Raw genomic sequence first — 72089 nt, 5'->3', positions numbered from 1 at the left:
TTTTGCAGCAGGTGTACTTTTTAGTTATAGTTTTTTAGTTATACTCTATTGGGGAATGTCTAATGTTTTGATCACTTTTTATTCAAATTTTTTATAGGAGGTGAAATAGCAAAAAATGGCTATGGTGTTCGCCAGGTAGGAAAAATATTTTTGTATGTTTTTAGACTGTCCCTTTTGAGATAATATGTATAATTTGTTTATATTTGTTTTTGCTTATTTCTTTGTACATCAAGTCTAGGGAAAGGGGAGTAATTAAAATTTTTTGTTTTTCTTCTTTATATTTAAAAAAAAAACTTTTTTTTTTTTTTTTTTTTTTTTTTAACTATTCATTTAGCACACCTAGTGGGCTTGAAGATGCAATCTTTTGATTGCAAGTCCTATAAACTGACATACAACCGTATTGCAGTCTATGGGACTTTTGCAACACAGCTATGACCAACCTCAATAATTATATTTCTATGACAGGCCTGGGAGTCGTCATTTAGTTCCCAACTGTAATAGTAACAGGATGGATGCCACAATTTTGAGTAGTCCTGCAACAGTAAGGCTCTGTTCCCACAGAGTAACGCGCCGTGCATTCAGACACATGTACACGTGTCAGAGTGTGAGCGCTCAAAACAGATCTCATTCACTTCAATGTGTGCCGTCTCACGCGCGCTATACATTGAAATCAATGGGTTAAAAAGCCTCCCATTGATTTCAATGTGTAGCGCCCGTAAGCCAGTACACATTGAAGTGAATGGGATCTGTTTTGAGCACTCACACTCTGACACGTGTATACGTGTCTGAATACACGGCGCGTTACTCCGTGGGAACGGAACCTAAGGCTGCTTTCACGTGGAGTAACACTCCACTCATTCTGACACATAAACACTTATCAGAGTGCGCGGTGTAAAACAGAATCCCATTGACTTCAATGGGTTCATTCTTACGTGCGCTACCCATTGAACTCAATGGGAGGCTTTTTTAACTATTGCTTTCAATGTGATACGCGCATTTCACATTGAAAGCAATAGGTGAAAAAGCCTCCCATTGAGTTCAATGGGTAGCGCACGTAAGACCGAACCCATTGAACTCAATGGAATTCTGTTTTACTGCGCTCACTCTGAACGTGTTTACGTGTCAGAATGAGCAGAGTGTTAATTCCGTGTGAAAGCAGCCTAAAGGTACCGGGAAGGGGTGGGCTACTGAGAGATTCACAGGGGGCAAAGTGAAAGCAATGCTTGCATTCAGAATGGACTCTGAACAAGCGCATTAGCTCTGCTGTGCAATACAGTGGAGACCTGTTGGCTATGCCGACTACTCTGCTTCTAAGCGATCACCATTTTTAAAGACCAAGCATTCTCCATACTATTACGGCAGATGTTGGGACTGGGTTAAGACAGATGATCAATGACACCTGCTATTTCCACTGATCAGGTATTCTCAGCAGCATCCAGTGCCAGAACTGCACCGCGCACACAATCTACAGAGCCGGAAGCAGAAGGCTACATACATTGTGTAGTAGCCATGATGGAGTGCAACATCTCAGCAACCATTATCCATGATGGATTAATTATCTACCTTTGTGACTAAAACTTGCGTCCAAGGAAAGCATACACACAAGATACATAACAGTATGCAAAAATTATATTTACTACTCATAGCTACATCTACAGGAACTTGAGGTCACAAAAGCACTAAAACAGAGAATGTAATCTATCTTTACCTGCCAGTGAAAGATGTACAGAATGTACACACATATGCCCTTGCAAATATGTCTCCCAAATTCAGTGTAAGAATAGCATAAATAGTGTAAGGAAAGCATAAAGCCAAGTGGGCAAAATTGAGTCCAACATAGAAAAAAAAAAGTTTACTTTCAGAAGATTTATGCTGGTGATCTCAGAAATCATACATAAGACATTCTCGCTGAAGGTTTATTACCGTATATACTCGAGTATAAGCCGAATTTTTCAGCACAGTTTTTGTGCTGAAAAAGCTCCCCTCGGCTTATACTCGAGTCAAGCAAAAAAATATATTTTTTTTTTTTTGGGAGGGGGGTCTATGACCAGCCGCAATAGTAAAGTATAGAATCTCCCATAAAATAGTGAAAAAAAGCAGCTTTAAAAAAAATATAATAAAAAAAAATAAAGTAAATAAAAGTTCTAAATCACTCCTTTCCCTAGAATACATATAAAAGTAGAAAATGACTGTGAAACACATACACATTAGGTATCCCTGTGTCTGAAAGTGCCGAATATAGGGGATCTGCAGTGCTCCTGTTCCGTTGGGAAGGAGTTAATAGGAGCACTGCAGATACCCTATATTCAGCCAGGCTGAATTCCATGTGGGGAAAAAAAAACAGTCCTCAAGCTCAGGGAAGGGGCAGACAGACAACCAAAACACCCCCTCCCCTTTCCCAGCAACTACTGCACCAAAAACTCGGACCATTTTAATTTTTGAAATTTTCCAGTAGCCGCTGCATTTCTGCCCCTAGGCTTATACTCGAGTTAATAAGTTTTCCCAGTTTTTTGTGGTAAAATTAGCCTTGGGCTTATATTCGGGTTGGTTTATACTCGAGTATATATGGTATGTAGACCAATCCACCAAATATAGGTATTTAGTGCCATTTGGCGACAATTTATAGATGATTTCACATGCTTAAGTGACAATAGCCAATTACCTGTGGAAATAGTAAAAAAATAGCCCACTGAGACAGATATTTAGGAGATTTTCTTACCTTACAAAATCAGCAATAAACATGTACAAAAAAAAAAAAATGCTGCCAAAGAGAACTGAAGACGTTGACCCTAACAACCAGTCAGATCCCACTTTTTTTTGAGGCTCTGTGAAAAATTAAATGCAGCAATCAATTTTTCTTCCTCTTTTTTATTTCTGTTACAGTGAATGATTTGTGTAGATGGGCATGTTGGATAATACAAGAGGCATGGAGGTGTTAAACTCTTAGCTGACACTTTTCCTTTGCACCATGTTTGATACATCTCTCCACAGATTTTCAAATGTATAGCAATCTTCTACATAATAATATAATTCTGGCAGTATGGTGGTATCAAACACTCAGGGAGAATGGAGGTTAGAAGTTTCAGGCAAACCAACACAATCTCCCAGGTAAAAGCACCAGATGACAAAGAAGTGTTATCTACAGTGGACAGGATAGGCCGACGGTTTGACTAATGTGTTGTATGCTGAAGAACAGATGGCAAGGGCAAACCCAGTGTGCACCCTAGATGTAGGAGAAAGTAGGTGATGATGAAGGGCAAAAGTTTGGTGCCACTATGATCCAAAACCTGGAGTTATTGCCATTGATGAGATATAAAACATGGGAGTGGGTCACTTTGTGAAAGCAAAGCTGATGATCAGGGAGCCAAGCCCACCATTAGGATGATTGGCTGAAGGAGATTTAGTCAAGCTAGGAAAATTCCCAACAATGCTCCAAACTAAGGCCCTGTATTATTTGGGAAGTGAAGGAATCTTTAGATTTTGTCCCCTAGGTACAGCATCTGATATCAGGGAAGGACAGAAAAAAGGGAACATTCACTCTATGCAGACTGGAGCATTTGTTTAGAACATGTCAGATCTTATATTTGTATGTAAAATGAATAAAATATTATGTTATACATATGCACTATATGATCAAAAGTATCCAAGCACGCCCAAAATCATACGTTTTTCATATTAGATGCATTGTGCTGCCACCTACTGCCAGCTACTCCATATCAGACATCGTGAGAGAGCAGAATGGGGCGCTCCGCGGAACTCACGGACTTGGAACGTGGTCAGGTGATTGGGTGCCGCACATCACGCAGGTCAATGCCAAATGACGCCTCGCTTGGTGTAAGGAGCGTAAACATTGGATGATTGAGCAGTGGAAAAACGTGTGGAGTGACGAATCACGGCGGCAAGGTGTGGGTATGGCGAATGCCCGGTGAACGTCATCTGCCAGCGCATGTAGTGCCAACAGTAAAATTCGGAGGCGGTGGTGTTATGATGTGGTCGTGTTTTTCATGGAGGGGTCTTGCACCCCTTGTTGTTTTGCGTGGCACTATCACAGCACAGGCCTACATTGATGTTTTAAACACCTTCTTGCTTCCCACTGTTGAAGAACAATTCGGAGATGGCGATTGCATCTTTCAACACGATCGAGCACCTGTTCATACTGCACGGCCTGTGACGGAGTGGTTACACGACAATAACATCTCTGTAATGGACTGGCCTGCACAGAGTCCTGACTTGAATCCTATAGAACACCTTTGGGATGTTTTGGAATGCTGACTTCGTATCAGGCCTCACCGACCTAGATCGATACCTCTCCTCAGTGCAGCACTCCGTGAAGAATGGGCTGCCATTCCCCAAGAAACCTTCCAGTACCTGATTGAACGTATGCCTGCAAGAGTGGAAGCTGTCATCAAGGCTAAGGGTGGGCCAACACCATATTGAATTCCAGCATTACCGATGGAGGGCGCCACGAACTTGTAAGTCATTTTCAACCAGGTGTCCGGATACTTTTGATCACATAGTGTACAATGATCAGTCACAACAGTAAAACCACCAGTTTAACATTAGGCAGTCAAAATCTAATTAATTGAGGCTTGGACTTCAAAAGACTTCTGAAGGTGTACGGTGGTGTCTGGCAGGATGATGTTAGTATTGGCACTTCAGCTCTAAGGACCCTGTAACAGTTGTCCTTCTTTTTGTCATCTACTAACCACTGCCATTTTGGAGATGCTCAGGCCCACTCATTTACCTACCCCTTTTTGTCAGTGTTATTCAGATTCTCATACGTAAACATTTTTTTTCTGCTTCCAACTCATGAACTGTCTAACATATTAGATTCAATTAGAACTGTCTAACATATTCTTACACCTGACAAGTGAAAGAAAACCAGTGAGCCTACAGAAGTCTTTCCAAGCCTAACTGTACTTGCACTAGGTTTTTGCCAGGCAGAGCTATAAAGATATACATGGAGCTGTGCCTTTAAAGAGGACCTTTCACGTCCTCAGGACACATGCGGTGTAATACACCGCTAGAAAGCTGACAGTACGCTGAATTCAGCGCACGATCAGGTTTCCCGTTCTGTGTCTCCGCTGAAGAGCTATCGGTGCCATTACCTTCTGACACTGAAGAGCTATGGTAACGGCACCATAGCTCTTCAGCGGGGACACAGAACGGGAAAGCCAATAGTGCGCTGAATTTAGTGCACTGTCGGCTTTTTAGTGGTGTATTACACTGTATGTGCCCAAGGACATGAAAGGTCCTCTTCAATACAGTCTGTTACAACCAGGGTGAAGCAAATTAAACCAGCAATGCAGTTAGGTTAGGCTTACCTTAAATGGAATCTATCATTTGCAATAGGCATTTTTAACTAAACATATCTTTGCACATATCTTTAGAAAGGTTATTACAGGCATACATTTTACTCTATCATCGGCTCCGATGTTTTTGAATTATCCTGGTTTTAGTGATATGCAAATTAGCCAGCACGAAGCACCAGAAGCCTTTTTAACTTTTGCTTGAGCACTGCAGCATCGGCGGTGCCGAACGCTCCAAGCCCACACAAGGTACTGTCGGGTGCAGGGAAAAGGTCTAGACTCTGAACTCATTACCCAAAGGGGATTGGGGTGTAATTCTTGGTGTCTACACGATGGTGATCTCACCATGAACATCATCATGCCACTTGCCAGACACTATGGTCATCTGGCGAGGGATTATTACTGGTCATAGTTATTTGGTTTCAAGATGGAGGGCAGGACTTCTCCTCCTTGTGACATCACGCAGGGGAAGAGACCAGGAGACTAATATTGTCTCACCTGGCAGAAAGAAGTTCTCTCTGATCCTAGAAAGATGTGAGGCATGTTGTGCTGTGGACCAATGTCCTGAGGCCTAGCAGTGAAACTTATCAGTTGTGATGCTGGAAGCCATGTGAGCAGACTGAGGCTCCCTTACTGACTTAATCATGCACCCTGAGGTCTAGTAGTCAGGCTTCAGTGAACCCGTTTTGGTATTGTTTCTTTTCTGTCTTTTATTACCATTTTATTTTATGTATTATATTGTGCTTTTTTAGCCATATTTGCTTGATGATACATTGATGTTTATTTCTGTATGTTAGTGGCAATTAACAATCCACTCGGGTTGATAATTATATAAAACGAACTGGAGGACCCAGCTTTGCACGGGTATATTTCATATTTTGTTTGTGTAGTGGCCCTATAAAAATTGCACTTGTGTATTTTGTATGTTGTTTGTTCATGTGTAGCTCAGTTTTGATAACAGTGAAAAACATGCGATCAGTTGTTACGGATACCTGGAGTAAAGCTGTGTGAATGTGAACTTGTGTAACCGTGTCATCTACAACGCCCTGCCCCTTTAGCGCTGACCTACAGTATTGAAGAAAAATGGCTGGGTTGGTATGGAAACCTGAAGTAAAGCTCTGATGTGTTGGTGTGTGCTGAGCTGTGTATCCAATCCACTGATGTGTGATACTGTGTGCTGAGCCTTGTATCTAATTCTCTGGTGTGCTATACTATCACACCTCAGAGAATTAGACACACAGCTGAGCACACACTATCACATATCAGAGGATTAGATACACAGCTCAGCATACACCATCACAGATCAGGGGATTCTATACACAGCTCAGTACATAGTAGCACACACCAGAGGATTAGATACAAGGCTCAGCACACTATGTGCTAAGCTGTGTATCCAATCCTCCGATCTGTGATGGTAAATGCTGAGCTGTGTATCTAATCCTCTGATGTATGTTGGTGTCTTAAGCTGTGAATCTAATCCTCTGATGCGCCAACACACTCTTTCCAGCGAGCTGCTGAGATGCCGGAACAATCACGAGCACAGCGCAAGGAACGAGTTCAGCAGCAGGATAGCTTGACAGCTGTTGAAACGCCAGAGTAGGCGGATCATTGATGGCAGCAATTTGCTGAATATAGGCGGATCATCGACGCCAACAACCCATAGACGAAGTCGTGGGCAGAGGCGAATTAAGGTGATAGCAGGTGTGCCATGTGGCTTGGAAAGGCGAGATCCTTCACACACTGTCCAGTACTGTAATTGGTATGGTACAGTAGGTCACTGGGACTCAAAAGTAACTAGGATGCTAAGAGTCCTGCTCCCAGCATGACAACAACTCTGTTTCTCCAACCTACCACACCCCACACTGACTAGAAACTCACTCATTTCGTAGGTAAGCTATGCTGAAATCTGTTGGCATATCAGAGCAGTGTGGGCCACAGTAGTTTGGAGCAATGGAGTCGTGCATATTGTGACAAAAATGAATATCCTGTAAACAAAGGCATGAATGTTCATGGAGAAAGATGTGTTACATTCCAGTGAGCCTGATCTATCTAATGGTGTTGCTACATCACTCAGATACAATGCAGCTGGAGGAGCTGGATAGTGGAAACTGTCCCCAATGTGATTAAAAATGAATAGCCTATCCTAAGGACAAGTTAATAATATCCCTGAAATCACCTTTTTTTAAATTACAGTCCTATGGCATATTTCCGTGTTTAGTCAGAACTGTAATAGGTTACTAAATATACATATGAATAAAATATTGCAGGATATTTTGACACCTTTATTATTCTAGGAAACCCTCCACATAAATCAGGTATCGAGGTCATAAACCATCTGAGTTTGAATAAATGTCTTCAATGAGACCGTGTGCAGCAAAGATAACACAAAGCATATAGAAGACCAAACATCAATTTAATTTAATTCATAGCAATGTTAGATTTACTGCTTTATGTGCATAAACAGACACCAATATATTTTAATTCTGAATCAAGTACTCTCCTTACATTGATGTTGTGAAACTTTATAGCACCACCAAGTGGAATATGAGGGGAATATACACCAAGTGGCTATATTTAAAAAATAAACAGAAAATCCATATACCGATAATTCAGCTAAGGGTTTTTATCTAATACGCAAGGTATTTTGAACTCACTTTAAAAGCACTTTATCTTGCAGCCAACTCAGCATTAACATGGAGGCCATTTTGCAGCGATAGGACTTTAAAGGGGGTTTTCAGAGACTTGTTAATTGATGACCTATCCTAAATGGCTTTTAAAAGCATCTTAAATTTTCATTCTCCAATGTACATAACTTATGGGGGGCGGGGGGACCATGTGGATACAGAAAATAGATTAACCAAAAGCAAGCATATAAATGACTTAATCTGGAAGGCAGTGAAGAAGAAGCACTAAAAACTAGAAGGATAAAAAATAAATGACATAGAAAACAGAAAAGCAGCCCAGCTGGAGACAGATACTATAAAGAACAGAGCTGGAATGACTGGTAGGTAACTGTCTAAAGTAACACCTGTCTCTGGGGGTGAAATAGGTCTTTCAGTACTGATAGAAATGCTCAGTGGTTACTGGCACGAGCAAAGGAATGAGCAGCGCATATGGCTCTCCGTACTCCTTCATTCTTCTTAGTACAGGCACCAGCACTGTTCTGATGTAGTGAGTGGAGGCACCTTCAGATGTCTGCCAAGATTTTTTTTTTTTTTTTTTTTCCCTGCAGCAGGCAAACCCCCCCCCCCCTCCCCCCAACATCAAAGTCTACCACTCAGGCAACTGCATTTAAAATACCTTATGCAAATTAGCTGGACCAAACCTAGGAAGCACTCCCCAAGTATATAACTGTACCAAAATTGTTATTGAATATTGCTTTGGACCACCATAAACTTTCAAAAGTTTATTTTGCTGGTTCTTACACCTGTAGAGCCTCTACAGCAGTGGTTCTCAACCTTTCTAATGCCGTGACCCCTCCAGGGGTGAACCTGCTCCTTTCGCCGCCCGAGCGAAGTACAGAAAGCCGCCCCCCCCTGCCGGGAGGAGGGGGCGGAGTGGGGTGTGGCTTAGCTGAGGGGGCGTGGCACATCAAAAGGGGCAGGGCTTAGCGCCGTTCGCTGGCAGAGAGCAGGCCCGGAGACTGCCTGCGCTCTGCCTGAGCGTGAGGGGAGGCTGCTGGAGCAGCGCTGCTCCAGTGGCCTGCCCAAACCACCGCTCCGTGCTAAGCCAGTCCAGGACAGCTTGTCCTGGACTGGCTTAGGTTAGCAAAAATGCCGCCCTCCCTGAGGCCCTGGCATAGTGCCGCCTGAAGCGCTTGCTTCAGGTCGCCTCATTGGAGGTGCGGCACTGGACCCCGCAATACAGTTCCTCATGCTGCGGTGACCACAAACCAAAAAATAATTTTGGTGGCTACTTCATAACTGTAATTTAGCTACAGTTATGATTCAGAATGTGAATTCCTGATATGCATTATGTATTCTCATTGCTACAAATCAAACATAATTTAAACATGGGCATACCTCAACTTTTGAAGACCAGAAAGACGGACAGAACGTGCGGCACGCATAGTGCGCCGTGGCAAATTTAGCTCCACCCACTTTTATGTTGACTCCGCCCATTCTCATTCATTTTGCATGTGCTCCCACACAGTATAATCCTCCTACAGTCACCCGTAAATTATGTCCCCCCTCCATCTCTCCCCCAGTTTCATATAACCTCTTCATCTGCCCCCAGTTTCATGTCCCCCCGTCTCTGCCCGCAGTTTCATGCCGTTCTCCCCCACCTTCATCTGCCCCAGTGTCATGCCATTCTCCCCCACCTTCATCTGCTCCAGTGTCATGACGTTCTACCCCCCTTCATCTGCCCCAGTGTCATGCCGTTCTCCCCCCTTCATCTGCCCCAGTGTCATGCCGTTCTCCCACCCCTTCATCTGCCCCAGTGTCATGCCATTCTCCCCCACCTTCATCTGCTCCAGTGTCATGACGTTCTACCCCCCTTCATCTGCCCCAGTGTCATGCCGTTCTCCCCCCTTCATCTGCCCCAGTGTCATGCCGTTCTCCCACCCCTTCATCTGCCCCAGTGTCATGCCGTTCTCCCCCCCCCCCCCTTCATCTGCCCCAGTGTCATGCCGTTCTCCCCCCAATTTCATGGGCCCCATTCATTATGTTCCGACTTAATGTTTAACACAAAAAAAAAAAAAAAAAAAAAAAAACACCGCTTATACTCACCTTCCCAATGCTCCCATGCCGCTCTCCGCAGTCACCGGACGGATGATGCCATCACGTCCGCGCATGCACGCAGTTTGGAACGCACGTCCATAACGGCGTGCGTTCCAGCTGAATAGCGCTGCTGAAACCATAGCGCAACTTCTCAGCGGCTAAAGCCATCGTAAATATGCATTTTCCGATGGCTTTAGGCAACCCCTGTGTTTGTCGTTCGACCCCCGCCGGTGTTGCGACCCACAGGTTGAGAACTGCTGCTCTACAGTGAGTGTTCTGGAAGCCAGGACTTTAGAATCTGGCCAACTATATTCAAGTAGGTGCTCCCAGAGAAGAAGAATTAGTATCTATCCAATATGAAGCTTGCAGCAGAGTTTCCACCTGGCTTCTGTTGATACACCAACTCAGGCCACAGGGCCTTCTGACAGAGTGGCAATAAATTCTGCATCTGCCATGAGGCGAGAGGAGTATCTTGCATCAGACAGCAGATTACAGAGTCCCTTAAGGGGCGGTGCAGAATATTTGTTGGATAAACCTTGTGACTCATCTTGCAAGATTTGCCCAGCAGTTTCGTTTGGACCAAAGTGACTTGCGCATAATATGCCTCAAAGTCTATATAAATTTGATGGCACAGCTTTATTATGTCTTATACATTAGTTTTTTTTTTTGTGTACAATGCTTAAACCCCCCAGAAGATTTGGTAATATTGTAATCCCACGCATGTGCCGTTGGCTCTGCCACTTCGAGTTTGGACAGACAGAAGGGCATGATGCTGCTGGGCTCAGAACAGGGGCCCTGTGCTCAAGACAGATGCCTGCATAAGAGATAAAGGTAGGACTAGAAAAACCTTTAAAGGCTATTCCAATGTGGGGTTAGGGAAAATTCAGTTTTGTGAATGATAGACTCCCTTTAATATGGTGTAATGCATTATATAAGTGGCACTAAAGACAGTAAACAGCAGTAAAGAAAAATTACCCCTCTTTATTGATGCATTTCAATTGCTAAACATTTTGCCGTATGACGTAGAAAATACATAAAATACAAGCTACTTTGTAAAACCAAAGACAAACATTGAATCCAATGATAAACTATGTTTTCACAATGGACCCTTCTCCCATATAGTTAGTAATAAATTTTAAATATTTATTTTTTTCTTGTTTTCTTACAACTGATTTTACATAACCCTCAGAACACCGGTAACACAAACAGATCAATAAATTCCAAGGAGCCAAGCTTATTGCCCCTTGGAAAAATATATATTATATAAAAGGAAAAGAATAGCACAATCATAAAATATGAATTGTTAGGTTCCAACACATCAACTAGCATATCAAAACTCAAAAAAGGAAAAAGAAAATACATTGCAATTATTGCAATCAATGATTAAAAGCAAAAACACTAACAAAGGTATAATGCACTGCTACATGTAGTGATCAACATAAAGCTAAAACCAGGAGGCAGAAAGGGAGAAAATATGTCATTCATAGCAGTAAGTTATGTTAGATGTATGCAATGCAACAGGAATAAGGAATGTTTTATTTGTTATGTTACTGATATGATTAATATAGTTACAAACCCCTTTTGATCATCCAGACAGGTGTAATCGATCAGTTTCTGTGCTAGCCTAAGACATTAGCAGTTGCTAAAATAGCTTCAGTGTTCATTCTAAAAGATACTACCGCAAATATTTAATAAATCTTATAATATGGGTGCGGAATATAAGTGTCATGACAACATACTTTGTATCCACAATATGTAAGACAACCTGATTCGATAGGGTTATAACGAAACTAAAATGGATGCTGGAAACCTTATATACACAGAATACAAACAAAGTTAAAAATAAAATTGTCCAATTCATAGTTAAAAACTAAAGCTATCCTATGTGGCTATAAGATCAATATGGGATTCCAAATATGGAGCCATAAATAATGTACGGCATGATAGCCAAGCTCGAAGAGTCCATTCCACCTTACACTACACTTGGAAGATTTTCACAGAACTCCTGCTGTGTTTCACCTCTTCCTTACACATTATTTCTATGTACACCTATAGAAAGAGCCACCCGCGCTCACACAAATACAACTGTCGCAAAAATCATTATCGAGAGCATGGACTAAAAGGTGGTAGATAACCTTTTTGGCAGTGTATTAACTTGCTAACATTTCATTACCTTATCCCTGAATTTTAGAGCTGCAGTAAGCTGCAGGTGCTGGTAACCTATATACTCCTTAGGGAGAAGATAGTCTAGCAGGACACCAATGTCCTAGGTGTTATTGTGCCAAGGGGGAATGCACAGTGTAAAAGGCAAGATCTACACACATTTATCTAGATGCTGTGTCTTCTGGTTTGTCCAATACCTATGAGCTTTAAACGTTTAGGGTCTTTATCGAAACTAATAGCAAGACTGTCTTCGTTTCCTGTAACAACCAGAGCTCGGCATTCATTCCTTAAACTGCTTTGGAGAAATGAAAGCTCCCCTTTGGCTTCTATGGGCAACAAAGACAGAAGCCCTAAAAGTTGGATCTGCTAAAACAAACTCATGCTCTAAACGATGATATGAAGTACTGGTACTCTAGCACAGGCCCATTGCACCAGTCAGCACAATACATTTACTACACTAAGCTTTCTTTGGTATAACATCCTATAACTAGCCTGTGTGTATAGAAGGAGAGAAAAAAAAAATTATAAATATTTTAGAGACTAACAAGGAATTTTTAATTATTGACCGACAAGCACAAGGTCTGGTTAAATAATTGGAAAGGGGGTGGAATATAAAAATGAGGAGAAGTTACTGTCTGGGGGGGGGGGGGGGGGAATCATTGCACATGTGAATTAAATGATTCACTATTAAAACCTAAAAAGATGTGAAATGCTCATCTACAACACTTAACAGTTGGCGTGCCATAAGCAGCAACAACTGCTAGACATTTCTAATGCATCGGTACATTTCCTACCAGAGGGGGCTTAAAATCAAAATGGCAGCTCCAGAATATTAACCCAGCACTACGGTTCCCTAGCCTTACTTGACTCCTGCGCCTAGGTTTAAAGAATTGCTTCTATTCAGATGGGGCTTGCCAGCCCTATAATAAGGCAAGCATACTGTAAACTAATCACTACATTGGCATTTAAGGCACTACATTAAGTGGACATACATGAAACAAGAATTCACCATACATACCTGTGCAAAAAACTCAGATTTACTTTAAGATACTCACTACTATGTGAGCACATAGCGAACATTTTATATATATTTTTGATATATATATAAATCAGTGCTACAGTGATCATTTCTAACTGCTTCACATACATTCCCACAATTTATTTTGGTTTACAAACAAAAGAATTAGGAGGAAAATAAAACTTCAAAACTATGTGTATATATAGATATATATATGTATAGATATAAAAAGAACCCCACCCACTACCCACCCCTCCGCAAAAACAGACAGACACAAAGTACAGATAGATTCAAGTATCATCACTAACAGTTTGGAATACAAAGACACCAATTGAAAACGTCGGCTGCGCTGGCAACTATAGCGCCATCGCTGGAAAAGCTTTGTATTTTCTGCTTCCTTTCGTTGACAGAAGATACGTCTCATGTTATGTAAAATATGAAAACGCCACAAATACAAAACTTTTAAAATAGTCTGAAATCTTGTAAGAAAAGTCAAAAGAAAAAGGTCTTTTTTTGCCTTCCAGCTTTTAGTAAGTGGAAGAAAACAAAATAAAAATGCATGACATACAGCATGCTAGAGCGAGCAGGAGTGACTACAAAGACCAATTTTCATGGCACATACCAGAAAAGATCATAAGCATGCAGTCTTATATCTGCAGCCCCACTCAAAGGACAGTATTTCCATGACTTGGACCACTTTATATTTCCAAACTCCACTAAAGAACCAAGTTACTGCTAAATGTAGGTCTAGAACCTTAATATTTCCTACATATTGGGGAAAAGTCAAAATCTCATCTTACAATCTAATTTCTTTGGAGCAATATTATAAAGTGGCATGCTCTATATACACTTTTGCAACCAAAGTTTTATTGCTCCAATGCATCTAAAAAGGAATTTAGCTTCGCGGCAAATCGTAGTGATGAAGAAAAAAAAACCCTGCCGTTTTGGGTCGACAGCTCTTATGAAGCTCTGAGAATTAACATGACAGTAAAAATCAAACCTTTAGGAATGTAAAGGTTTGCAGTTGTGTTAGAAGGAATCAGTTTTTAGTATGTAAAACAGGGACATACTGCTGACCGCAATGCAAATAGACATATGACTGGTCTAGTAAATGAGCGCCAATCGGCTGCCCATACTGTTGATCAGCTCTAGTTACAGGCACATTGTCTCCTGAGAAGAGGAAGCCAAAAAAATAGGCTCAGACTACATGGATTGTTTGTAGTCTGCAACCATGAACACAAGGCTCCAAATGCTTTGTATCCACAACATGACTTTTCCCCCATAGAGACAGCTTGCACTGTTCTATAAGGAAAAAAACAAAAAAATTGCAAAGTAGCAAGGTTAAAGCCATCTGCAGTCTTTAAACTCCAGTATAGCAGAAGGGACAATAAATCAGCCTAATAAGAGTTTCAAGATTGTTCCAAAATTCCTTGAAACATCCTGTACTTGAGACAAGCTTCTCCTTCAAGAGTTTCCATAGCGTGACATATGATGGGAGAAGCACTAAAGGTTAATATTTCAGCATAAAAAAAAAAAAAAAAAAAGTTATTCCAATTTCCTACATTAGGCTAAAAAAGAAAACAAAACTAAAACCTGACTGTTGCCTACACCCTGCTTACGGCAGAGCTGAAATACTGCCCTGACAAATAGCAGCAAAGAATTAGGTTTGTGGAACATGGAAATGTTAAGGTCACTCTGAGGGGGCTGCTGGCAAAAGCCGACCTATCACTGCCCTAGTAAGAGCTTACCTTATGAAAACATTAATTCTGAATGGTGCTAACCTTACGTTGCTATATGTTATACATGTTGTCCAGACAGTTCACTGTTTCATGCTAGATTCCTTTGTACACTACAGAAATAAAAAATAATTCATACATCAACTTCCCTAAAGGACCAATAACATAGCCACGTTCAGGAATACAGCTACATATTCACATGATTTATTTTTTTTTGCTTTTTTAAGACAAAAATCCCCCAAAAATAGTTGCATAATATACACCAGTGTCTTCTGTATATCCACTGAAAAGAAAACTATGGATTCTGCTGTGCATCGAGTCCAAGAAGCAGCTATTACCATGAAAAATACTTTGTGGGAAGCAAAGAAATCAGTTGAAAGCACAGTCTAAAATTATAATACCCATAAAACATCAACATTTCATTCTAAGAACTACAGATTGAAAGCATAATAAAAAGCATTATGAATACTTCATTTATCACAATTAAAAATATTGAGCTTATATGTCACCAAATTTTAAAAACAAAGATTTAAAAAGCTAGAACATTTGATCTAAGCTACTAAAATAATAAAATGCAGCAAACAGTGGATAATGTTATTGCAGTCCACAGCTATCCGTCTTCAGCAAGAGAGACCTGACACACTAGCAATGCAGTTTCTACACTCCGGAATGATGCAAGAGGATGCTACAAAACATGTGATACACAAAACCACAGAATGAAATAACACTGAACAAGCTTTAATGTGACTACAACAATGCAGTCATTAAGGAAGAGAGCCTCTTTTCCTCCATGCGTGCTTCTAGCAAATCTTGCTGTATAACAGTCAAGTCAGAAAAGCTTCCAGATTCTGGATTATAGGTAGGAGTACTGGTTGATGTTTGTCGGACTTAAAGGATATCCAGTGTAAATTGCAGAACCCCTAGAGGCATTGATATAGGATTGGGTTGCAAATTGGTGTGGATACTGTGCAGGAGCCACATTGGCAGAGGTCAGCAAGCTAGGTCCCACACTGACCGGGACCTGATGAACCAGAGTACTGGGATGGGTGGCATATGTTGTGTGCCTTGAGGAGCCCTGAGGGGAGAACAGATGAGCAATCGATGTGGTGGACCCCAGGGATGCAGCAGTGGTGGGAGCATACGTGTACATATGTGGCTGGCTTGTTAGGTGGCTGGTGGCTGATGCAGCTGCAGCAAGGTGAGGGTGCACAGTAGAATGCAATGGACTACTGTGCTGGAAAGTGAAGGGTGCCTGAGATATTGATGGGAGTGGAGCAACATAGGCTTGCTGTCTGCGAGGAGCAGGATTTATGCTTCGTTCTTGGGATCCCATGGAGGCCGACTGCTGGTTCTGAAGAAAAATAAAAATGGTTACATTTTGGAGCACCTCATGACCATCACCTGCGTATAAAGGATCCCTTAAAATCTGAGCAAGTAAAGGAAAACATACATAGTGATAAAACGAGTAGAGGGCCACAATGAACTTGAAGCCAACAAGAACATTGGGCATGCTAACATTTTGGTTTGCCACCACATTCTACTGTAAAAGTTGTATTGTGACAACAAGCCAAACTACCATAGAAGCTAAACTAGGCGTGACATCCTAGTCTACAGCAATTTCAATATATTTAGCTGTCTCTCGCTGTAGCCATCTTATTTTTGTTTTTAACTCCCAGGGAAGCCACACCCAAATGGCACTGCGTCAGCTACGATCATGACATCAGATTGAATAATGCCCATGGATCAGTGGGGCACTGCTTTCAGGTGTCTGCTGTATAATACAGAGGAGACCTGGAGACTTTAGTGGCTTCCCAGTTTTATATTTACTGTGTATTACATGAACACCAGACAGCAGCCAGAAAAAGGAAACGGGGCGGGGTGAACAGTAGCAAGGTAAAAGCTATTAGGCACTTTGTTAATTAAACTGTTTTCAGTTCTCAGCTTAACGATGGGCCCTTTTAGTTTGTCCCTACATCTGTCCAGGTTTGCTGGGTGCTGATGATGGCCATGCATTACCCGACACCGCCCACCTGACAGACCGCCAATGGAGACTATCAGACACCAACAACTTCTTGTTTAGGCACTAAGAGCTAGAGAAAAAAAAAAAAATCCCACTATGCCAAACCATGGATCCAGTAAGGGATGAAAAGAGCTAGGTGGTCCTCTTTATATGTGGGCAAGAGGTAGAACATTCATTTAAGAGCTCCCTATTTTTTTCCTCAATTTAGCATAAACAAACCTACTTTTCAAACACTTGTGCTTTGTAGGAATTACATATGAATCAAAAGAAGGAGCGACTTACCTGGCTGAGATTGAGGGGCTGCACTCCATTTATGAGACGGTGGGAACGATAGCTTGTTTGGGAGATGCAACTACTAGATGATTGTCCACTTGAAGATGCTGAACTTTTCAACTTGCCAGAGTTGCCTAGAATACCTGAAAAAAGACCAGAACAATATTTCAGAATAAAGCCTACGGAAGTGATTTGGCTTACCCAAGTTAACAGTTTAGATATTTATAATTAAAAAAAATAAAAAACCTGACAAATGGTTGTCCAGACTATAGTCATGAGGCTGCGTCTTTAATGGGGGGACAATAATTGTACGAGAGCTAGAACTCTGGGTATGGGGTCCTCTGCCACCTGGAACTTCGAAAACACCATTCACGCCATTGAGAGTAGAAAGCTGATCTGCCAAATATGGGCTACTGACAGAGGAATCTGAATCCGGAGAATCGTTGACGGTCACATAGCTGATCACATTGGACCGCATCTTCATGCCAGAGCTAAACAAAAAATAAAAATCAATTCATTTCTATTTTATTACATTAATTTCTTTAACATGTTTAAACAGGGTGACAACATGAACTAGTCCTTTACTAGAACAAATCCTGCCATGCTCACCTGACTGGCTTGTACTTGCTGTCCTCCTCCTCATCAGTATCACTACGGATAGTAATAACACTCACAGGAGGGCTGGGTGTATCAGGGATCACTATGGGCTGTCGCTGCTCTTGGATTGGGAGAAGAGGATTGTATGATGTGGAGGCATGAAGAGGGCTGCTTCCAACTATTGAATACACTTGGGATGGGATGACATCCAAAGCAGACAGAGTCCTGTAAAATAACAGTCAAGAATAGTAAAACATCAATGGTGCAGAATGAATTCTTAAATGCAAGTTTCCACTACCAATATAATACCATTATGTATTTTGTGATCGTTTTAAGTAACACCAGAGACCAAGTGACACCACAAAGTGAACCCCAGTTTTCATACAAAACCCCAACACAGTCACTCGTGTTAGGGAAGTGCTTGCGATACCTATTTCTGCTCATTAACATGGCTGCCAGTCCCCACAGTTAAAGGATTATCAGGGACTCTTGCATCTTCTACAATGCAGAACAGGGGAACATAAACTGCAGCCGTTGCCATTGGTGGATTTGAGTACCTGAAAAGGACAGTTTACACAGTTTGTCGACTACGGGTGCATATTTTTTTTGACAACGAGCGTCACAGATGCTGACCAATAGCAGATATCTGCCATGCTGGATATTTTTTGGCTGAAACTGAAGTCATTCAGGTTGAGTGACAAAATTGCATCAGTGGAAGCCCAGACTAGGCCACAGACTGCAGAAGTTTTTCACAAAATAGCCGCATGAAATTCTTAAAAAGTAGAAATAATCTTTGGGCTGGCACGAACTGTTTATAGGGCTTGAAAACAATGGTTGATGGATAAGCTGGGCCCTTTGGTCACTCAGTGTTCCAGTGAAATTCCATGTTCATTAATGGCTTATGAAGCCATCATGATAGGTAATACATGTCTGACATGTGGGGCTCCAACTTCTAGGAACATGAGAAGGGGAATGCTGTTTTCGCTCCAATGTAATTGAGCTGAGAGATGCAAGTAGCTTTGGAAGTCCCATATACTTTGAATGGAATAGCTTTGAGCATGTTTGGTTCCCCACAGTCTATGGCGAGAGTTTATTAAAACCTATACAGAGCAAGGAATGCACAGGAAGCCATTTAGATGCACATGCCCTTTTCAAAAGGTAAAAAAATAAAATGTTTTTAAGTGAGCGCAACCTACAAGACATTAAAGAACAGACAGATACATGTCAAAACCGCTTCCCTCCCTGCTGACATTGTTAAGTCTATTCCATAGGTAGGACAATTTGGATTTTACCATGCTGCGGTTTCAACATATTACAACGTATGGTAGCTGGTTTAGTCAGCTGGTGTTTTATGACCTGGTATATGAAGTGTGAAATACACATGACAATTTTTTTTTTTAGTAAAGCAACCCTTACTTGGAATTCTGTCCTTGCGTCAGCTTGTTTTTCTTTGCTGATGCATTTCCACTTTGCTGCGGACGAACGACATGAGCAACCCCAACGTTTAGAGGCTGAGTTGCAGCTAAGGTCACGTGGTTGGCAAGCAATGACGGCTGCTGCATCAGTGCACTATACTGGTTTCCATGGGAATGTGCATTTCTAATATAGAAAAGACAAGCACTCTATTTACATCAAGCTCTTGGTTTTCTAACACTTATATTTGTAGTACATATGAATTACCTATGCCTTGAACAGTTGTACACAGGGTAAACTTTGCACTGCAGAGGATAGGCCTAAGGGCTCGTTCACATCTGCAATACTCCGTTCTGCAAGTTTCAGTTTCCTGCGCAAAACAGGGACAGGAGACAGAAACCTGCATCTTTCAATCTCATTCATTTGAATGGGTTTGAAAAGTGACTGGCCGTGAGCGCCAGTGAGTGTTTTATGATCTCGCAGCAAAACAGTTTAACCAGACAGTCGGATCATGCAGTACTCGGTCGGTATTAAAAAAAAAAAAAAAAAAAAAAAAAAAAAAAAAAAAACCACATGCGGAGAGCTCAAAACGCTCAAGGCCAGACTCAGCATGACCGGTTTCTGTCTTCTGCTGGCAGAAGTCGGAAACCAAATACGGAGTGCCGAATGCTGGTGTGAACCCAGCGTAAGACTATTTAAAGACTAAGCAATATTCAAACAAGTGTGGACAAGCTGCTAAAGTTTAGTTCTAATCCATCATCGTACTGAACACAATGGGAAAATCTTACATATCCATAGCAAGTTCCAGTATGATACAAGTTTGACCAACAAAAGGAAAAAAAAAAAAAAAAGCCCATGGTTTTGGGAGAAGCTCCAAGCACAGATGTGAATGAACATAACTAAAACTTGAGTAAAAGTAGACCACTAACAACTGAAGGATTTATTTCCGCCTCCTATAAACAAATTTGGTAGACTATTAAATACCATACATTGATCGATCATTAAGCTTTAGAACACCTAAAGCTTACCAGCTCTTAATCTCAAAGTGGGCTTCTCCGCTCAGTAAGCTGCCCCATATACTACTGGCAGTCACAAAAAAGTACCATACAAGTGCTATGGAGTTTAGCTACTGGAAGCACAATACAATAGACCCATAATTCATGAGTATGATGTACTCACAAGGAGAAGATGGCAATCACCCTAAACTGCTTTCAGGAAACATACCTCCATTCTGTGAGCTGCTGGTTACTTCCAATAGTCTCAGGAATCACTGTCGCTGGCTGAACAGAGTTGTGAAGGGCGACTCCAGGAAGCTGTTGCCATGTGGATGGCAGCAAGATCTGCTGTGTTCCACCAGGCCAAGCCTGCTGGAAAACACAAAGGTTGGAGAGAGAAGATTTCTTAGTTCACTTTGACATTGTTGCATACCAACTTTTTATAAAGACATAGGACAGTCATCTTGCAGAGGAAAGGTTGGAGAAAGAACTGAGCAAAGCAGTTGATGAAAAGGGCATGTGGCAGAGCAAGGTGTGTGGCCAACCTACTAGTTCTAAAACGTTACATTCAACACCCATTTACTAAAACCGGACCATGACTTTGTAGAATGTAGAAATTCACCTATTAAATAAGCTTAACCAAGGCCTTACAGTCAGTGAACTGCTTCAGTGATTGTGAGCCAATCCATAAATTGGAGACTACAAGACCCATTGGATATGGCCCAAGTGGCAACACCATGGGCCTTCCATTCTATGTAAAACAATTTTGGTGCATTTTTAGGATTTATACTGAGCTGACTAATAGGAGACCGTATTACTAAGTCTGCCCGAGTGACCACCAAACTGAAGCCCTGAACTACTGTACAAAGCTCTTGCCACAAGACACTTGTGCCCTACAATAACGTTACCAAGGAAGGTTATCAAACTTGCTAATGCAACATAACTGACGACTAAGGAGTGCCTGGAAAAACACACGAACAACTATTTATGGAGAACTACAATTAAGCAATTATGTGGCGTTGCTATGAACTCAGTGTCAAGGATACAACGTGCTACCAAGAAGCCAATCTTCTCTAACAAGATATCACTAAGTCTTAATTTATCAGAGAGATAAGATGTGGAAATTACTCAAGACTGAACTAAAATGCTTTGCCTATTAGTTGTACTACATTAACATGGTAAATCTCACTGCATACACTTGCAAAAGCTAGAGAGTCATGAGTAGCATGCTGGGAATTCTAGTTCTGCAAGAGCTTGAGAGCCAAACTGGGGACGGCTAGTTATTCAGAGGCACATAAGTCCATGACAGAATAAGTCCTTTAATTCTTGTGAATATTTTGTGTGTTAATGACAGTCTTTATGACATTTTACGAGCTACGGCCAATGAAAGGATAGCCTTGTCACTAGGTGTAAGATGTGTCCCCCACAGTGGTAGTCCATGCCAAGTGTCAGTGCTGAGAGCTGCAGCACATCTCTATCCACTGGCATAAAGTGATATAGCAGATTCCAGCACAACAGATGGCTAGGAAGCGGCAGTATCCCCAGCTATATTCCATACAGAACTTTTGCTAAAAGGGGTGGGCACAAGGTGATTGAGTCATATGGCCTACAGGACACTGCACAAAGTTATCTAAAAGTTGCTATCTTCCAGTGAAACCCTGTCTGAGAATAGTGACATGACTGCTACAGAACAAAAAAAGCGAGCCTAATTTTAGGCTTGGTGGCCAGAGTAAAAACTGAAAGATTAAGATTTGTGTAGCCAACACCACTGTAGAGAAAAAACACTGCTGTTATTTACTGCCTGGGCTCTTTATGTGCTGAATTCCTGGCCTCAAGCCCAATTTTGATACCAGGTCAAGGGAACCAGCACCTGGCACCCTCGTCCTTCGTCCCCTCAACGTTCAGGGGTATTACATGCATGGGAATAATGAAAACTTTCAGCCCCCATATACACCTATAACCACTGAACAGAGGGGGGAGTGAATTCCAGGTGCTGGTTCTAATCATGTGACCTAGTGTCATAATAGCCCAAAGAACCCAAGAAATAGCCAACAAGAGTCCCCAGAAAGCCCTTTGAAAAGTTTACACATATACAATTTTGGTTGGCACAATACCATGTCATGCAGCACATCCCATACAACAATTGCAGGATTCAGAAAGCACTTCTGCAAGTGACATATCCCTGTCTTATAATGGTTGTCCTGACAAGATATTTAAAACCGAAAAAACTAAAAGTCCCAAAGGGAGAAAATCAAGTTTAATAAAAAGGTTAAACCACACCATGCTTCTTTCCAATAAGCCAACACCTGCACAAGACAAAGCATATAGTTTAATATAGAGCAAGTACTATCATCCCAAATGTGATGCAGAGATCTGCCGTTCCAAGCGACGAACTGCTTTGACAAAGGAAGGACATAATATGCAAAGCTCTGCAATGGAGTAATGCAAACTTATGCAAAGCGGTAAAAAAAACAAAACAAAAACACAAAGGGGCAACCGAATCCATTGGCAAGCTGGCAGGTAAACTAAAGGTGAGCTACAGTTAGATTACTGGATTGAAAGAAAATCTTTGGAATGCATATTGACGAATACAGAATTGACAGTGATAAATTGATGCAAATGAGGTCCTGCATATCTAGTCTACCCCACTCTGCAAGACAGCGGGTCTTCACTTGTTCACAGAATGGAAACCAAGAATTTTGGATTAAAAATTTCAATCTTCTAAACTAAGTTTTTGTTTGATTTGGTGCATGCTAGAATGCATGTTACAAAAAAAAAAAAAAAAAAAAAAAAAAAAAAAAATTATATATATATATTTTATAAAGAGAATTTAAAGTGAACCCTGTGATATGGTGTGTGCTACCCTATTCAAGGACAAAATATGATAGAAAGCAGCAGAGCGATATATAGGTTAAGATTTTGAGACGAGCTTCTGAGTAAAAAGCAGAACAAATCTTGACCGGACTCCTAGACTAGACAGTTTAAGAGCCCTGATAACTCCACACAAACTTACTGACATTCTCTGTATAAACATTAGTACAAGGAAAGCAGTCACCCATTGTGTGGGCAGCACAAGCAGGACTCTTACTGTCTCTCCTAGGAGTCCTGTCTTTATTTTGAATCGGAAGTTCTCCAAGTCAAACCTAGAGCTCACCGAACTCCGCTTCTTTCCCTCCATGTCCTGTTCTCTAAGAACAGTAGAAATCAAGTGACAGGCATTTTAACAGCCTGAAGACTGAGTCTTAATCTGTTATGCTCTCAAAGAAAAATGTGGTGTTTTAAGAACCAATAGAATGAGAAATCTAATCCATTTTGCATGCTGAAATCTGGCAGCAGATTTGGCTATAAAAATAAAAAATTAAAATGTAAAAATGTTGAAGGATGCTATAGATTAGTCAAGCAGTACTTGACCAGTTCATGCTTTAAGAAATTGTGACTCAGAAGTAATCCATTCTGCCTTAATGTTTAATCAGTTCACAAGCATCCTTATGCATGTCATAATGGACGTCACCAGCACACACACACAATAGCATGTAGTTAGAAAGGTCTTAGGTCAATTTTGACGGTGGTGTTTCATAACCATGAGACGCTCATGGGAAACATGACTTAAGAGAAATCCCAAAAATTTGCTCTCTCCGAACCTAAGTTGAGCTCACCTTTAAGTTCAATCAAGAATTTCAGCATCTGTGGAAAAGCAATATCATTGAGGGTACAGAACAAGCTCTTTCATTGATTGGGTTAATGGCTGTACAGAGTTTGGGGTTGTTGGTTAAAGTACTGCTGAAGCCATAGATTAGATCTCCATATAGATGACAGGCCTTCAATGTTGTAGGTGTCAGCAGCAAACTGTTCTCCAGGCATTTGCAAGGTTAATACCAAACAAGCAAGTAAATAAAAAGCAACTAAATCTCACTTGTGCATGCAAAGAAGCGACTTCCATCACAGCCCAGTTTGGAGGTACTCAGTAATTGTACGAAGGACTTGACCCAGCACCTGCCATTCCAGTTATAATGAAAAGGTTGTGGGCTTCAAGAGAGGTCCTACAGGTCTGAGGGATTGTCCAGCCCCTCTCTACCACCTGATCTGACACTGGGAATGGAGAACAGCCCCTGCATGCCAAGGGTCTACTGCCAAAGCAACCATCTGACACCCAGCAGGTAAGGTGCATATAAGCCAAACTCTACTAAATAGGACACATGCACAAGACTTGCTGGGCATCACCCAGCTGCCTCAATAGCGCCCCCCCTCCCAAAGGGTGCAGCAGAATCCCTTCGCTCCCAGTGTCAGGAGATCAAAGGTGGAGAACTCCTTTAACAAATCTACTCTCCTCAAATCAATTGTGCTTGACATGTAATACAAACTCAATCCTTTGTTTAGTTATGCAGTCTACCAAGTATTCTACTGGTCACCTCAAGGCAAGTTTCCCCCCATACTTCATGTGAATCCAACTTTGAAATATTATAAAGTCACTGTGTAGCTTCACATGAGGGAGAATAACCCATCAGCAGGTATATTATCGCATGGATAGCAAGGTTCTAGGTGACCAAGGAGTCTGGATTCTTCACGATAGAAAAAGATATGCCACAGACTACTATAGCTTTAATTCACTCCAGCCATTAAGGATTCTGATATACACCAGTCAGACATATACCTTTATACTGTGGTGATTATATGGCCAGAGTTACATGGTGTATCAGTATGGATGTCAGGTCAAAATTTTGTGGAATGTCAAATATAATAGAAACCTTTAGACAGAATGGTTTGTAGTAGGAAAGATTAAAAAGGAAAAAAAAAAAAAAAAAAAAAAGACTTTGTAGGAAGCAAGACTGCAATTTAGCCCCTCATTGGAACTGCTGCTTTTAAAAAAAAGCCAGGCTGAGACATAAAGAGGCGGACAGCACCGTGGCAATCATTTAGAAAAGGAAATCAAATGGAAATAAAAATGAGACATTAAGAACGAGCCGCTTAGAATGTTGCAAGAACAGCCACAAGATGGAGCTCATGCTTCCATGCTCTTCTGAAACGGGCTACGATAAGAGGAAAGGAAAACAGAGAAATACATATATAAAAAGGAGACCGTTAGTGGACACAATCAAGTGAAACAAAATTACCAGTACAGCAGCAGTCTGTTCAACTAAGGCCGGCCGCCCTGCTGCGCAGTTCAGGGTAAAGGGTACCGCATACTGCGGCGTGATGGTGGCTACGTGAGGATGAAGAGTTGTTACCATTAGTGGGGTACAGCTTCCCTGAAACGTAGATTAGGAGGTGAGTGAAACACTGTACTTATAGCAGGATATAGGCTTTAATAGTACTATGAGAACAGCCATAGGGAATGCTCTATGTGAAAAGGTGCCTTTCCATAAACATCTTAAAATAAACCAACAGGGATGACTTCAGAGGGCTCAGCTAAGTGGAGGTTATGCCTGCCCATTGCCTTATAGTACTCATTTCTAACGCAAAGGCATGAGGGTGTACTTATGACTTGCATAGTTTAGTGAAAATAACCTAAAGTTCTAAAAAAATAAAATAAAAAAAATCATTGGAGATTGTAGAATACTTGGGCCCCATAATAGTTTAAGTAAATCTGTCATGTGATTTCTGCTCCCCTGGGTGTAACACGCAATAGAACATAACTTGAAGGGGTATTCCCATGAACATTTTTAAGTTTGTAGGTAATTATATGTTAAACATCTTTGCAAAATATTTTAATTACTTATATTTGCAGAGTTTTGAAGATTCTCTAAATATCTCCTGGTCACAGCCTTGTCTTGATCGGTTGCCAGTGGATACCACCATGAATGCAGGACCCTTCTAATGTCAAAATCAGCCATGTCGTGCTTATTGTGGCCAGGATACCTTCTGATACATGTAGTGTCCATGCATGATATCCCAGGTACAATAAGAAAATCATAGCTGGTTCCCAACAAGTCCCAGACCATAGAAAGTTTCTGCATTAGTGGTTGTAACGATTGGCAACCGATCAAGATAACAGACTGTCACCACTAAGAAAGTTAGAGAATCTTTAAAACTCTGCAGAATTTTTAATTACTTGTTTAACTTAATTCTCTACAAATATAGATATGATTATATTCATGGGAATACCTCTTGAAGTATAGGGAATACCCCTTTAAGGATTACTAAGTAAAGATGAGAAAATCCAGACAGGACTCCTAAGAGACTCAGTAAGGGCTCGTTCACATCTGCGCCCGGTCTCCGTTCTGCAGGTCTCCGTTTCCAGCGCCAAACAGAGGCAGGAGCCAGAAACCTGCAGGACTCTTTCATACCCATTTGAATGGGTTTGAAAGATGTCCGGCGGTGAGTTTTATGCTCTCCGCCGCGAAACCAATTTTTTAAAAATCAGACATGCAGTACTCTGTGTCTGGTTTTAAAAAAACGGTTTCGCGGCAGAGAGCATAAAACGCTCACCACCGCTCATGGCCGGACCCGACAGGTTTCCATTTTCTGCCGGCAGAAGACGGAAAGCTGAGTACGGAGACCCGAACACAGGTGTGAACCTACCGTAAGAGTCCTGATTTAGATTGCCCCAAAACACCACAGCCCACACTGATCAGCAGACTGTACACAATGGTACAGGGAGAGCCGTCGATCTCAGTTCGTGAATAAGGCATCATATTCACTGTCTTTCCGAGGAGTTGTGTCAGGATTTAGGCAGTCTTTCACTCAAATATCCTATTCCAATAACTTCTATTACAAATCTTATCTTCCCTCCCTGTGGTATATTTATGGTACACTGTTCTGCCTTAGAAAGTGAAATAAAGCAGGCCATAGAAATATAATGCTAATCTTTGTCAGTAGTGTAGGTAACCATTGCAGAATACAAAGCAAACCAGGATTGCAACCAGACTATCAGATGTACTCGCTTCTAAAGGTTTCTTGCTTGATACTTAACACTATATTTTATAGTCTTAAGTTATCACCTAAGAATAGAATAATTTTACTCACCACAACACAATCATTGTGGGAAGAACACAAATCTGATCAAAAACACACCAAAAGCTCAGCAGGTCATAGCTGCATCTTTAGGTTCTGGTGTATAGAAAGTTTCTATACACCAGAAATAGAGCAGAAATGCAGTGTCCACAGAGCTTTATTCTACAAATCACTATAGGCAGACATACTAGCACATTTTACCACTACAGAATATTGGCAGTGGACTAGGTTGTGTATGACTGTCCAACAAGTGAAGTAGTATAGGGCACACCTCATTTCAAACACCCATTCTTTTTGTTTGGAGACACAAGTCACCAGGTGGGACTGGCAGCTGTTTACTCCTATTGCCCAATTCATAACATGCTGAGCATGCTTGTACATGGACAGGGTTTAGAAGGAATAGCTGTTGGCTAAACAGTTTTTAGGCCTTACAATTTGATGTTGTGCGTCGGTGACATGCATACGACCGAGTCTAGCCAGGCGTGATCAAATAGCATTGACAGCACATTAATAATTTGTGTGCCGCCCGTGCCTTAGCAGCCCCAGTCATTGAAGTCCGTGAGCACGGGCCACAAAACAAATAGGACCTGGATGGAGTTTTAGGAAGGTTATTTTGTAACATCTATAATAAACCTGTATTAGGGCCTTTGTGTAGGTTATCAAATGAAATGCAATTCCATACAAAAGTAAGCTGACTATAGAACATAATGGGTTAGAATGACTTAAGGGAAGGTGAAGAGGATGGTGAGAAGGTTCACTTACTCCTCCCATCTGTCATCTACTACAGACTAAGTGAGGGACTTTGTGAGTTACTTCATGTCTGAACAGAGAAGTCATGGTTTACAAGACAGGCCTCTGAAGACCATCTTCTGAAAGGTCTCAAGATTCAAAGCTTCAAGTACCCATACACCTTAGATAGCTGTCAGCCATACATGATGGTCAACGGCTGTTCCCTTCTGACTCCATGTACACACTGTTTTCAAAGACCACAGGGGAGAAGATTGCCACCAAACTCCTCTAGTGCCTACTTTGAGTGTAAAAACAATTATCCTTTGAGTCTTCCTTCCAGCAAGGATCATCTGGTGGTCATTCCTGCTGAAATGGAGTTTAGGACTTTTGGCAAGTGTCCACCCTTGAATGTCGATGGAGCCATCAAGCAATTTTACCATGAAAAACTAATGCACGTTAATACAAAAATCTGATCTGTACACATCTCAGTGGTAATGTTTTATAACTATGTTTAGTGGCATGTTTAATTCTCTTGTAACTTATTTTTTTAAACCCCATTTTTTTTTTTGTGACTGGATGGACTAGGAGCTCCCCAAGCGGTCCTCTGTATATAGGCTTATCAGATTTATAGTTTTAATCGGCAGGTATATCAAATGAAATGAATACCTGAATGTCTAACCAGGTGCTGTAAGAAAGGGTTGTACAGAGGCCTCAGTCACGAAATTTCTCAGAGTATCGGGTGATCAAACTTTGTTAGTCCAACACAGATTAAAGGGTAGTGGGGCAAAAGCAAGCAAACAAAGGGGTTCAAACATTCTGGTGTTGAGTAACAGAAATATACATATATTTATATGCACAGCATATGCCACTATAAACATATGTATAAGGTAACAGCTACATAAATAGGGGCCTGCCAGTAAGTAATCTGTGCTAAGGGTTTGTACCAGCAAATGGACATTTGAACTAATATGAATGTGCAGAGTACTAATAAAGAGGAATAAAAATAAAGTAAAAACCCTCCAATTTGACACTGCTGGTAGAATGATTTTATAGGGGTTGACCCAAGTGGATCTGACAGTCGGCAAAATGTCATCGTAACAAGAAAAAAAAAAAATTTATAGCAGACAACTAGGCTATGTTGCACACATACTAACCATCATGGAGACCACTATTCGGGACAGTTCACATGTCAGAAAATTAAGAAGAATTTAAGGAAGTTTCCCACCTCTATTTCTTCTACACTTTCAGACGCTGGGGCTAGTCGGGAGCGTCTTGTACTGCAGGTTCTGCAGTGGATTCATGTATGGAATCCAAGGAATAAGTGAGCAGGAGGCTTAATCAGATTATGTATAGCTGGGAGTTGTCTGGCTCAAACCAAAGTTATACCAAGTGTTCAATTGGTTGTGGGAGATAATAGATAAATTGTGCTCTGTTTGCTATGGTCATTGTGAAATGCCTAAAGCCAATCCGGTAAAGAACTCACTGGGCAAATCTTAAGCCCGGTTCACATTTACGTTCGGAGAGTCCGCTTGGGGAGACCACTGAATAGAAACCTATCTGCATAGTTTAAAAAAATAAATAAAAAGTTACTTAGGAAACAGACCCCATAGACTAATGGGGTCCGTGTGGTCTATGCACGAGGAACAGAGAAAAGTGGTGCTTGCAAGACTTCTCTCCATATATGTCATGTGGATAGGGAAACAGAATGGCCTGAACACAGATGGGAACCAGGCCTTAAAAGTTAAGCTTTATTAAATGTCAAAGATAAAATTTAGCAGTGTTAAAGGTTTTACCTAACCATATTAGTGGTGATCGTCTTTTGCCTTCACCAGTTACCAACGGATACCACCATGGATGTTTTAATTTTTGTGATGGCTGGAGTTCAGAGCACTTCCATCAGCAACCAATGAAGACAACAGCCCATCACAACTGAGACTTACACTGAGGCCCCACGTTGCAGAAACGCAGCTTTTGTTGCAGATTTTGCTGTGATTTGAGCCAAAGCCAGGAGTGGAGTAGAAGGTAGAAGTACTTTATACCTCTTTTACAGCCACTCTACTATAATGAAAGAAAAACACTGTTTTCTGCAACATGAGGACTTAGTCCTGAGTAAATTTCTAATATATATTAAAAAAAAAAAAAAAAAAAAAAAAAAAAAAAAAAACTTTGTAAAGTTAAAAATTTGGCAAATATTTACAAAAGTGTTAACTAGAATTTTAGTGTTAAGGAGGGTATACCCATTAATATATATTTAACCCATAAAGTTTTGTTGTTGTTTTTTTTGTTTTTTTTAACTACTTTGCAAACAGAGATCATGACTCTGGATTTTTTTGTAGTCATTCAACAGCAATTGTACACCTAGGTGATAGATCTCCGGTGGTCATGTGACGGGCACACAAGTGGCGAGGCCAATACTGTACAAACCAGCGACATACAAAACAGAAGTTTTTATGCACTGGATGTAAACAATGAACAGCCCGACTGAAAGATCACAAGCAGAGATCCTGAATAGGAGGAACCAATACAGGAAGTATATTAAAGAAAAATGTATAACCCTATTTAAAGCACAACCCCCTCCCCTAATTCTATGATCACAAGAGACATGGGGCGATGTCTTCATGTAACAAGTATCAGGCTCTCTACAAACTCTTTAACCCCTTCTCTATGATTGGATGGTAGGTCCACCTCATGACCACAGCCTCTAACCTGTATGAGCATCACCACAAGCCGTTTACCTGCGACTCCCCTACTTAGCAGTTTTGACCCCTCAACACTGACATATTAAAGGATGCTATCCATAACTACCTCATGGCATCTGCTAAACTGTTAATACCAAAATCATAGAAGAAAAATGAAAGCCTAAAAACTGAGTCATAAGGCTGGAATGGTAGGAAACTATACTGAGAATGTAACAAATGTCCTCCACCTGCACCATTACTGTACTCTATTATTGGCATCCTGTGCGGCTGATTCATGGGACTGTATTCAGTTTCCAGGAGTCTGTTTTCTGAGGTCATGTTTCCATTATAAACTCAATGAAACACGACTTATTCCAGGCATTTTTTTCCCTTCCTACAAAAGCTGCCTGATGTATTTTTAGACAAATTACTTTGCGAGATCAATGGCTGTGCGTAAGCCATGATCAGTTTTCAGACGGGCACAATTAGCTTGAGGAGAGTGGATGCTGAGCAGTGAAATAGCTCGCTTTATGTTTGCTGGAAGGACATGGCTGGGAAAAGAGTTTGAAAAAGATAAATGGCTTTTCAAAAAGGAAAGTCTTTATCTAGTAATGGAATGATTTCCTGTACACAAAATACATCATTGTCTTGGTTCTGATGAAAGACCTCAAAACAGTGATCAGAGCCTGGAAAGCATTAGAAATATTGTGCTACAGTGATGCCCAGTGGGTTACCCTCCCACGCCCTCCTAAAGGGTCACTATGGGTGAAATGAGAATGCAATGTGAGTAACGTTTCTAAACGGATACAAGAAAAAAAGAGAAAAGAGAAAAAAAAAAAAAAAAAAAAAAAAATCACAAAGCTCCTAATGTGTATATTTCATTAAAATATAAAATGTTCTATTGCCAAGAGTCCACTGTACCCCAAGACTTCTAGACAAGTCATGATAAATGGACAGCTAACATTTGTATAGACAGAAAGTTTCATGTTCTACTTTGAGGTCAGATTAGGCAATTCACATGAGGTGCCCATTATCACCGGGCACATTTACGGTGAGGTTTTATTGACAGCGTTATGAGCTCACTTCAAAGCCAAATGCTGGTTCGCAAAACTGCATCATTGAAAAACCAGAAATTCTCCTCATGATGAACCGATGCAATCTGGGCCAAATCCATATTATATTCCTGAAATCATAGGCACACCCAGGCTACTTCTCCAGTGTAGATGAGGACATCCATAAGAAAAGGATGCCAGGAATTCTGGAGTGGTGACTCACAGACTGGGCAAAGAAATTTACAGTTTGCTAAAGACAGGACTTTGTTAAAGGGAACCTGTCACTTTACACAAGCATCAAGCAGCATGTTATTAAACAGGGAGAGCTGAGCAGACAGATTTGTGGGAAGAAGATTCGGTATCTTATTTACTTAAATCAATGCTCGTTCTATGCTTAGAAGTCCAATGAGATGTCTGAGCCTTTCCAAGACAGACTGTAAAAGCAGCAATTCAATGAGTACAACTGTCCACTGGACTTTAAGGGATTTCCAAGGATTAGGTTTTACTTGTTGTTTGGGCCCTTTTTGTATTGAACAATGGCATCTGGGCTGTGTCTGATGGATTCTGATCATGTGACCTTGTCAGTCTTCCTCCACCCTCCTCTTTGTATTCAATGAGTATTTGGGGGTCTGACTATTACAATAATTGAGTCTGCCTTTTCCACATAGCTGTAACATCATTGAACATGGAGGAGAGGAAGACTAATGCTGGTTCTGATCACATGACCCAGTTCAGATGGCTCATGTCAGAATCAGCCATGAAGGCTGAAGAGTTTCCCCAGAAAAGCCCCTTAAGCATGGAAAGAGTGGGAATGTAAGTGAACATACAGAATATTTTCCAAAAACCTATATGTTCATCTGCTGAGCTCCTCCTGTCCTGTAACATGCTGCCTGCAAACTAAACCGTGTTCAATGTGATGGACTCCCTTTGTCTCAAACCCATGCAAAGCTCCAGGAATATAATAGCTGAAAACTGAAAGCTACATTACAACTTGAACAGGTCCTATACACGCCAATGAGCATTTTATATCCCTTTTCTTAGCAAGATGCCTGCTTAATCTTAAAGAGCTTCAGAATACCTTGTGTTATGAGGGATAACAAAGCTGAAGATTATAAAACATGGACGAATGACGGTGATGTCGATAGCATGGTTCTATGTAAACATGGAATATACGTGCAGAGTCAATCACGAGGAGTGAGCCAGCTGATAAAATTACTCATTGACTCTATAAATAGGTTGCCCCAAGACATTTGTGAAGTACACTACAAAGCTCACATTATCATTGAATTACCTGTGTCAGGACCCCTGATTGAATCTGGAGAGGCTGGGCAGCAGGAGCTTGGGGCACAATAGGGACAGTACTGTCCATCCGAACAGGAAAACCAGAATGCTTGGCGGTTGCTTGAAGTCCAGCAGCTTAAAAAATATATATATATATAAAGTCACAAATCCCTCAAGTAAAATATATTTTCAGAAAAAAAAATATATATATATATATATATATATATATATATATATATATATATATATATATATATATTCTGCAGTAGTCTGTCAAAGCAGAAAACTAACATCTGTCTGAACCAAATTCGTCTGATTTCTTACAGTAAATTTATATGCTCAGACACTACAAAAAGATTAGTGTGCGTCAAAAACTACTGATAGTTACCCTGTAGTATTTGTTATCCCTACTCAGATTAATGGAGATGGCATCATGCTCACTAGCACAGAGACTTTCCTGTTAGGGACAAGTTTTAGTTTATAAGTATGGTCTTTCTTTAACAGTAGTGCTAGTTTTATAAGGCGGATTCTGGAAACTACTTTCGCACCTACACCGAGAGGCTAAGACCAACATAAAACCAATATTCCCAGTGTATTGTGAGTTAAAAAGACAATTCCATACATATCAAAGCTTAGTACTGCACTAAGCAATTTAGCTTTTTAAAATAAAAAAAAAAAATAAAAAAAAAGGCAAAAAGCAAGATACCTTGAAATGCTGGAGGGCAAACTATGAACGTTTGCTGGAATGGATCTGTTTGGGTGCAGAGCTGGGTTGTCCCTGGCTGAAGAGATACCCCTTGTTGAGCAACGCCAGTCACTGGGGCAGCAGCAGATGGTGGATAAAGAGCTGACTGATAATTTAACAATGACACATCGGAGTTTGCCAGGGACAGAGTAGCTGTTGCGGATGAGCTTGAAGCCAGTACACTAGCCTAAAAGGGAAATAAAGGTTAAGATTTTGGTAACTTTCCAGAACCAGTCACACTCTAGTAATGTAACAGCTGCTTGAAATAAACAGCTGTAAGGCCTGAATTTCAGATACGTCACAGTAACATCAGATTAGCCAGCTTACACAGAACTGTCAGACTTTCCCCCTGACTCTTAGAAGTTACTGGTTCTCTAGACGTTGAGTTGGTATAGGGAGTCTTACGGGCACTGCTTATTAGACTAAAGGCGTGTGAAATAGATCTCTTATAGATGGAAGAAGCTTCTCTAATATCTGCAGGTATCTACCCAGTAAATTAATGTCCAACCCACTAAAGAGCTCTGAATTACATCTAATAGTCAATCCATAAATCCCCATCTGGTTCTCGTTGGCTGTGAAAGATGCCTTTGATAAAGCACTTGCAAGATAATTGGTCTCCTAGAGGAGATCCAAGTGGTGTACGGCATCTTACAAGACAAGTTTCCAATAACAACAAACTAAAGAAGTCTGAAGGAATTGGTACTGATATACTGGATCAGACTTAACCACCAAAACTAGAGACAAGGAGGACCCTGTGCACTGCAGCAATGGTTGGGATACATACCTGGTTGTGCACAGTGTTCAGCTGGTTACTGAAACTCATGGTTAGATTTGTGCTTGTGTTAGGAGCCACATGGGTGGTGAAGGGACTCTTAATCTGGTTTACTGTATCATACACATTGTTCCTCCGCTTACAAATCTCCATGTTCTGAAAGCAGGACTTAACACTGCAGAAGGAAACAAGCCAACATTAGTTCTAAAAAGGAGCAGTACAGATGGCTGAATAAGAGGCCAAAACTATACGAAAGGCATCATAGCCGGTAGAGGGCAAATCTAACTTTAGACGTTTATGGTATAGTCACAGGCATGATATATGCAGGTCTTAACCTCTCTACAGAACAGAGACCCTGATCCACCTGGCTGACATGTGCAGTTGTCATCCTTCATCTTTATACTAGAAGAGCAAGAAGGCTTTCTAACTCCCCATAAAAGCGAATGGAGAAAGCAGTACACTGTAAGCTCCAAGAGTGGGCCTGCAAATAGACATGTATATTTGTTTAAAAAGTGGGAATACCCCTTTAAAGGACGGCAAGGCCAAATGCACAGGCATCATAGACACCGCTTTCCATACCTGTTGAAAACCTTTCAATGGATAGCTATTAAAATCTAAAAGCAGCAAATAAAACGAACACAGATTTACCACTGATTTTCCTCTATTAAGTGCCAGGCCAGGCATTGCCGCAAAAGTTGAAGCAAGAATACAAAAAAAAAAAAAAAAAAAAAAAAAAAAAAGAAAGCATTGTGCGTCATCCATAGAACACCACTGGAATTTTCCTGGAAGTGCCCTCGAACAGGATGTCTGTTCCTGCCAATGCTGCTACTTACTGGTTGCTGTGTGGGAAATCCAGCAGATGAGTCATGGTAACAAAAGGGTGATTTAAGGTTTTCGTTGGAGTTATCCTCTTATCTGCATCAATAGTCAACATTTTCTTCAGCAAGTCTATGTATTCTCTTCTGTCTGCCTTCTCTGCCAACATATCTGTGCCTTCTAGGTCTGTCGACATGTTCACCTGAAAAGGAGGAGTGTATCAGAATGTGCAAGTAGAGACATCTAGTCAGGGCATTGGAGTACTTGTAGGATTCTGGTCTACACAACACAAGCTTAAACCAGTTCAGGTGCAGGGTTTGGATTTTACCCCTTTTTCATTTTTCAGGCCTTGTGTGTAAAGGAAATAAAGGATTTCATTACGGTTACATCTTTTCCTGGTAATGTAGTATTACCCTAAAATAGATTTGGCATCTGCCATTGTCTACTTCTTGGGGGGTGCATTATATGTGCATTTCGGAGTTTATGTTTTAAGGTTTGCCCCCTTAAAGATAAGGGGACTTCATTAAATGTCTTTACTTTCCACTATAATTTTCCATTGTGCACCCCAGAGGAACCTGTGCTGTTGGAGAGACACTGTTAGAGTTGTGCTGGGGATACTCTCTAGGGTCTTTAGCAGTTTGTAATAGCAACTATTACTCCTCGACTCTGCAAAGATTTAAGACTTACCTGTGCCATATCATCTAAACAGTTGAAGATGTACTTGCGGGCCTCTTTAGATTTTATTCCAGTTTCCATTTCATGCTCTTCTGGTGTCTAAACAGACAAAAAAAAAAAATTAAAATTTGGCATGTTTGTATAATCTAAGAGCAATATACTAAAAATTAACCAATATAGGCTTTGTGGATTACCCCTCAATGTCAGGGCCAAATACTGCCCTGGAATATGCCTCCCATTGTATTCAATACAAGTCTGGCATGACAAGACTGATCAGCGCTGGGGGGGGGGGGGGGGGGTAGTATACTGAAAAACCGTAATCCACCACTATATCCATTAGGTTAATTTGCTATATAAGCTGATGAGTGCTGCACGCTCTGCACAGCACCTGCATTAGACATGTGCCTGGATGAGAAATGCCAGCTTTTACACATATGCTGCTTACAAATCACTGTAGTCACCCAAATTGTATTAGAAGAATTAGTGGCCGTGACGACAAAGATCTCATTTTCGCATGTCCTTGTGCACAGCAAATGCAGATGACATGGAAGAACAGACTTTAAATTTTACCTTTAGCCTCCATAATGGGTATCCCAGATCTGGGTCTCTATTGAAAAAGCGCGACGTCTTTGTTCCAGCACTGAGGAGGTACTCTGCAGGAAGTCCTTGTGTCTGGGAGATGTACCTTATCTGAAACACACAATAATGGCAGCAATTTAACATGCGGAGATGACAGCTTTTCAGACTCTAGGTAGAGCTTTACCATGAGAGCGAGTGACCTTGAAAAAACATTTTATAAATAAGAGAACAGCAGAAAATGAAAATGCCATTAAAGGGTTTTGTACTTTTCAAGTTGATGGGAATAGGAGAGCGTATCTGTCACATCCAGATTATCTGTCAGAGGAAGAGGACATAGACGGCAGCCGCCTGCCAAACACCTCTTTGACCGATTCCACCAAAACAAGAGCTTTTCTTATTGTCTATAGACCTGCAATGGCAGACAGTGACGTCAAACTCTGAATTCATATAATTAAGAAATTGATGTTCTTATTCTAGACTGACAACTGCTGGGACTGAACAGCCAAGAGAAAACCTTCAGTAATACTTGCCGTTACCTGTAAATTTTAGGCTCTGGACGAGGGCTGGGCAAATAGGAACACAAAAGGAGAACTGAACATTTTACCTTAAGCATGTTGAAGCTTATTTCTTTATATGCCCTTTTAACATACCACTCACCCCCATTTATATGCCAGGCAATAACACTGAATGTTATTAACTGCCCAGTCCTACTGCATGTAATTCTGTATAATCCCAAATATATCCCAATAGGGCCCGGATTATGGCGTGTAATCCACATCATAATCTGCCCCCCTCACAATGGTGCCTATGGAGACAGTTAGCGGCCTGTTGCAGCGAGCTGCCCTTTCTTCAGGCAGATTCCGCCTGGCGGTGGTAAATTCTAGAGTCCACCCATTCATTCGAGCTGACTCCGGAGGGGGAAGCCGCGACCGTCGTGGCTGGTGGGTTTTGACCCGAAAGTGACGTGGCTCCCCGTGTCACTCTTGGTGCCAAAATCCACCACACTGCCCCCTGTGTGAACTAAGTCATACATTGTCTGTACACTATATATCCCATGATAGTGTTCAGCACCTCTAACAGTATAGGGACAGAAGTATACAACTCTGTATACAGTATATACTAAGGACTGTGCCATACAAAAAAAAAAAACAACAAAACTATAGTATACTGTATACAGAGCAGCAAGTATGGGTGTTCTTACATTATATAAGGGCAGCCATGTATATAGCCACAAAATCTCTAACAGTAGTACTGTATACACCAGTCTTTCTCAAAGTGGGCGATAACGCCCCCTTGTGGGCGCTGGAGGCCTATAGGGGGGCAGTAAAGGGCACAGAAGATTGGGGGGCGTTTAAGCGGTTTAGGGGGGCGATGGCTAATTTAAAGGGGTGGTATAACACTGATCCTATCTATACTGCTTGTTAATGTGGATGTAAGACTTTTCCTAAATACACTGCTTCAGCAAAACTGCTTTGTTTGTCCACTATCTTACTTTATTCACTTCATTATGGACACTAGCACCTGGCCCCCTGCTCATTGCTGAGGGAGCCACATGATGTAGCTCCCTGCTGTGTGGGGGGAGAGAGGGGGGGCTGAGTGTACGGAGCCAGCCTGTGTCTGCACCACACATACACATCACCTAGCTCCCTGCTGTGAGATAGAGGGGGGGGGGGGGGGGGGGGGGGGGTGGAATAAGTGCTGCTTTCTTATATAAAGCAGTCTAAATCCTACTGGGCTAAAGGACCTGGTCTCTGTTCACTAGGATAAAGCTTTATTATATAGAGCAGGCTGCTAGTGGGCAGAGGAGCCAGGTCCTTTAGGAAACTCCGTACAAGGTAAATCCAAGTCTACAGGACCTTTTGATGACATCACAGGCCCTTCAGTCATCCCATAGGATCACGCTATGTGGTGGGCGGAGCTACATGCTAATCTGGGGGCGGGGCTAATTGACGCAAGCAAACAGGAAGAAAGAAGATTTTTAGGCAGCTTAGAAGGCAGATCAAGCTTCATGAGGCTACCCCTTTAAAATTGTTTTTTGGCTTTTAACACAAACTTTACCGCTCCTTTACGCTTAACGCGCATTTCCTCGTGTAACGCCATCTAGGGGACTAGACAGTAACTATTTCCTGTCCAAAAGTTGTCAAACTGTACCATAGATGGCAGTAAGCTCCAATGCGAAGCGAGAAGTTTCTAGTCCATTCTCGAAAGTACTAGGCCCGCCCGCTGCCTCATATAAAAGCACACGCACCATCATGTCACAACCAGTCATGTCATTCAACATTACGAAAACAAGTGAATTTAGCCGCATGTACTTCATATAATTTTTATATTATACACACCAGTTTACAGGCCACCCCAGACAGTAGCTACCCCACCGCATCCCCTTTCTAGGCTTTCCCTGTACAGCGGCTCTTGCCGGCCTACTCCCTTGAATACAGTTGTAATGCAGTTTGCTCTTGAGTAGTGGTGGTAGAGTGGGCACTGTCAGCCCATTTAGTTGTCTGTACACTACATTTACCAAATGCAGCTTTTAAAAAAAAAAAAAAAAAAAAAAAAAAAGTTGTAAAAGTTGTTGTAATCCTGTAGCAGTAAGGCGGGGGCATAGAAAACAGTAACATCTTAGGAAAGTAGTGAGACTCAGATGTGCCAAATTTATCAAACATTGTTGTAGTGACTTGCAATAAGTTTATCAATTGGCACAGAGTTCATCAAAATGAACTGTAAAATTCTCCTCATTGTAGATTTTCATCCAAGGGAAAAGCTGATCGGGGCAGAAATGAAGTGATCGTGAATAACCTGTGAGCAGTTCAGCTGGATATAAAAGCCTTGACTAAAAAGTCAAAAATCATTCACACTCCATTAGCCCTGTAGCTGCTGTGGTGATAAAGTGCTTTATCCTAACTAAGGGAAACTTGCTATATAGATGTGAAAGTTTCCAATCTACAGAGCAAATATCAGGTAAATCTCTTGGCAAGAGCACTGATCTTGCATCAAAGGCCAGTAGACCGTGGAAGAGCATGCCCTCTTCCTGCCAAGTCCAATGCCAGGGCATGCTGCCGTGTTCCATAGGGGCATCTGCACAAAGTTTATTTGCAACCAAGATTATCCTTCTGGCCATAAAAGAAACTAACAAGCTGTAAACAATACTTTGAGGAGTCAGCAAGCCTAGGCAGAGCTCTCTGCTATCTTTACAAATAGTGGTGCGGCCCCTTCTGAGAGAAGGCCATTTGGAGGCTAGGACTGGGGAAGTGTGAGGCATGATGTACTAGAGTCTGAGATATAGGATAGCCTAGTCAGAGGGCAGCAAATGCCTGTACAAAGTATAACACAGCTAAATTTGCCCTGTTCACTTTAAACTGGAAAGGTTTTTTGGGTTTCTTCAACAAAGACTGGACTGTGTGAGTGGCATCTTCTGCACCCCATAAAGCAAGCTTACTGCAGACTACTCATTGCCCCATGTTCAACTGAATGTTGAAACCACCAGATAAGGATCATCTTTACTTAAAGGGGTTATTCAGCTATCAAAAATTATCTACAAATCCACAGCAGTGCCAAATACTCGGTGTTCCCTTGTGCACCCTTTCTTGCTGCTCCTTGTCACTCATTTACATGCAGTCAATCTATGGACAAGCTACATTTCCATGATTCATCTGCCTGTTCTCACTGTGTACCCCTCCTTCTCCACTCCCTGTCACTCCAACATCAGAGGTCACATGCCGCTGTGATGTTCCTTTATACCTGCTGCTCACAAGTGGGAGGGGTAGTGAGCTTGCTTTGCAAAGAGCAGACAGATGAATCATGGGAAATGTAGTTTGTTTACAGATTCACTGCATGTAAATATTGGCAAGGAGCAGCAGGTAAAAGAAAGCCAAGAAAAGGGTGCACAAAGGGACTGAGTATTTAGCAGTGATATAACTTGGAATCTGAACAAAAAAAAAAAAACTGAAATGTAGTTTATTCAATAAACTAATCAATTGCTGTCATGGTTTGAGTTATATAACATTCATGTAATGGTCTGCACCATACAACTGCTGCATGGCACATGGACCGCTAAATTTTTCCCCTAAATTCAACACCCCTTCCAAAAGGTTGCTGACCCCATACTATTATCAGTGCTTCATAGACAGCTTTATGGAACACAAATGATGGAGCAGAATAATTGTTTAGGGTTACAACATGAGTGCAGTGAAATAACCATACATACAAGCTTGTTTAAATGATGGTCTTTATGTAAGTCCAAATACAGAAAGTCACCAGAGTTACTTGAAACTATTAAAGGGGTTGTCCACTTTCAGACCAATATTGAGAGAAATGTTATTGTTTGTATAATAAAAATTTGTACAATTTTCCAATATACTTTGTGTATCAATTCCTCACAGTTTACTAGATCTCTGCTTGCTGTCATTCATTCTGTTACTTCTAGAGGATAAAACCACGGTCATGTGATTTACAGACTAGGGTCATGTGATGAGCAAACAGGTGCTGCTTGTTAGTCACAGCACAGTTAATTGCCTGGTAATCAGTTGAAAGCAAGCAAGATCTAGAAAACTGAGGAATTGATACAAAGTATATTGGAAAATTGTATATCCTTTTATTGTACAAAACATTTGTCTTTCAATATTGGTCTGAAAGTGGACAACCCCTTTAATAAAACCTCAGACTGTGCAAAGATAACTATTCAGCTCAAGTCCAAAGATAAACTGTATGTGATCTGGAATGTTGAAGGTGCCCGGGCCCCAGCACGCAAGAAAAACAGATGGAGAGTGGCTACTTCATGTTAGATATAAGCAATTCAGAATAGCTCCGTCTTCTGACTTTAGGGAACGAAAACAAGCCACCTTCCCACCCGCAGCACAGATAGGATTCTCAGAAGACTGGCAGATCCCCGCTAGAGGGAAACCACCCATCTAGTGCTGTTTATTTTTAACTGCTGAAAGCCAGATTTCCTCTGGAAAGTTACTAAGCGTGTCAAAGGCCTGATGGCTGCACAGATAATCATTTACAGCCTTGGCAGGTAGACACTAGAGCGTGCTGATGGGACTTCAGTCCCTATATAATGTTTCTATGGGATGGGTAGATAACATACTTTCGTTACCATTTAGTTCAGGGGAACATCCATGTTCACGTTTAGTCTGACAGCAACCAGTATGAGATCTAGCAGTCCCCATGACAGGATGTTTGCTCAAAATTATGAGAGACTGCAGAAAATGGCTGCGATAGAGCAAAGCATCATTATGATATGTCATTAATATCTGATGTAGGAGGGAGGTCACCCTTGGGACCACCACAGCTGTAATAGTGGCACCTACAACTGTCACAGGCCAGTGGAGTAAATAAATGGCCTCTATGAAGCTTTATACTAAACGCCATACCAAGCACAACTCCTATACAATATACAGTGCTGGACCCTCACTGACCTATACTTATGGTAGGCGGTCAATATCTTAGTCTGAATAATGAAAGTTGATAGTACTGGAAGATCATCAATGATCACCCAGTCTCTCCACTTTACATATCACATCAGCAACAATATAAAAGTGAACCCTCTGCACCCTTCTTTATCTCCCAACCTCCGGTGAAGACTGTTGGACTAAGCAGCGCTCAATATACTTCGTGTTATGAACAGGGCGTAAGACAAGTAAATATATGCAGGATGTTTAACCGTAGTGGTTTTATAGAAGCAAACAGAATACACCCATGTAACCTTACCAGCAATGAAGAAACCTCAAACATGCTAAATATATAAAAAGTTGTAGCTGGTCTACAAGTGAACTGCCCTGACTTCTATATAGTACATCAGCTACCATTGTGGAGAGTCCTATGGAGGATGCACAATTCACTGTCTTTGGCTGCTGCAGCATAGAGTCATGTACAGACAAGGAAGGTTTCAGTTAATGTCGTAGCACACAGGTGCCACCTAACAGCTGTGTGCAGCTACTGAGAAGCTACTGCACCGGAACAGGAGCGCAGCGCCCCGCAACCCCAAATAGGACAGAAATCACTAGGTGCATAATGCAAATAAGACTACTACATAAATGAAACTTGAAGTCACATTTTAAGAAACTGTACATCCAAAAACAATGTATTGCTACAGTCAAAGCCAGTCCTAAGTGTCAGCAGTGCGGTTACTAGACAAGTATAGATAGCACAGAAGTCATTATCCCCTATAAGCCTTGGAGACAGAGGGCCGCATGGGAAAAGGGTTGACAGGATGGATTTTTTCCTGTTCTCTTGGAGACATAAGCTCTGGAGGAGCGTGGCTGCCGCTTTCTCATGTTTTGTAACTGACAAATCAGCGACTACGGCCCAGATTTCCTAATAGTTAGTGTAAACCAAATCTAAAAATACACCTGATTTATCACAGTGACTAATGCTGTGTGATAAAGATGGGGTAACTTTACAATGCTTACTTTAAGTGCACTTTTTAGTTGGCTTACTTTGAGATTGTACAATACCATTTAGGCAGTGTGCTCCATCCAAGCCACTCCCCTTTGTCTGAAAATTCACACCAACACAAATAGCAAGGTGATAAACTTTAGCCCAAACTAGAGGTGCCGCATTTACATCAATGTCTAGTCATAACTACAGTAGTATCTCAACCCACTGCAACATTTATCTGATGCCACCATTGTCCAAGTATCAGTATGATCAGCCTAAACACAATATACCCGCCATTTACCAATGCAAGCTTGAAAGTGACAGTATGTACAGTGTACGGAAGTGACCATATGCAGGTGAGGAAATCTGGCAAGTCTTCGCAAAAGATGTGAAGGCTGTGTTTTCACAAAGGTTACGTGTCGGTTTTTGCCTTGTTTAACTTTCACCATTTACAGAACGGAAACAAAAATTTACTAAAATGTTATTTTAAAGCATATTAAAGTTACTGCCAAGAAAGTGACAAAAGTAGGTGAACATTTTCTTGCAATACACTATTAGAGGAGTCTTACAATAGCAAAAGAAAATGTGTAGGCACAGCTGGCACAAAGCTGTGCTATGGGATTCATGAAAATGTCTATGTAATAGAATTGCAGCAAGTGTCTGCAGAATGTTATAGATCATCTATTATGTACTGAAAGATGAAGAAACATCAAGAATCCTGAGAATGACTTCAAGATCCAGTGACAGCTGCAGAACAGACAGGTCTCCGCCAGAATGGCAGCTACCCAACCACACCATAGTTAACATGTTTTATGGTTACCCGCAAGACCTGAACACCTGGAAGGAAAGTTACGTCTCATGTACTGTTTTCTCCAGAAAATATACTGGAGGTGATCTCATCCATTTTCAAGAAGCAGATGATGTAAGAGCACTGGCAGAACACCAGCATTGCTGTACCAGGGACACCTACACATGGCTGCCTCATCGCTCAGAGCTGGGGAACAGAGGGGGTTATTTACGACACAGCCATGGTATATAGCAATGAGTGCTCTACCTCAGGCCATCTGTATGCTTTTACATGGAAATAGCATACTGACTGAAGAGAACTTGAATTTAACCAATTTGAACATAGACTCCCCCTTATGAGTAAGTTTGGGGTGTTCCAGTGCAGTGACCATATTTCCATACCACTTCGGATAGTTTAGCTGACCTACATGAATAGCTTGAACTAGACACATCATCATTTGATCTGCATATAAACTGCTGCTTTGTCACTTCAATCAACTTTTTATTACGCTCTTTTGCTCTCATGATTAATAATATGTAACATACTTTCGGTCACAGGCTAGGACTTTGGCCATGACTTTGTGCAGCACACCCAGGGAGACGCTGCAATCTGAGTGAAAGTAAATAAGACTTGTAAATTGCTGCAGCCATGACACAGATAGAAGAATATATAATAAGTTCTTATGGGGGAGGGGGGAAGCAGATATGGAATTTCCTCAGTCTATTATACAGCGCTATACATCTTTTCTGGCATGACTATAGCATTGGAATGAGCAAGGTGAAGACATTTCCTGACACTTTTTTTCCCCACCATTGTAACCATGAATGAAAGCATCTCAAGTTACCTGATCATACTCTGAAGCACCTGGATACAAAGGCCATCCAAGGAACAGCTCCGCTATGACACAACCCAGAGACCACATGTCTATTGCTTCACAAAATGGCAGCCCAAGGATTATCTCTGGAGCTCTGTAGGGAGGAAGGAGAAAAGAGTGAAAAACCTCAGAAACAAAACTGAAACTTAAAGTTTCTATAATTAACCTACAACCTACATAATTCTACATTAACCCCTCTGTTGAGTCTCCAGATATTTAGCACCTGATTGGCATAGCAATTTCCAGTTCTGAGAAACCTAAATTGCAAATCTAGATCTTCAACCTCTAGGTCTTGTGACACTACAACTCTACATGTTCTATTCGCTTTGCGGGTGTTTGTGAACAGCTCAGCAAGTGTGTATGCTGGGAGTTGTGGTTTTACAACAGCTAGGGTGCTGAAGGTTATGATCCCTGATCCAAGCAGCATAGAACAAATCTGGAAAGCCAAAATTTACTTGGAAGGATCGCCAAGCTATACACAATGGTGGCTGGTCAATGCTTGAGTTTTAACACTCGCATCGGTAACTGCTGCTTCTGTACTTCGGTCACACTACATAGCTTCATGTCCTGCAATCTTATCACCCAAGCTTGTGAACAGCATGGAGAACTGAGAAATGCAGCAGATGACTGTTCGTTTAGTCACCCCCCCACACACATCCCCTCAGCCCCCAATAAGTCCAGAGTCATGATCCTTAGAAGGCTGTTTTTATAAACTGAAGAGCAGGAACAAGACAAAGTATGGACAGTAGATTACATTTATGTCACTTTCATCTGACTCCCAGCAAATTCTTTATAACAAATCTGTGGCTTAGGTCAAATTTTTCCTACTTCAGTAAGCGATGAGAAGTCTTTTCAAATTCCAGAGGGGGAAGCACCACGCAACTTCTACACTTCATTATACCTTGCAAATATTGCAGTGCGATGACTAAACATATGTGTCTTCACATATCACACTCATGTCTGACCAAGTCCTTATACTGTGGGCCAGTGTTTGGCTTTTAAGTGTATAATACTGTAGTAGAAAGGAAAGTTTGGGAGTGTGGATGAGTGAGGGTTGGACAACCTTATAAATGTATTAGGCCTACTGTCCAAGGAACTAGAATATTCTCAGTTACAGATTAAAGGGGACCTCATCACTTGTCCCGTTTTACTTTATCGTACTACCCATACTACTGATAACTCCTTGTGACATTCCTCTTATTACACCTAAAATTTTATAGCTGGGGTGTGCCACATCTATGACTGTCCCATTCACATGAATAAACCTTGCAGAAGTCACCCCACTTGAACAAATTTCTGATGGAGGTTCTGAAACAATGTGGAAATCTGACAAGGTCAATTTCAATCAATGGAAAATAGAAAAAAAATAAAGCTACCACCAGGCAGAGCACAGACAGCTCTGGATAGCTCCACTTATTTTATGCCATGGCTTGGCCTAGAGGAGGAGGGATGTCTGCTATAAAGGGAGGATACAGGTATGCTCTTAGCAATTCCATTTGCCCCAGGCTGAGTGGGCGATATTCTATATTCCATTAGACAGTTTCTCAATTTACAATTGAAATAAATGCAACTTCTATAATCTTACCTGTAGTACCGAGATTGCAAGTAGGTGGAGCACACTGCTTTAGAAACATGACTGGCCGAGCCAAAGTCTATCACCTTCACCCTATAAGGCTGACGCACCGGGTCCACCAGCATGATGTTCTCTGGTTTCAGATCGGCATGAATCAGCCCTAAGCTTTTCAGCTTCATCAGGGCAGTGGCAACCTGCTGTAATATGGGTCGGATATACTTCAGCGGAAGAGGACTGAACTTATTTTGTTTCAGGAAGTCATACAAATTCTGTTCCAACATTTCAAAAACAAGGCAAGTGTGATTCTTGTGCTGGAAGCACTCGTATGAGCGTACAAAGTTGTACTCGTCTGCATTCTCACTACTCAGGCGGGAGAGGATGCTAACCTCTATCTGGCCTTGCCTGGCATAGGAAGGGTGGTTCTTCAAGATCTTAATAGCCACAATTTCCTTTGTGCTACGCTTCCAGCATTTTGCCACTTGACCAAAAGTCCCTCGGCCCAAGAACTCCAGGACTTCATAGCTATTGGTCATGGAACACAGGATTTCATGCTGAACAAGTTGGTAATCCCCCTCGCCATTGGAGCTGCTGCTTTTAGTGGTTACAGTGGTGGTAGTGGCAGCAGCACCCACCGCGGTTCTGTTTTGCTGCATCAGAGGTGGCCGTTCATCAATAATCTGCACACTACCGTTGCTGTCCACCTCTTCACTTTTTCTTTTCAGTCCACATTTTTGGTATGGTTCCAGTAAAGAAACGTTGCTTCTGTGGTTCAAGATTTGGCTGCTCTGGAAGGAGGTGGTGGGGCCACTGCCGGTACTGTCAGCGGCAGTAACCACTATATGCTCTGCTGCAGTGGCTGGAATAAGGAGATTGGGCTCGTAGGCAGGTAGACTGAAGTTAGCTACCTGGTGAGATGAACTTGTGTGCCCTTGAGCGACTGAGAGGTTCTTGCCGTGTGCGTAATACTTGTTGCTACTACCCTGTCCTGTAACATCCCAGCCAGAAGGCTCGACTTTAAGTTTCTTTGCACTACAGAAGGCACTGGACGATACTGAAGGAGGGGAGAACACCTGCAGCTGTGATGCCATACCTGAAAAATAGAAGAAACAAGTTTAGTCTTATTGTGAGCTGAATGTGAAAGAATAAAGTGTCCAAGATACACACCCATGAAGTAGACACAAATAAAAGGAGCACAGCAGCACAAACTGTATCTAATGTTTTCATTGACAATATCTAGCATTCTGGCTTATCTAAAAATAAAGAGGAAGCGGTCGAAGTGGTCTTACAGGAAAGATTCCAGAAAACAATTTCTCAGCATGGAAGGGTTTATGTTTATTTTTCCAAATGGAAGCTCTCTGGGGGAATGAAAGAAGAATTTACACTGATCTGACCTCCTAGGGAATGACATTTTGCTGTGGCCTAAAATGTATAGAGCCAGGACAAACATACAGCTTTTTATTCCATCTGCTATTGTATGGAAGGTGAACAAGAAAAAAAAAAAAAAAATAATAATCACTTGCACAGGTCTATGCTACAAAATCTACAATGATCATTCCCACATCTCAAATCCACATGTCCAATGAGAAGGTGACTAGTGTTCGAAATGATGGAAGAAAGTTTTAAAAAGCTAATAAAAAAAAAAAAAAAATTGCATTAGAGTATGCTGGCCAAGACTGCTAACACATTAGGCCGCTCCGCACATAACCCGCTCTACTGAAGCCAAACAATACCAGACATAGCCCAAGGATGGCACAGTTTGAACAGCAACAAAGTCCACAGGCAGGTGAAGAAAAAAAAAAAAAAAAAAAAAAAAGTTTCCAACCTGGAATTCGATTTCAATGGTTTGACCAGGCAGGGGAGGTGTTAAAATATAAATTTATGAACTATAGCTTGCTGTCCTTCCCCCTTCTCTAGCACACAGTTATCCGCTGCCGGTGTCCTCTCAGTCTTGCACCACTGACTGGATAAGTCCTCAGCCTCAACTGACTGATGGGATCAAGAAGTGGCTACTACTTGAAAGCACCAGTGACATCACCAGCAATTGCTGACTGGTCTCAGTGGTCACATGAGACTGAGGACTTCACACATTGGTGAGATTTCTGTAGGCTCAGTTGACCATTTCATGTGTATGTGAACTCCTCCCAACTGGAGGTGTCAATAGAAACCAGTGGGCAAGTTTAAATTCAGCATGCTCAATCCATTGTTCTTATGATAAGCTGCAGCCAGACCAGTCTAGCACCAGCTTACTCCCCTTCCCCCTACTCTTCCCATTAAAATAACATGATGACCCTGACATGACTGTCTTATAGGGCAGTGGAATCTTTCAGGTACTGTTGGTGATCATGGTATAAGGCACCCAGCACTGGTGTGTGCACACAGCTTACAATTGTATGCTGATCCATATGAAGTCAGCATGGTTAAGTGAATGTCACAGTGGGGGTCACAATAAGCTCAAATCAAATGAAATTATTTTACCAACACAAATTTGCTTTTTGGGGGCAATGAACCCAAGGTCACTTCCCTCCACCTCCTATTTTGCACTATATGTAGAGAGTACTGGGACACACACACCTCTGTCTTGCTAGAAGTATATAAAATCCAGCACCTAGACATCCAGTCTGACGTTAAACATTTCTGCAAAAAAGGCTCATCCAAAAGCACTCACTGAATTCAGGCTTCGTAGAATAAGCCCATTACTAATCCTGATCAAAAATGCAAAATGTTTGATTTCTAGAAAAGAATGTACTGACATGAGTAAAAACACAGATGTGTAATAGAATGGGATGTCACTGTAGCCAAATTAGTTTTGTCCATCCTAGATATTCCATGATCATCTGGCATTATTGATAAATTATCGGAACCATAACGCAGCCATGGTGAATAAGTCATCAATACTTCACTCAAACCCTGCTTTAGCATTATCAGCACAAAAACTACGAACTACATATTGATGCCTATGGATTTAGAAGATGGTGACAAAAGCACCTGCAAGGGTAATATGTGGGTGTACCAATATCTTTGGTGTATTTGGGGACAGTAAGCAGCCATTTATGGCCAGAGGAGCCCTTACAAACACCATAGGCAGCACTTCTATAACCTTTTGGATAGAATATAATGCTAACAGTGCAGATAGGGGTGGCCTGACGTCCAGGAGTCTTGTCTCTCCCCCCCCCCCCCCCCCCAGCATCTGATAATTGCGGTGTCCGCTCAAGAAGAGAGCAGATTTCAGATGGTTAGAAAAAGCAAACCTGTAATTCAGCCCTCAGCATAAATTACATGGCTGCCTCCCTAAACAGGGACTGGGATTAGCCAGAAAAATGGAAGTCTAGCCTGGAGGTCAGAGAGCTAACCAGGAAAAGAAAATAACCCTGAAGTCAACTGGTGCTGAGCACAGCAAGAAGCAAGACAAGGCGACCTCTTATGGTGATTAATGTGACCCTTGGAAATTAGTAACCCATGTCCTGTGGGGGCCATTTCATTATCACAAACTGAATGCAGAGAGTGCAGCTGTGTGGTGACATTCAAAGGGACCGCTGCCCCCCCATTCACAGTCACACAAGTCAAGGCTGCATTTCACAGCATAACAAAGACAAGTTTTCAGAGGCAAATAAGAACCTACTTCTAGTTTCCATAATGAATGCAATGCTAAACACCCAGCTTTTAACTCATCCTAAGCAAATATTAGCCTGTAGCAATGATGCCAACCAGGACATAATATTCTAGGTGGACTAACCTTGTCAAAATAAACCAATTTTAGGTGTCTGGCTATGTTTATTCTGCTGTGCAATCTCTATCAGAAACTCTGTGGTATACATTTAATAGATCCCATCAAGTGGCATCTATAACCACAGGGACCCGCCTAAAAAAAAAAAAAAAAAAAAAAAAAAAAAAACACTGTGTATACTGTGCAGTATGTCAATATGCATACAAGAAAACAGGATGAGGTTTTAGTACATTTCCTCCAGGAAAAACAAATGAAGGTGTGTATAACTAAAAATTAAGATAGCGCTAAAAAAAATTTTTTAAAAAAAATCTAATATATATATTCTCTAGATTGGAATTGAGCCTTGTAATTTTTGCACAGAGACAGCAGTGTTTTGTTTGGAATTTGCTAAAACTGGCAGAGGAAAAGTGTCCTCCGTGCAGGACTTTCTCCTCTGCAAATTTTCATGCAGACATCCCATAAAGTTTTGGAAGTTCAGTATGAAAGTAGAAATCACTTTTATATTATATAAGGGTTTTGTCCAGTTTCAGAAAGTTATTCAAACAATGAAAAGTTATACGTTAATTTTCAGTATAAATTCGTCATGGTTTTAAGATCTGTGCTTGCTGTGATTCCTTCTGCTTACCACTAGTGGATAAGAACCAGGCCACAGTCATGTGATGAGACAGGCACACAGCTTGCTACAGACAGCTCAGTAAACAGTCTTGCAATCAGCCATGCATCTGGACAGCCCATCACGTGACCCTGGACTGGCCACCATCCACTGCAAGCAAGCCAAACTAGTCACAGCAAGCAGAGATCTAGAAAACTGAGGACATTATACAACAAGCATATGGAGCACTAAAACTTTATTATACAAGCATTTGCTTGCTGAAACTGGACAACCCCTTTAAAAAAAGTTGCACTCCAGTAACCTCTGCCTTATGCTCTTTACAAAGGCACCCCCCCCCCAAAAAAAAAAAAATAAATAAATAAAAATAAATTAAAAAAAAAAGTGTACAAGCAGAAAGCTCTGATGTAGTACTAAATTATTCAATAATGTACAACTTACGTAATCTTGCCCTGGTCTATTTTTATTCAAGGATAATCCTTTCCTGTCACAGAAGGGCTCTGTTTTTCAATCTGTATTTCCATAAAACACACTAAGCTTCGTCTTTACCTACAAGTCCTCTCCCTCAGTACTGACTGCTGACTCTATATACAGGACCCTCTGTCCAAGCTGCATCCCCTGCAATCTCTACTGACTTTAAAAATAGGGATAATTACAAGGTGTTAGTAACGGCCTCTCATTACTGACGGACACTTCTCCCAAACTAGACAGAGCAGGAACTGAGGAAAGTGGCAGGGCACACACTTCATAACTGATAAACAGCCTGTCAATAGTTAGAGAAAGGGGAGCCATATATAAAGCCCTTACAATGTAAGAGTGGAACATCCCCACAGTACTAGAAAAACCCTGCGGGAGTCTGAGCAATGCACATTACATATTGCAGCCACTTTAAGGAGCTTGAAACACAATCTGGAATAAATATTATATTTTTATTTTTTTATTTGTTTTACACACATCTATCCTAACTGAACGTGGAAGATATCACTCAAGCAACAGGGTGGCAAGTTTGGGTTGATAATCTACAACAGAAAAGCCCCAGTAGAAGAAATGCCCCTAAAGCCCCTTTCCAGATAATTTGCATGCAGATGTTCATGAAATAAGAGCTGCAATGCAGAATAGTAAAGACATCTTTGGAAAGTGTAGAAGCAAAAGGTACAGTCAGTCTGATACAGATTTGCTTGCAGAGTTTCCCTTTAAGGCTAAAATGTGTTATATTGCTAAAGGGTTAAAATGCACATGAGACATGAATTAAGTGCCAGCTATAGATATGATTTTTTTTATAGTCATTAACATCAAAAGACAAAAAAAAAAAAGCCTTCAACTCCTTCTGTTCCCTTGGTCTCATTTTGTAAGAAGTTAAACTGTACAATGGCAAGGGACAATATGTCGCAGGGACTACCAAGGACCATAAATAACCACCATGCTAGGAGCCCCACTGCTGGAATATTGTTCTGACTGGTAAATCTGCCAAACACACGGACTAAGTTTCGCTGCCTAAATATGGTTGTGCAAACCTAGCCCGATCCAAGACTCGCCCCTGATCAGCAGGAGGATTAGTCTATTCTCTACAGGGTTTGTATTAACAGTCCTTTAAACCTGAGTGGACAACCCCTTTAAAGAGGACCCGTCACATCCTCGGGCACATGTAGTCCTCTTAAAACCTACCATTATAACCTAGCACAAGCTGCAACTGCAAATAAGTTTGAGTCCCTGTCCAATAACGTTCCTGCAAAATGCAGCCATAAAGTATGTAATTAGGTACGTCCTTTAAGATTTAGGTTTGTGTTTCAGCCACTGAAGGGTGAGGGCATAGGTAAGAACAAAAATACATGTGCGGCCAAGCAAACTACACCTAGGCTCAAGATTCATTTCCCTTCTTGGCATGGTATAAACATCTCGTATCAACTTCAAAGGATGGAGACTGTGCCAAGAGCACTGATGTCATGTTAGGACAAGGGTTACATGGCAGGCAGAAAAAAAAACAAAGATGTCCCCTGCTTTACAAACCTTAGTACTGTAACAAGGAAAATGTCAAGGCGGCCACACTAGAAAAGTTGTAAGTATGAACTTACTGTAAAAATAAAATAGAGTAGCATTTCATGTATTAAAATGTGATGTTCTATTTAACAGCAGTAACCCTATAGTAGTGCAGGGAAGCTGCTTCCAGCCTGATACACCTCCTGTGCCATCCCATGCATGCACTGTGAAGGCCAGCAAGGGACTCAGAGGTGGCTCCACCCTCTTGACTCCTTCCAAGTAAGCTAAATATAGCAAGAGTAGTCTTCAAAGTACCTTTGCCAGGTTATACTGCATCAGTCAGAATATAGGACTCCTTTGTCAATTTATTCTCCTCCTGAACAGGCCAGTGGCAGTCTGGGGCCTAAATTCCACCCCCCTGACAGGTTCACATGTTAGTGGGTTACACTCTAATGTAATGTGGTAACAGTGTATATATAGACTACTAGTTTACTATGTATTCTGTATGCCAACAATGGCAGGATGCATATTCCATATAAAAGATGTCTTTACAGCAGTGACCCAAATTCTGACATTTAACTAAAAACTTTTTAAAAAAATTCATATTAAAATAGTGTATTTAGTCAACATTAGGGAGAGCCTGAAAAATTCCCAAAATTATAGGATTTCATTGGAAAATATAAAGCCCAAATCATCCAATACATGAAATGAGTGAAAAGGATGTGAAAGTGACAGGCCGCTGAATAGCACGAGGAAAGAAAACTACTGCAGTCATTTCCCAGACCACAGCTAACTATTTGGATAGCAAATGGCTGTATAGATAGATAAATAACTGGGACATCCTGAACAAACAGCACTCACGAGTTTTCATAAGATCTGTTCTCGCTCAGTCACGCACAACAAAAGTGTTCATGGCTCAGCCGGTATCCTGATGCCCCCAAATCTGATATTTGGCATCTATAAACAGGACATGGTGAAACGTAATACAGGCTGTTATAGAGCAGGAGCAGCTGAACACATGAATGTATAGCCTTGCTGGGAAAGATTCAGAAAAACTTGGGTTTGGTTTATTTAGAGAACCAGTCAGATTTTTCAACCATAACTTGGCCCCATCATACAGGATGAAGTAATTCCCTTTCCATTGATCCCCACTAATCTGGTTGAGCAAAGTGAAGATCTAAATGTTTGACAGTCATATGCAACTTACCCTAAGTAGTCACAGGGGCGGGAGCATCTTCAGACTAGTCACCCTCGCTAATCTCACCTCTTGGGCATGACTGACATCTCCCTTGTGACACAAAGGGGCTGTGAAGGAAATGTTCATCATGCCTAGAAGTTATTAGCAATGGGACAGGGTGACTAGGATGAAGCTGCTCCGGCCCATCTGACTACATAGTTTAATTTGTATATGACTAACTTAACCTTGCTGCAAGAGAAAGATTACAGCAGGGACTAATGGAAAGGTTGGTCTGAGCTTAGGAGTCTATTGGGTATTCCTATCCATGATTCACAACTATATTTTTATGCACACTTAAAGGGTAGGTCCAGCTACTGGACTGCTCAACTCAGAATGAGCAGAAAGATGGGCTAGTTCACACAAGGCTAGTGACCACGTATTTTGATCCTGATTTTGACACGGGAAGTGTGTCAGAATCAGGATCAAAATGCACCTGCTGCAGCTTTCGACAGTCGTGGATTCCCACTGCCGAGCAGGCCCAAATGAGTTGGCCTAGTCTGGAGGGATTGTCTTGACGTGGAGCAGCAATTTCCATCGCTGCGTCTGCCTCTAGAAAGGACAGCTCACTTTTTTCCACGAGCGGGAACCAACCACTAGTGGAAAAAAGATTGCTAGCAGTCTACATAGACCTCGATTGTGAGGGGGCGGATTTTGAGGTGGATTCTGTGCCAAAAGCCTCCTGTTCTTGCCCCATGTGAACTAGCCCTAAACAGCAGGTTATATACGGTAGTTTTGTGGGAAAGGTTCAGTATAAATGTGCTCTGACATTGCATTTAAACAGATGCATCCTTTAAAACAATATTTATTACACTACAGGCATTACTTAACCTATAAATACTGTGATCAAATGTTACATGAAAGTCTAAAAATAACTGTAGGTTCACACCAGCGTTCGGTCTCCGTACTCAGGTTTCCGTCTGCTGCCATCAGAAGACGGAAACCTGTCAGACCGGGTCTGGCCGTGAGCGCCAGTGAGCATTTTATGCGCTCTACGGTGAATTTTTTTTTTTTTTTTTTTTTTTTTTTTTTAACTGGACACAGTCCTGCATGTCTGACTGTGTCCGATTAAAAAATATTTTAAAAAAAGTTTTGCCGCAGAGAGCATAAAACACTCACCGAAGCTCATGGTCGGACACTTAAAACCCATTCAAATGAATGGGTTTGAAAACTGCCTGCAGGTTTCCAGTCCAGGAAATGGAAACCTGTATAAATGGAGACCGGGCGCAGATGTGAACGAGCCCTAAATACACCAAAATGCAGTAGGCTTCTCTATGGGATAGAAACATCAGGAGCAATGCAGATGTACAATGTATTGAAATACCAAAAACACCATGAGAAACTATCATCATCTATCTGCTGCAGTTTGTGCGACGGAGGCCCCAAATTCATTAGAGAAAGATTGCTGGGATCTTTTGACTCCCCTCTACATACAGAGCACAGTAAATTTTGATACCTTGAGTTAAGCTGCTGACAGGGATGCCTGATGCCAACACCACTTGCTTCACTGAAGACATGCACTCATTAGAAATACTTGGAAACATTCATAAGTGCAATCTTTGTATTTTCGGGGTTTTACTTTAGTGAACGTCAGTGAAGTTTTTAGTATAGTCAATCAGTACTAAACATCCAACTTAAAGCTCTCTGGGGTGCCCCCTCCCTTCTACCATGTCTTTGCTTGCTCTAGGATTACATAAGACTACAGGGTAGAAACTGGAGAACAGAGTAAAGGGCTTAGGGCAAGGGGCTACTGATCAAAGCTGCAAAGAGTCACTAACAGATTTCTGCTTCCACCCCACAAATCACATCTGGATGTTCTCATAATACAAGATGAATGGTAACAGGAAAGACTGGATGAGAAGCACTGTGCACAGACACTGGAAGAACATTACACCACACTTAAGTGTCACATTATCTTAACTCCACAGATCAAGAAAGTCATGCACAGAGGAGGGGAGGGAGGCCGAAGTAAAGCTGCAGCAGCCTGATATCTGCTTCTAACAAACAAGTGCCTATATGACAGCACAACCCCCAGATCGAGCCAGAAACATGGGAGTAATGTGAGCGGCCTTAGACTGCATTCTGCTATTTTCAGTCCGGTAGGAAACAAGGGGGAGGTCTCTGACAAACAAAAAGGACCAGTGTACAGAAAAGCAAGATTGCATATGCAATAATAGATTAGTCCAGATGTCCCTCCCCCACCCAGATTCCTGAGAAACTCCAAACTAGGAAATACTTGTCCTTCTTCCAAAGACGACATATCGAGAACATGTTCAACCAGCATAGCCCTGCTTGTACAACCCCGGAGTCTGCCTTATGTAATAGAGAACAAGTTGTTCTGTTACGTGTTGTGTCCTGCGTGACTGGCACGAGTCAGAGGGGACCAGGCGAGAAGGAAGCAATGCTGGGCAGTGACTTCGTGGTCAAGCAGAAAACAGCAGTTGGCAAGAAATACTAGTAAAATGGTCTGAATGAGAACAGTTCATATGTATAAATGTGCCCCTTCCCCACTCTGAGCTACTATTAGAGTTCTATTGAGGAAGGAGGAAAAGTGGCAAGCATGACTATTGTAGCAGTTGTCCAAGGCAATCAGAAAGAGGAGTTACCGTGTGCATGGTCTCCACCGTTTTGTCATCTACTTTGTAATGTAAGAGTTCAGGATCCACCCTGCAGTATAGCCCTAATTTAATGGATATGATGGCCAGAGGCCCACGATGTAGGGAAAAAGTGGGGTGAAGGCGCAAACAACACCGCTAAACTTTATTCTGAGACTCTGGAAGTATCCCTGTTTGGCCCCTCACGGACCAAACGGTGATGGCAGAAAGAAGAGGTGAAGGTGCTATATACATTTGATTAGAAAAAAAAAAAAATTATAAATGTATATATATATATATATATATATATATATATATATATATATATACACACAACCACCATTTGAACACACACAACCACCATTTGAAGCTGCAGTAGAAACACAAAGATCTGCTTCAGTTTTACACCACAGGAAGAAGGGACAGAAGAGAAATCTCAGGAAGTCCAACACAATTCCACTTTGTTTTAACATGTCTGAATAGGTGCTTACTAGTGGGGGGTGGGAGTGTCCCTTTAATCAAAATCTATATGAACCAAAACACCTAGAAGATTAAGACAAAGCTCAAAGCTGGCTCTGGTAAAGGTCAACTTTAACATATGTGACTATCAAGTGGTTTTACCAGAGTCAATTTACACCTTCAGTGCTCAAACACTCAGTGATGAATATCAAGGAAATGCGAAGGAAAGCCCCCTTTTAAACTTAATAAGCCCACCCACTGCAAGATTAATTCATTGTTTCTTTAACCTCTAAGATACATTCCACTCCTTGCTAGGGCTCCCTGTGAATAACTCACTATTAACATTTAATTTTTTTTTAGGTTTTTCTCATACACAAAACTCCTGTTCCCTCCAGCAATAGCTAAGCTCCATGGGAACACCAACAGATCAGGCCGATGCAGCAGAAGTCAGCAGGTTGGCTGACTTTGGCCAGATTAATACAAACAGTCAAAGCTGATCAATAAAGACCCCATCATGTGATCAACTTATTAGGGGAACTTAAAGGGATCCTATCATTTAAACACTTTCTAGTTGACACATCGGAATAGCCTTAAGAAAGGCCATTTGTTCCCTAAGTAGTCTCTGTTCGGTGGAGGAAAAAAAAAAAAATTTTTTGTCTGTATGAGTTCTCTCACCGCACTGGGGGTGGGCCCCAGCACTCAAACAGCACTGGGGTCGTCCCCAATGCTGTAAGAGAACCCTCTCCAGCCTCTTCATCTTCTTCTGGCTGGAGTCAGACTTGTGCACCTGCACAGTCAGCTCTGCCATTGGGACCCAGGCAGAACCGAGTGCACAGGCCGGCCAGCGGCCATTTTTTGGAGGCCGCTTACGCACGCATGTGGAGTACGCTCCGTAGTTCTATGGAGAACTTATTTGCATCCCGACCAAAAAAATAAATTTCACTGAACAGCAGCCCAGAGATGACTTATAAGGTGGGAGACAAATAGCCTATAGGCTATTCCGACATGTCAACTAGAGAGAAGAAAAAAAAAAGTTTAAATCATAGGATCCCTTTAATGTGGACAAGCCAATTAACCCAACTGTGGACTGACAATTGTGTGAACCACCGCAATGGGAAAGATAAAAGTGAAAGTAGTGAGTGATCCATGTAAAAGTGACCATGAAAGTTAGGGTAAATTTGGCAGACCAGATCATTAACCCTCCTCTCCATTTTGGGGGAATGGGTGGGCTTGAAATTCAACATGCATTGTTAGGTTCACACTAGTGCTGGCTCTCTGGGGTCAGAAAAAGCCTGGGACAGGGGCATCAGTATAGATAAAGATTCATTATCTGGCAGAGAATTAGCCAGGAGCATAGTCATATTATAAGCTTAGCCACAAGACCTAATATGGCTGACCATCCTGTCTTTTGAAGCTCAAAATCTAGAAGATGTAGGTGAATTTCTTATGTCAAACTATATCACAAAGCTACATAGAGACAATGATACAGTACAGTTAAAGGACCCATAAAGTACCAGACTGACAAATTTTACAAGACGACAACCAAAGTAAATATTAGGATAACTATTTCACACAGCTCAACCCAGCAGGGTCCATGGTAGCTAGTAACAGTCACAAAGCAGCAATAAACAGAGAAATCCAGCATGGCTACAGTATCACAAACAATTCTGCCTTCCCTGAAAAGGTTTCACTAGAAACAATTGCAAGGCGGTGGGGGTTTGGAGCTCTTGGGAGTTGGATGTTCTCAGAGCCACTTAAATACAAGAGCCAAGAATGTCCTGCTATGATGAAAAGTCGACTTCCTAGAAGAAGGCAGCATTCTTGACGTGCAACAGAAACGCCACCCTTTTATACAAGTGACCTGACCCATAGACTCCATGAATAATCCAGCGTTTAATCTTTTCTGGAGACTACTTAAATCCACAGTACATTTCACCAGCAGCAGATTGAGTGGTGTTTGGTAAAGAAACAGTCACTACCTGGATCCCAAATAAAAGAAAAAGTTCTCATACTAACCCTCTTTCCCAAACACGTATATGGCAAGTACCCTGAACAGAAGAAGCACCCCGATATGGAAAAGCTTCTGCTATACAGAAGTCTACTTATTTACAACTACAACTCCCAGCAAGGTCTATTCACTTATGGAGACACCAAGAACAGCAGAGCAACTTTATATTCTGGGATTACACACCCGATTGTCCTTCTGACCTTAAAGCTTAATTAGTACGTCAGACGCAAAAACTACCTGCACTTGTTCGAGTGGAGGCTACAGAAAAAAAAAAAATTCTGTGCTAGAGTATTAACAGATGCTGAGAACTGGAATTGGTGAAAGGTCCTCTTTAAAACAGTGTAAGATAATACAACTAATGGATGTCCTGCAGCTATAATTTGATGTTTTCCAGGTGTCCCCCCCCCCCAATTCATATGACTGTTGCAGCTAATTGCCCATAAGACACCCCAGTGCTACAGCCAGTCATTGGCGGCGCTGGTCACATTCTATGGAACTGAAGCAGCAAGGTGAAAATTACTTTACACCTTTGTAAAAGGTTTTAGAACATTTTAGGCAACTGGACAACCCTGAATTGCTTGTTAAAGATCAGATCCAAAAAAATAAGTTGTACATTCCTACCCATGGACTTGCCTCAAGTAAACAACCCAGTATCTCCTGAAAGGCAGAACCCATTGCCTTCTGCCCTTATACTATTCTAAGGAAGTCCATGAACATACAAAACGTTGGCATCTGCTGGTTACTAGTGAACCACCTCAGCACCCAGGTCTGTATGACTGATCTCACTAGCCACCATCCCATACTGATTCATCACAGAACAAGATGTCATTTGCTGAGGTTATCCCAACTGAAGAAGATCCCCAACCTCTTATTACATGACAGCAATACAATGAAAGTTATGCTCCAGAGTGATATGTTGCCATCAGAATGAAGCAAGAACCACAGCCAAATCTGAAGGTGCTATATAGAAATTTTGCAGTAGATTCCCTGCACTCTTCACCCCTAATATGAGGGTATTAAACAAAAAATTCACAGCATTTTCACAAAATGAGCATATTATGGATCTGGAATGTCCTGTTACCCCCATCCATGTATATGGACCATACAGCCACCATGTCTGAACTAATTCTAAAGGGGAACTTTGTACTTTTGTAAAAGGCTTAAACATCTACTGACTTGCTTGTTTTTTTTTTCCTCTTATGTAAAATTGTGAGCCCCATATATTCTCCCCCCCCCCCCAAATCAGTATGTCTTTGGCGTATGGGAGGAAATACACACAGACACAGGGAGAACATTCAAACTCCTGGCAGGATTCGAACCCAAGACTCCAGTGCTGCAAGACTGCAGTGCTAACCACTGAGCCACCGTGTGGCCCTGACTTGCTTAGGAATTTCAAAAAGTTGTTCAAGAAAAAAAAAAAAAGCCACAGTGGCTCAGTGGTTAGCACTGTAGCCTTGCAGCGCTGGAGTCCTGGTGTTCAAATCCCACCAAGGGCAAAAAAAAAAAAAAACCACAAAACAACTGCAAGGAGTTTGTATGTTCTCCCCGTGTTTGCATGGATTTCCATCCCATATTCAAAAAAAAAAAAAAAAAAAAAAAAAAAAATACTAATAGGAAAAACAAAAAAGCATCGGCCTCTGCACTTACATGCCATACATGCAAATGTCAGCGGTCATGTTAATGACAAATCGCTGCAGAATTCGTGAAGACTATTAGCATGGCAGTGCCTCATATCTATATCTATCATTACCTGCACTTGGTTGGCTTTGAGAGAATTCTGCAGGAGTACTTGAATACTGTACACAGATTTCCATGACTACAAGTGTATATATAAAAGTTACAGCATATAGAAGGTGCCAAGTCTATGGAGATCTCCTTTGTAAGAGATTGGTCACCCCTTTCCTAGTACAATAAACTGGTAATCTGGAATTCCCAAAATGCCATAAAACAAAACCACAAACATAAAATTCTTGGAAGAGTAAAATACCTATAGTTAGGGTTGTCAAGGCAGAGACTATTCCCTTCACTTCTTCTAATGGCTGGTAGCACAACATTAAGAGAATACCATAAGGCCTCCTCCTCCCCAGTAAGGCAGAGATGTAAAATGAGAAGACATGACTTCTCTGAACTATATGAGATGCTCTATACAGACACTGAGGTCAGGGAAATAAAGGCTCCTGCTGATGGATGAGGCCATGTCTTACATTCCCACCTGCATGCACTGGAGAACATCAGCCCTGGTCACAACCCAGACACCCTAAAATAACTAACATGCACCAATCCATGGAAAACCCATGTACAGTCAACCAAGTCAGGAGAAAGAACATGACAGAACGTGAGGACCGCAATGAGCAAGTGTTTATACAAGCCAAAAACTGTCTAGTCCTGTAGAAAGGGAGCAGCTGTACTAGCGAGACTTCTTTGCACTCTTCCTCAGACCCCCCCTCATCTCCTGCTTGTGCCACCCTGTGCTGTGGTAGAGGATCCTCTATCATGACATCACTCATCCTACTTGAGAAGAAGGAGCAACAACTGCCTCACTTGTGCAAGATTACTAAAGTTTTTCTGCAAACATACAAAAAGTGGCAACAAGAGTATTTTTATCCATCACTGATCTGCGCTAACATGGTTGTAGTGTGTGCTCGGAGGAGGAGAGAGGCTCAATAATTTTATACCTGGAATCTGAGTCCGTAACTTTCTCCCAGTCTCTACCACCCTGTTAACAGTGAGAAGAAGCTACAGTATGCCTCAGTGGCTTAGTTTAGTGACTAAGTCGCAGTAGCATTAAGTAAAAAAAAAAAAAAATGGCATCAATGGAGTCTGCAGTTTTAGTGGTCGTGTGTCCATTGCCCTGGTCCTCTGATGGATCAAAATAATGAACTTGGCATAATATTTACTGTTGCTACAATGCAAGTTGACTAATGTAAACAAGAGGCTGCAGCAAACAACTGAAAGGAACCAATCAGCAGGGAGGGAGAGCGTCAAACTCCCACTGATCAGATATGGCTTTTTTTTTTTTTTTTTTTTTTTAACTACATCATATGCAAGGGCTGTCAACATAATACAACACATGTACACACCATTAAGTCACACACCCTAACTTTCCACCAAGGAGATAAATACAAAGCTTTGTGTAATAGGCAATTTACCCCCTAACCTGCAATGAACAGAAGTAAATGACTACAGAGCTGGAGGCTACATAAGCATACAAATACCAACGCATAAGAGAAACACAGGAAGCCACTATCTATGCAATCACCTCAATGTGAATGTGAAAAATACCACACAGGAGCAGATTGTGAAATGCCAGCACTTGCTGCAACCCTCACAGCCTGGCACCAGACAGCAGCCAATACAAATGATCTGAGGAAGCCAGTGAACAGACACTGATAAGTTACCAGAAACTGGAATAATGCAGTACATGGACTCCAGGGGTAATCCATCTACACAGCCAGATAGTAATGCCTCAAGCAAATAGAATAATAAATTTTATTTATATAGCGCCAACATATTCCGCAGCGCTGTACAATTTGTAGGGTTCAAATACAGACAAAGATACATTACAAAGAAAGTCATTTCACACAATGGGACTGAGGGCCCTGCTCGCAAGAGCTTACAATCTATGAGGATAGATTCACCCTCTCCTTATACAATAGTACTAGGAGACTTAAACCTGCCTAAAATTCTGTGGTTGTAGAAACTGTACAGGAATATCAGGGACAACAACTGCTATCCAAAACTCATCTAGCTCAGCTGAGATCTCCATCCATTTACTAAAAATCGAATCCTCAGGCAGATCAGATATTTAATACCCTGAGACAGTTGTATGACAACACCAGTATCAGCCATATTGGTAGTACTCTGCTTTCCCAGATACCTTATAGAATAAAATCACCCGTAAACTCACCAAGTTCTATTCAAGGGAAACCTAGTCCTGATAACTAACTTTCCACATGCTAGACAACACAAGCCTTCAATATAGGTCTACCTTATACGAGATCGGGCATAATCCCATAGTAGTGATCATACAAGCCAGTGACATATCCCTGAGAGGTAGATGAATCCATCCAGCTCATACACATACGTGAGCATTGGAAGTATCCAGCAGATTAATAGCTGCTCCTATAGATACCAGTGATGCCATCTGCTACCAAGGCAGACCCAGAATAGTACCACACCATTATTAGTGCCATCTCTGTAGGAGAACATGAGGAGCACAAAGTAACAGTTAAGTGGATCATGGAGTGAGGGCAAAGTTTTGGCACAAGGTTCTCTTGATCAATGGGTTAGCATATATACTTAACTATTGACTCGATACAATTTGTAGACAAATAAGGACGTCAAGAAGCAGCAGCAACGATTGTCGGTCCGATATTGGTGCAATCACACCTACTCCATGTAGAACAATACCACTGTACACAATACACAAGCAGGTGGAAGAGGAGGCAGTCGGCTCCCTACATACTGACCGCTGGTGTGGTGGTAGTCTCAGCCGCTGGTGAGAGGAGCTGCCGGGGAAGATCCGGACCCCCGCCGCCGGTTCATCATCAAGCTCAGGGGAGGAAACCCTGTGTTTAGCCGCCCCGGGAACACTCCGAGACCAGGCCGGTAACAATGAAGCCCCGTGTGAGATGAGCACCGGAGTGGCTCAGGCCTGCACTCTGTGGCCGACTCTCGTCACCTCCCGTCCCTGACTGCTCTATGGGTCCTCTTCTATCACCTACCCTCTCCCCCGGTCTCCGTTACTGGGCCAGGAAGGCTGCCGGGTTCTCACACAATGTTGTAGAGTCTGTGTGCCGGCCCCGAGTACGGTTTCCGGGGGATGAGGGTCGGTTTTGGAAGACAAGAACGAATCGACACCCCGGGAAGCTTCCACGGCCAGCGACACAGCCAGACCTGACAAATGGAAGCCGGAGACAGCAGCGCAGGCGTTACCAATCGATGGAGAGGAGGCCGTTCCCTTTGCTAATGGAACTTTCCCACTGACGTCACGGACGAGCAGACGGAGCGTGTGGAGAGGCGCTGAATGACGTGAAGTGTGGAGGAAGACTGCGCATGCGCGATGTTACAGCGAGCGTTGAGCGATTGTGTTTGTTCCATTGTGATTAGTCCATGTGCTGGGTGTTTGCAGTTTTGAAGCCAAAACCAGGACTGGATTAAGAAAAAAAAATTCTACCTTATCTTTAATTGCCACCTGGTTTTAGCTTTTGAAAACCTGCATAAAAAAAAAAATCCAGACAAAACCTGTGCATATAAATATACCCTCCAATATCCCTAGTTTTGACTGATAGGAGTATGTCACCTCGGCGACGCATAGTAGACCAGCAATACAGGCACTGTTCGCATCTGCAATGGAGTCTCTATGGGACACACCGCCGCAGAAATGGCCAAAAATCAGCAGAGAGCATGGAGGCCTTTATTTCCTTTATCGCCAACAGTTTTAATTTTTAAACATTGGACACCTGACAAACGTATTTAAAAAATAGTCATTGGGTCCTTCAGTGTTTATATGTAACTGCTAAGACAGCGGGCCCGAACAGCAGAGACCTAGGCTTCACATAGTCAGGCTCAACTGAATGTAATGCTTTTTGCCCCAAGAAAGTGTGTGTATTGCAGATACAGGTTTTAGCTATGTAGCAAAAATTCCACACAGGGGGAAAAAAAAACAAAACACCACTGTATAAATTTGATATCCCCGGAATCATACCAGCCCACAGACTACAGGAACATGTCACTTTGGCTGCATAGTGACCCTTATAAAGCAAAGAGTAAGAAAGTTACAGTTTCTTTCCAATTCCCAGTATATTAAATGGTAACATAGGAAGCACAAGATGTCCCGCAAACAATAAGACCTTATATGACTGATTGGAAAAGGCAGTTTGAAAGGCAGGGAGACAAAAAAAAAAAAAAATGAAAAATGCATGCCACAAGGCAAGGGTAAAGGGTTGTGAAATAAAAATACACTTACCACCTTCCTGTTTTAAGGAGACAGGGGATCCAAAACATCTACTGGATGCTTCTTCCGAGTAACGCATTACTGCACTTGTAGGGGCAAGGTGCCAGCAGGTCACTCAATTCACATCTACTAAGGGTCACTCTGGGCTACTGTGACATACCCAAGGACAGGGAAGCCACACCCCTAACCATTTACATACTTGCCTACATTTACTGGCTGCTAATCTAGTTAAAGAGAAAACATGTTGGCCCACTTCACCTCCCCCCATTTTGTAGCATTCTACAAGTGCAAGTGTGTCAGCCACAGCCCTTTTTGCTAGGATAGTGAACCTACTGCATGACCACATAATATTAGGAATAATAGAGAACTGCCCAGGCATAGGTGATTTTCTAGGTCCTTCAAGAGTCAGAGGTTTCCCCTTATTTCTGAAGCATACAGTACATTTCTAGAGAGTTAGCAAATATACCTATTAGGCTGCCTTCACACAGTAACGCTGGGCTTGTAAAAATCCTCATTCACAGCCATACACGCGAGCGCTGTGGAAGGCTCCCAAACACTTCCCATTCACTTCAATGGGAGCGCTCGTAAAGCCGGCGTTACGATTGCTCCCATTGAAGTGAATGGGAAGTGTTCGGGAGCCTTCCGCAGCGCTCACGTGTACGGCTGTGAATGAGGATTTTTACAAGTGTGAAGGCAGCCTTAAGTGTAGTAATGTTACAGCCAAGAAATACACTCTACTCACACTGGAGCCATGGCACAAAGTAGATGAGGCTCAGCACAACAAAGGTTAAAACATCAGTTGCTCAGCAGGCCACAGAAGGGTCCCATGGAACACAAAGGCACTGCTCAGTTATCAGATAAAATTTGCATTAAAAGGAGTTATCAGGATTAAAACAAAAACATGACTGCTTTCTTCTCAGGAAGTGACATCAAGGCTGTAGGTCATATGGCCTGGCTTTATATTAGTCCTAATCATCTCATCTGGATTGAGCTGTGGTATTAACCATGTGATGTCCCTTCCTGAGATGAATAAAGCAGCCATGTTTTCTTATCTACCCCTTTAAGATTTAACATAGCTAATTCTCAGGCACACAATTGTTTCCCCACTCTATCCAGAAATAACAGTTTGAGCACAGGAGTTGCACTGCACAGACATAACATCAGACTGGTAATGAAGATCCAGACTAAAGATCCCCTTTCTACAAGAAGCCTCACACCAAATGTAACTATAAAGTGTCAGGTTGTAGTGACAAAGACTGTATGTTGCGCGGCGACAATGGGACACAACCAATGGGCTTGATTTGGAGAATCATTGTGCTATCCTCCTTCCAGAATGCACCATGGAGAGCTAGGTGTGAGGACTCAGCAGCAAATAGACAATTAAAGTGACAGTGTAACATCAGACAGAGCAATAAAACATATAAAATGTACAAGGTGCAAAAGTAAATGTGCAAAATCGTTACGCTAAGGCCCCACTTTTCAGAAACACAGCATGGCTTTTTTTTCTCCATCAGTATGTCTTTGGAGTGCGGGAGGAAACCCACACAAACTCCTTACAAATGTTGTCCTTGGTTGGATTTGAACCAAGGACTCTAATACTGCAAGGCTGCAGTGCTAACCACTGAGCTACTGTGCTGCCTAAAACACAGTGTTTATTGTTGCAGATTCTGTTGTTTTGGGGCTTGTTTGAGTTTTTTTTGGTTTGTTTGTTGTTTGTTTTGGTTGTTTTTTTTTTTTTGGGGGGGGGGGCAAAGCCAGGAGTGGATTGAGCAAAAGGGAGAAATATAAGAGCTTCCTAATTTGCCATTACTTTTGTAGCCATTCTTGCCTTTGGCTCAAAATAAGTAAAAAAAAATCTGTAACAACAAAAACTGTGTTTCCCCAACGTGGGGCCTCGGCCTTAAACAGAATAATACTGGGTAAGGACTATGATGGACAAACTGGTCAAATTTAGTTTCAGGTTTGGGGGAGGGGAGATATTTCATATGCTAAGAACTGTACAGAATAGAACATGACAGACCAGATTGCAGACGTGGTGCTGAAAGGTGGCGGTAGCAGTAGCAACGTCACTGGCACTGCCAGTAGAGTATGCGATAGATTCAGTGGTGTAACTAGGAATGGCGGGGACCCCCTCCAATAGCCTCCCCCTGATGACGCCGACCGAGATCCCCCCGCACATTCCTGCACACACCACTATGCCCCATAGTGGCCCCTCCACACAGTATTATGCCCCATAGTGGCCACTGCACACAGTATTATGCCCCATAGTGGCCACTGCACACAGTATTATGCCCCATAGTTGCCCCCGCATACAGTATTATGCCCTATAGTGTCCCCTGTACACAGTATTATGCCCCATAGTGGCCCTTGCACATGGTATTATTTCCTATTGTGGACCACCCATGAACAATTATTATACTCTGCGGTCTTTTCAGACCTTCACAATAGAACTGGAGTGCTGGTATGCAATGAAGCTGACACTCCGGCAGACGTCAGGAAGAGGAGGAGCTGGCTTCCCAAAATTAAGTGATTCCCTGTGCCCAGAAGATCCAGGCAGGGAGACAGAGAAGTGTAGGGGAGGCTTAGTATAGGTGACGTTCCAACTAGTGGCTGCATAAGCAAAGTATCAAAGACAATGCATATAAGGCAAATCACATAAAGCAAGTAAACAAAATCTGAAATGTGCTTGAGGCAATCTAAGTCAATTTGGATTTTTTAGTAAAATAATAAGCATAACGTCAAAGGAATAAAATGGTCAAAAAACATACCTAATTCCTTCTGTATGGGTCACAAAGTAACTTATGCATACCTAATTCAGAACTAGGCATAGAACTCAACAACAAACAAAGCTGAAAGGAATGATCAACATAGATAACAATTAAAATACAATATCTTTATTGAGAAACAGTGTATAAAAATACAGTCCTATGAAAAAGTTTGGGCACCCCTATTAATCTTTTTGGCATAACTAGTATTGGTCTACTTGCTTTACGTGATTTGCCTTATATGCATTGTTTTTGATACTTTGCTTATGCAGCCACTAGTTGCATGTCACCTAGTGATCTATACATATGCTTACTTCCTAGTTATACTATACTTAGACTTAGTCATTGTCTTATATTACTGATTCACCTGCATCACTAATCAATTTGTTGCATCTCTGTGGTTTGCATATGCTAGCATTAGTTCTCTATAGGGCGTATTTACTCTTATTGTGACTATCTTTGGCATAATTACCATTTGTCTACTTGCCTTATGTGATTTACCTTATATGCATTGTCTGTGACACTTTACTTATGCAGCCAGTAGTTGCATGTCACCTAGTGATCTATACAAATGCTTACTTTCAAGTTATACTATATTTAGACTTAGTCATTGTCTTATATGATTGATTTACTTGTATCACCAATTAATTTATTGCATCTTTGTGGTTTGTATATGCTAGCAGTAGTTCGCTATAGGGCTTATTTACTACCTATCCCTAGTGCTGCTTAATTAGTTACTGTCTTCCATCTTATTGGATATTTACATAAATTACATTCTACATTTTGGACCATTATCTGTATAGGATCCCCTTCTTGTCTGTTGGTAGATACCTTCCCATATATATTTTTATACACTGTTTCTCAATAAAGATATTGTATTTTAATTGTTATCTATGTTGATCATTCCTTTCAGCTTTGTTTGTTGTTGAATTTTTAGTAAAGTAAGTAAGTTAGAAGGTAGGCAGGTGATGGGGGGTGTTTAGCTTAGTGTATAAATATCATTTTATCCTGTCTAGTCTTGAGAGATTTACTTCATACATATGTTCATACAAAGCTTATTTTCTGCCTTCAGATCTTGGCCACTGCAATAGTTGTTTTATTAGATACAAACTTCACAAAGCCGCAAGCACCAGAAGCACTGAAAATGTGCATGCCAGTGCCACTATCATTCAAGCTTACTTTAGGTCTGTCCCTGGCAGAAATTGTTGATGCAATGGCCATACATTGCCTCGGCTTGATATGATTGCATTCACCAGCACCATGTTCTTCTGATGTCGTCTCCTTGTCACCATTATCCGGTTGCAAATTCCAGTCCAAAACAGAATTATAATCACCAATGGACTGATCAACTTCCCTGTCACTTTTTTTGGTCTTGGGATTCAATCATAATTTACACCTGTAGATTTCCCCAGAGTACCCCCACCCCATGCCACTATTACCATGACCACTAAGAGCCAAGTCTTCCACTTCCATCTCTGCCTCCTGCACATAAAAAAAAAAAAAAATGCTGACTAGAGATGAGTGAGTACTATTCGAAACTCCAGTTTGAAATAGCACACACCCATAGGAATGAATGGAAGCGGCCGCCATGCAGACTTTGCTGGCAGCCGGCCGCTCAACCCCCTGCGTGCTGGCTACGTCCATTCATTCCTATGGGTGCATGCTATTCGAAACTGGAGTTTCGAATAGTACTCTCTCATCTCTAATGCTGACTGTTCTCTTTTAAAGATGGATGAAGACCAGAAGATTTGTTTCATCATGTGTCAGACAAAACAAATTCCCCGTTCTGTTTGGTCATTTCTTCTCATCTAATCACCTTACTTTACCTCTTCTGGGCATCCAACTCTGTGTCTTCCTCCTCACAACATTTGGCATTCTTCTCTGACATTGTGCACCCAGTGTCTCTGCTGAGGTCTGTGATTGGGCCTCAGCGGTTACATAGGCATAGGCATGCTAAGTGTCATGATTTACTAACCTTGCAATAGAGCTAGGAGTAGGAGAATCAGAATACAGTTTAGTCTGATTCAATCAATTAATGGCATATTAGTGATATAAATCTTAGATAGGAGTAAGGGGGGATATATGTGCTGTGTAACCCTGTCTGCACATGTAATATAGACAGACAAAGGACAGTTAACCTTTTCATTGCAAATAAATGAAATCTACAATATCTACAATTTTGTATGTCTTCTTTGCAACAGAGCAGTTTGAACTGTCTACAAAGTATTTAAACATAGTTTTTATTGGCAAAGTTAGTTTTGTTAGTTTTTTGTTGTAGACCAAATAAACTTGCAGCCTGTGCTAATCTGTAAAAAAATCTCTGTTAAAGTTTTTTTTTTTATTTTGGTTAAACAATATACATGCAAACTGCCATTGTAAGGGGAAAAAAAATTATGGCACAACAGTGGTATACCTCCTGCCACTACAACCTACCTACCACCAACAACAGTCATGTCTTCCATCTCTGTTTCCTCTACATCCAAAAAACAGTGTGTTCTCATCCAACTCATCAAGAAGAGGAAGAAGACGAAGTCTTGTGTTACAAAGAATATCTTAACTGATATCTTTTCAGCCCCAGAGTATAATAATCGGAGACCCAGGGGGAGAAAACCATAAAAAAAACTCTGTTACTCACCTATCTCCCGTCTCCTATGCTGTCGGCCTCCGAAGTAGTCGATCTTCAATTACGTCAGACGTCACATGACCTGGGACGCAGGCCAGGGTCATGAGATGTCAGACGACTAGGCCGAAGTCTGCACGGATCGTGAAGAGGTAAGTAACAGTGTTTTTTATGTTTCTTACCTCTCCCGGTCCGCCAATCATTATACTCGGGGGTCCGAAAAGTCCCGGGCCCTGTGGCAGCTGCCTCTGCAGCTATGGTGGTAGTTACGCCACTGCCTACAGGTTTGTGCACAGTCATGCAGATTGAATACACTGGGCTCTGCTATATGCATGAGTATTCCAACATAATCAAAATGTGCCAAAAATTAGAAAATGCGATAAAATAACAAAAGAGCATATACTCTCCTAGTTATTCCCCTATGTCTTCACTGCTGCCACTCAGTTTTGTTTATTTGACTGCAGAGAGGATGTGCCCACATACCCATCACTGCTGCAGTAAATAGTTGGCTCAGCAGCATATGGCACAAGATCAATGAAACTAGTGACCGACCGCAAGGGTGATGTGGAATATATAAAAGGAAAATGTTTGTTTTGGTACCGTGTTAGCCAGTGGTTATGAAATATAAAAAAAAACAAAAAAAACTTTGCAAGTCTTCAGTAGGTGATACCTTTTTTAATGGCTAACTCATAATGATGACAGAATATGACATTTCGAAGCTTCCTCTGAGCTCCTTCTTCAGATATATATATCTGAATATATAGGCATGTTATCACTATGCAGATAAACAAAACTCGGTAGGATGGACGGAGCAGGGACATCCTGTCCTTGGTGTCAGTGCTTTCACTTACATTGTTATACATTTGTTCTATCTTACTTGTTACTGATCAAACAGTTTTGTCAGTAAACCTGCAAAACTGTGCTAATAAATGTATAACTGTGCAAGTGAACAGACGTGGACACCAACACCAACATATGTCTTCATTCTTAAGCTTGATTTTTGCACAAATAAATCGATACAATTTCAGTGTTGCATACCAATCCCATGTAGATAAATTGAGATATTCAACCATTTCAATGATACAATGTATTATGCTATGTTACAGATCACTGCTTGTTGACTGAGCTGGTAAGTGGTATGCTATTTTAATATATCCTGTATATATGCATCTATCATAATTACTATCCTCAAGTATAATTACAAACAATTTCTCACATTATATAAATGGGAAGCACAGCTGATGCTCCTCTTTCAGGCCTATGGTAAGATAACAAGATATTACATAGCTCTTTTTCTTGGCCACAAGTTAGTGTGCTATTTGCTTTCAGGTTACCTGGGACATAAGGAAAGCAGTTAGTTTAATCTCAATTACAAGTTATAAACTGATTTGGGAGAAAATAAATAATATAAATAATCTTACAAATACTGACTAGTAAACACCTCACTAGATCCACAAAAGTGTTTCACCAAGTTTTCATGCATGATATATCCTTTTTATCAGGACAAAGGATATATGATAAGTTATCTTCTTGCACATAATTGTGAGATGAGAGAAGATAAAATCAGTGGGGTTCTATGAGGGCAAACAATCATCTGTGCTTACTGATGTGCCCATTCCTCTTCAGAATAAGGTAATTAGCAATCCTTGTGGCCTGTCTCTATAATCAAGTCCCATGTGACATTTTTATGCCAGTAATTTTTATTCAATTTCATACTAATATTTTCAGAAGGGATAGCATGTCTCCTTTAGGATATTTTCTTTGCAAGACACCTTTAGGCCTAGTTCACATCTGCATTTGGTATTCCATTACGCCCTTAGTTGTACAGAGACTTACAGACCAAACATTCTCTATTAAGGATTCTGGGAAAAGACCCCAGAGTATAATTATAGTTTGTGGGGGCATAATACCGTGTGCAGGGGCCACTGTGGGACATAATACTGTGTGCAGGGGCCACTGTGGAGCATAATACTGTGTGCAGGGGCCACTGTGGGGCATGATACTGTG

At 41.5% G+C, this 72089-nt stretch overlaps 1 protein-coding gene across 4 annotated transcripts; it reads right to left on the bottom strand.

Moving 5' to 3' along the window:
* Positions 1–13467: 13467 nt before the first annotated feature.
* HIPK1 (homeodomain interacting protein kinase 1) lies at positions 13468–63648 on the bottom strand. Of its 4 annotated transcripts, none has more exons than XM_075264076.1 (16): positions 63211–63648; positions 46148–47225; positions 44533–44656; positions 36515–36634; positions 35957–36043; positions 35287–35471; positions 34466–34628; positions 33643–33868; positions 32947–33071; positions 25357–25491; positions 20475–20617; positions 19254–19436; positions 17850–18062; positions 17487–17731; positions 17250–17383; positions 13468–16298 (listed from the first exon to the last, which is right to left on the bottom strand). In XM_075264076.1, the coding sequence occupies exons 2-16, from the start codon at positions 47221–47223 to the stop codon at positions 15801–15803; spliced, it is 3657 nt and encodes a 1218-aa protein (XP_075120177.1). In that variant the 5' UTR covers positions 47224–47225; positions 63211–63648; the 3' UTR covers positions 13468–15800. The 4 variants fall into 4 exon arrangements, with proteins under 4 accessions (XP_075120177.1, XP_075120178.1, XP_075120179.1 ...); XM_075264077.1 differs by having other exon boundaries at positions 20475–20614; XM_075264078.1 differs by lacking the exon at positions 25357–25491.
* Between the last annotated feature and the right edge of the window lie 8441 nt (positions 63649–72089).

This window comes from Leptodactylus fuscus, chromosome 2 (assembly GCF_031893055.1).
Source record: "Leptodactylus fuscus isolate aLepFus1 chromosome 2, aLepFus1.hap2, whole genome shotgun sequence".
NCBI classification, from domain to species: Eukaryota; Metazoa; Chordata; class Amphibia; order Anura; family Leptodactylidae; genus Leptodactylus; species Leptodactylus fuscus.
The sequence above is the reverse complement of the archived record's forward strand: the minus strand, read 5'-3'. Positions and strand labels throughout refer to the sequence as shown.

Coding starts and splice junctions, on each gene's coding strand:
- HIPK1 (XM_075264076.1), bottom strand. CDS start 47,223: ATGGCATCACAGCTGCAGGTGTTCTCCCCTCCTTCAGTATCGTCCAGT. Junction 36,635..44,532: donor GTGCTTCAGAGTATGATCAG/GTAACTTGAGAT, acceptor TGTGTGTTTCAG/ATAAGGTACATCTCCCAGAC. Junction 34,629..35,286: donor GATTTCCCACACAGCAACCA/GTAAGTAGCAGC, acceptor TTCCTTCTGCAG/TGTTAAGTCCTGCTTTCAGA.